At 45.3% G+C, this 72,089-nt stretch overlaps 3 protein-coding genes, 1 non-coding gene and 1 pseudogene across 4 annotated transcripts; 3 read left to right on the top strand and 2 right to left on the bottom strand.

Moving 5' to 3' along the window:
- The first annotated feature begins 4,420 nt into the window (after positions 1-4,420).
- Positions 4,421-7,617, top strand: LOC136535890 (splicing factor-like protein 1; annotated as a pseudogene).
- Positions 7,618-36,655: 29,038 nt separating this feature from the next.
- LOC136540849 (uncharacterized) lies at positions 36,656-40,600 on the top strand. The gene is made up of 5 exons (XM_066532878.1): positions 36,656-36,926; positions 37,555-37,806; positions 38,888-39,031; positions 39,108-39,785; positions 39,894-40,600. Exons 1-5 carry the CDS (start codon positions 36,807-36,809, stop codon positions 40,134-40,136), a joined length of 1,437 nt encoding a protein of 478 aa, XP_066388975.1. The 5' UTR covers positions 36,656-36,806; the 3' UTR covers positions 40,137-40,600.
- A 2,799-nt stretch (positions 40,601-43,399) lies between these two features.
- On the bottom strand, positions 43,400-46,271 carry LOC136535888 (uncharacterized). Its single transcript, XM_066528326.1, has 10 exons — positions 45,985-46,271; positions 45,824-45,854; positions 45,571-45,719; positions 45,118-45,209; positions 44,975-44,982; positions 44,814-44,885; positions 44,552-44,719; positions 44,313-44,408; positions 43,991-44,113; positions 43,400-43,886 (listed from the first exon to the last, which is right to left on the bottom strand). Exons 1-10 carry the CDS (start codon positions 46,002-46,004, stop codon positions 43,794-43,796), a joined length of 852 nt encoding a protein of 283 aa, XP_066384423.1. The 5' UTR covers positions 46,005-46,271; the 3' UTR covers positions 43,400-43,793.
- TRNAH-GUG (transfer RNA histidin (anticodon GUG)) lies at positions 45,356-45,427 on the top strand. The gene has a single exon. It is a non-coding gene; the product is annotated as a tRNA-His (tRNA).
- A 5,540-nt stretch (positions 46,272-51,811) lies between the features above and the next one.
- Positions 51,812-52,746, bottom strand: LOC136540848 (LOB domain-containing protein 1-like). Its single transcript, XM_066532876.1, has 2 exons — positions 52,441-52,746; positions 51,812-52,322 (listed from the first exon to the last, which is right to left on the bottom strand). The coding sequence occupies exons 1-2, from the start codon at positions 52,744-52,746 to the stop codon at positions 51,933-51,935; spliced, it is 696 nt and encodes a 231-aa protein (XP_066388973.1). The 3' UTR covers positions 51,812-51,932.
- Between the last annotated feature and the right edge of the window lie 19,343 nt (positions 52,747-72,089).

Genomic DNA, 72,089 nt, shown 5'->3' with positions numbered 1-72,089 from the left:
CAACCAAAACCATGATTTTGTAACTTGACTAATAGTATATGCAATAAACATTAAAACATGACTTCTTAGCAACATAGAAATAGGGGTCTATAGTGTTTATCTACTTTTTAAATGCTCTAGATTTTTTCCCTAAGGACCTATATGTGAGTAATCATTCGGGACTTATAGTACAACTGTGAGGGCTATATGGCTCTGGCTTTAGCTTAGTATGAGGACCTTTTCTAGCTTGTTCGTGGTTACCTTTATGGCGCAAGAGGGACTTCGACAGGTATGATCTTAGCCTACCAAGAGGGTGCACTTTGTTAGTCACTCCTTGGAGGGGGGTTTATGCTTATTGATCGGGAAACCTTAGCGGTCCTAACTTGTTAGATGAACCTTTAAAAGGCTTTATAGTGAACCCTGCCGACCTTCTTTGATAGTGGGTCAAGAGGCTGATCACCTCGGGCGAAAAGGGTAAATCATGACTTATAGTAAAAGTGTACGACATCTGTAGAGTGTAAAACTGGTATATCAGCCGTGCTCATAGACACGAACGGCCTTAGAACCCTTATGAAATAGAAATGATCACTAATGGTTAATTATTTATGCTATTCATTATTCATGTTTACCTGATCATGTGTTTATGAGCTTATGATAAATTCGTTGCTACTCAATTACTTAAAAAGATGACCTATTAAAAGCTAAACGCAGTAAACCAGTGTCAACCTTTTGAGCCTTATGAACCCCATGTTATATTGCTGAGTACTATATGTACTTACGCTTGCTTTACTTTTCTATACTTTGGATAAAAATCCTGGATGTGTACTAGATTGCTAGTTTGGTCGAGTCAGGCTTGTGATCAACGAGTCAGTTGTCCCAGTGGATTTGGAGTACTCGCCTGAAGATCGGAGTTGTCTTTCCGTTGTCTATACCATGAGGTTATATTCCTTATACTAATACATTATGCAATAAGTATTGTATTTTGATATTACCCTTGTTTGTGGCTATATGTGAGATTTGACTTTCTGGACTCACATATAGTGTGTATCTAGTTTTATCTTTAAAACTGGATGCTACAAGGTCTAAGCACCATACTGAGATCAGGTCTCAAGTGTGGGGGCTTGGAGTCTAAGTTTGGACGGAGACCTAGACCCCGTGACAAGAGTGGAATGGGTTGATCTTATTTATGCTTAGGGTACAGATGGGGCATATGTTTTGGGGTACCTAGCTAGGATACATTGGTTCATGAATCACTGTTTCTATGAGACGGTATGTCTTGGCTATGGTCTACCACCGTAGTAAGAACTAAAATATGAAAGATGATAAAATGGTTCTGATTGCTCACCAACTGCTTGAAAGTAGCATAGGAGCTTACATAGAATGGATAGTTAATAAGCTAATGATGACTGCTAATAAAATTTAACATAAGGATGCATATTTAGTAATGCTTTCGCAGATGCAATAACCCACAAGTCAAATAAGCTTTGCATATCCTTGGAGTCTTTTATTTTTCTTCTATCAGGAAAGTCTTGCTGAGTACAATTGAGTACTTAGAGTTTTATACCCCTGTTGCAGGTGTATCGTGAAAACCTCCTAGTGGGCTCAGAGATGATTCCTTTTCACGCTACAACCGTAGTGTTTATTTATAACCCTCACGAAATGTTTTTATAATTAAAGATGTAAAATCTACTAGCATCTCTAGTATAAAAATGTCCACTATATTAATGTTCCACCATATCCTTAAATTAATCCAGCTTCCTCTATAACTCTGATAACAATGTTATATTTCACTGTTATAATAAATTGAGGTGATATTTTGGTACTGAAATAAAGTGATATAAGAAATGATTTAAGAATGTTGTAAGCTTTATTCTCTTATTTATGATCCTAACAGAAAAATGTAGATTTTTGAGTTCTCTCTTAGGGTGTGCTCAACAGAACTACACAGTTTAGTGTCATCTCTTGGGAACTTAGTGTCTAATGGAAGATAAGTACTCTAGTGAGGCATTAGATTTGGTGGTTCTGTCACACCGCCATCGCCCATCTTACTATTCATGACCTGCTGTACCTAGCAGGCTACATAGTGTTTGCCTAGGACGGTAAACGTCGACACCCATAATACTGTTTGTGCTCTGACGCGTCTGGCAGACTGTATAGTGTTTGTCTAACATGGCCTGACGACACCGTCCTATAGTGCGTAGGGCATGACAAGGTACGGTCCTCGGTATTACGATTGACTTGAGCGTCTTACTTTATCTGCTTCGCCTGCTCCCTAGGTCCACACCGAGCAGGCATCCTGGTCGGTTGTTCTTAGTCGGCCCCAACAGTATCAGTCGAAAAAGAGAGGCGAGCAAAGGTCCGGTATATCCTCGGTCGGAGGAATAAGGTCGAAGTCAGACTATGGTCCCACCATGGGCAGGCCTTCTGGTCGGGGCTCTGACTAGGTCTCCTGGCCGGAGGTGCCGACCGGGGATTGGATCGTGATCTCGGTCTGTTATTGTGTATCTAGGCCAGCCCAGACGCGCGACGTCACTGCGCCGCCTGCTGGGCCAAGTATTGCAGGGAAGTGGGTCCATTGGGGACCCCGGGTTTATGAACCCAATACAATAAATTCTTTAAAATAAGATCCCACATGGATATATTTAGACAAAATTTTATTAACAAACATCTATCTTATGAAGATTGAACATTTTTTTTATTGAGCAGAGATGATGTTCTAGGTTTAGAGAACAATGTTTCGTCTTCGTAAGAAAAATATTCTCGATTTTGAAGAACAATATTCTAGTTTTAGGTTCATGATATTGGTATTATAATATACATAAAAATAAACAAAATACATAAAATAAAATAATAAAAAATAAAATGTAGAGTCAAGCATAAGAAAAAAATAAAAACACGTAATAGAGAAAAAATTAAAAGAACATCGCATGGATACTTTCCAAACATCCTAAAATATACTATAGAACATTACTAAATACATCATAGAACATCACTAAATATATTATAGAACATTGCATATATATATTACACGAACATCACTGAATACATCATGGAACATCCCATGTATACTAAGTGAACATCACAAAAGCATCATAGAACATCACGTGTACACAACATGAACATTACATGTATATTACGTAACAACATAAAAGCATCATAGAAAATTATATGAATACTACGTAAACATGACATAACACAACATAGAACATTAAATGTATACTATGTGAACATCACATATATAGGCAAATAAAAAAGTAAAAATAAACAAATTATTAAAGCAATTAATTAGAGTAAAACAACAAAGAAGAAACATACACATAAAAACATGACTAACAAATGATAAATATATAGAATAAACATCATAGAATATCACATGTATACTACAGAAACATCATAAAAATATATTATTACATCATATATATACTATGTAAACATCATAAAAATACATTTAGAACATCACATGAACATCATAGCATCTCATGAAATATAAAAAATGTGAACATGAAATAAATTAATTAGTTGGAGAAAAATAACAAAAGGAAAAATAAAAAAATCTATAAAAAACATAAGGACAAAAAGAGAAAAGGAAAAACAAAAAATAATAAAACAAAAAACAAAGTAAAACAATAGAAAGAAAAAAATAAAATAAAAGAAATAATAATAATTCACAAAAAATAAAATCAAAATAGAAATAAAAAATAAATTGAAGCACGAAAAGAAAAAGGGAATAAGGAAAAATGAAGAAAGAAAAGAAAAAAGTAAAAGAAATAAAGATGGATAAAAAATATAGAAAATAAAATGAATAATAAAAACACATAAAAGAAAAATAATAACAATAAAAATAAAATGAAGTAGAAAAAATAAAATAAAAGAAAAGAAAAGAAAAATAAAATAAAATAAAAAATAAAATAAAAACGAAAACGAAAAAAAAGATCACCGAACAAGTGGAGAGAACGCAAAGGTAACAAGTACATAATAACAGCGACATTGTTACTGGGCTGGGCCAGAGGAAACAACAAAAGCTCACTAAAACTGTCTCCAACAAAAAAAAAAAAACCATATAAATACCTAAACTTAAAATAGGTAGGAAGATACCTAAATTCAGCCTTCAACAAAGTATCTATACAGAAGATGCATAACCTATTTATATAAAAAAAATTCTTTTAAATCTTGTTATTAAAAAAATATTGAATATGTATTAAACCTTTACCTGTAGCCCCCAGCGATAGCGAACAAACGTTCGTAGCGCTCAGGAGCTCCGGAAGTATTCCCGCCCGTGCGCGCGAGCTTTTTCCGGCGCGTCGTTCGGCGCGTGATTCGGGTCCGGCCGTTCGGACCCGACGATTCCCGCGCCGTCCAGTCCGATCCGAACACAACCGCCTCTCAAAACCGGTGTAGGACAAGAGCGCGCCGCGCACGCACCCCCGAATTCTCCATCGATTTTCCCCTCCAAAAAACAGAGCGAGTCCAATTCGAGACGGCTCTCCCCACCTCCCCTCCCCTCAGCGCAGCCGCAACCATGGCTTCCGCCGAAACCCTAGCCCGCTCTCCCTCGCGCGAGCCCTCCTCCGACCCGCCCCGCGCCGCCTCTTCCGAGCCCCACCACAACGGCGATGGCTCCGGCGCGGGCGCCGGAGACTCGTCCCGCCGCCGCCGCCGCAGCCGCTGGGAGCAGTCCAACGACGACTCCGCCGCCAACAACTCCGGCGGCGAGGGCGGGACCGGGGGCCGGAAGCGCAAGACGCGGTGGGCCGAGGAGGAGCCGCGCCCGGCCATCGCGCTCCCGGACTTCATGAAGGACTTCGCCGCCGAGATGGACCCCGAGGTGCACGCCCTCAACGCGCGCCTCCTCGAGATCTCGCGCCTGCTGCAGTCGGGCCTCCCGCTCGACGATCGCCCCGAGGGCGCGCGCTCGCCCTCCCCCGAGCCCGTCTACGACAATCCTCGGCATCCGCATCAACACCCGCGAATACCGCGCCAGGGAGCGCCTCAACCGCGAGAGGCAGGAGATCATCTCGCAGCTCATCCGCCGCAACCCCACCTTCAAGCCCCCCTCCGACTACCGCCCACCCAAGCTCCAGAAGAAGCTCTACATCCCCATGAAGGAGTACCCCGGCTACAACTTTATCGGCCTCATCATTGGCCCTCGTGGCAACACGCAGAAGCGCATGGAGAAGGAGACCGGTGCTAAGATTGTCATCAGGGGGAAGGGTAGTGTCAAGGAAGGGAAGCTGCTGCAGAAGAGGGACCTCAAGCCGGATCCCAGTGAGAACGAAGACCTCCACGTGCTTGTTGAGGCAGACACGCAGGAGGCACTGGACGCGGCTGCTGGTATGGTGGAGAAGCTGCTCACCCCGGTGGATGAGGTGCTTAATGAGCACAAGCGGCAGCAGCTCCGGGAGCTTGCTGCGCTTAATGGAACAATTAGGGACGACGAGTTTTGTAGGACATGTGGTGAGGCTGGTCACAGGCAGTATGCTTGCCCCAACAAGATGAACACGTTTAAGAGTGATGTGCAGTGCAAGATCTGCGGGGATGGTGGGCACCCGACTATTGATTGTCCAGTCAAGGGCACTTCTGGGAAGAAGATGGATGATGAATACCAGAACTTCCTGGCTGAGCTTGGTGGTGGGAGTGCACCTGAGTCCATGAACAAATCTGGTGGTCCAATGTTGGCTCTCACAGGAAGTGGTGGTAGTGGTGGTGCTTCTGCTGGAACTGGGAGTAACCCGCCTTGGTCAACCAGTGGTGGTGCTGCTGCCACTGGGCTCAATGGTATCAAGAAAGACTATGACGAGACAAATCTGTATATCGGCTACCTGCCACCTACAATGGATGATGCTGGACTAGTCAGTCTGTTTTCGCAATTTGGGGATATTGTAATGGCTAAGGTGATCAAGGATCGAAACACTGGACAGAGCAAAGGATATGGATTTGTCAAGTATTCAGATGTGTCACAGGCCAATGCAGCGATTGCTGCAATGAATGGTCACCATCTTGAAGGGAGAGTTATTGCGGTTAGAGTTGCAGGAAAGCCGCCACAGCCGGCACCAGCAGTGTCAGCACCCCCATCTTATCCTCCTCCTTGGATCCTACTTCAGGTGGCTATTCCTCCCAGTCCTACATGGGGGCACCACCGCCACCTCCTCCAGGGAGTTATGCTCCAGTTCCTTGGGGGCAGCCACCACCGTATGCTTCATATCCTCCGCCACCACCAGGCTCTAGCGTCTACAATCCTGCACCCCCTGCACCAGGTCAAGCTGCCCCACCTCCATATGGGGTGCAGTATCCACCACTACCACCACCACCCCCAGCAGCTCCGATCCCTCCACCAGGCACTGCTCCATCAAGTGATGGAGCTCAGAACTATCCCCCTGGTGTAACACCACCAAGTTCTGGCGCACCCACCCACCCTGTTGCAACATCAGTATATGCATCATCTGGCGCACCAAATGCACCATCGATGTACCCTCCACCACCTTATAGTTATTCCCCATACTATACATCACCATTTCAGCCACCACCTCCACCACCACCGGCTAGTGTTGATCCCTCTCAGAGTATTGCAACTGCACCTTGGGCAACCCACAGTGCAGTGCCGCCACCACCACCACCTTTGTCCTCCACAACCGACCAGCCTACTGCTTCCTATGGTGCCGATGCAGAGTATGACAAGTTTATGTCAGAGATGAAGTGATATGAGCGAAGCTGGGTGATTCTTCCAATGAAGGGTAACTTAACATGATCTCTCTCTCTCTCTCTTCTGTGTGCGTGTGTTCTATTAATTTTGTTAGGTACAATTGGGTATGATTTGCTATTTTATTGACAAGGAAACCCATGTTTCAGTTATTCCGTGTGTTTTATTATTTATATACTATATATACTACTATACTTAAATTTGACCATTGTGCTGGTGTACCATATAGTTATATCTTACCCATTGTTTGGTTTTGATTTAATGAGTCTACACTGCAAAAGTTTCCTGGAGTCTATATTGTGCCATAGTTATTTTTCTTCTTTCAATATCTTTTGGTTTTATGGATTTTCATCCTTTTGCTAGAGGTATTGTTTTTTTTTACTAAACCAAACACATGTATCGTCTCATTGAGGATGCTTATTTATGATAATATCTTATTTTTAGAATGAGGTCAGGACTAACATGCTCATGCTTGTCTAGGATGGTAAGGAACAACTTTTGCTTTTGATAGGATATGATATTATCAGATTATTTTATTGAGAATGCCTGGATATTTTTGGGGGATCTGATATCTGATGCACTTTCTAAGGCCCTTCAGTTTATACAAAATTCTTTTTAATATGCTTTATGCTCCCCCCTCTCTTTTTTTCCATAACATGCAATGCTCGGTTTACTAATTAGACCTCACCTTTTCTATGTTGTCTCGACTTGTTGACAGGCTTGATCTTTCTTGGAGCTTATACCAACCTGATTTATTTCTTGTTGGAAGTTTGGGACTCACATCTTAACCTTGCTGTGTGCTATTGTGACCATTGCAGAGGTTGCATTCTTAAGAAGGCATCAAATATTACTGGCTCAGCTGGCATCGGGATATTTGCTTATCTCCTTGAACTATTTTAAGGAACCTTTTACTAATGCTTTTGTTATGATATCTATTCTTGTTATTACCTGTGATGTCACTTCAATGCTCTGTTCTTTGTGACTGTGTTAATCTCACTTTATTATTGATATATATTGTTCTTCATCTTGATTTGGTAGTGCTAGTACTCCTCTCCATCTGGAGCAGAAAAGCTTGCTGCCCCGTGCTGGTTGGTATAACTTCAAAAATTAAAATGCATGTTTGGTATCTTCTGATGAATCTGTCATGCTTCTATCTTATGTCTTCACCTAAGTTGTTTGACAGTTGTCGTGACAGCTTGGCACAGGCAGCCAGAGTTTTTAGCACTTGATGAATATCAGGTATAATGGAGGTGCTGTGAATTGTTCTGTGAACCTAATGTTTTTCATTTTGCTTTCTGCACAATTTTCTACTGACAAACAGTAACTAGTTTCTCATTTTTGGTAGTTGATGTGTGTGCATTAGGGTATCTAAGCATGCATGCATGCTGGAAAAATCTTTGATGAAGAGCTCACAGATATATATATTTTATATATTGCTAATGCTTAACATCATTGGAATTTTTGTTTGCGGTTCAAGTAGGACATGCTGGCGTCTTATGCTCAAGATGCATATTGTCACAATGATATTTGTGAGATGAACTGAAGGTGTGGAGGTTGGCTCAGATAGATTTTTTCTAAGTAAAGTAGGATATCACAATAATCATATCCTTGTGGAAGAATGCTGATAGTCAGTCCACAACCAGCATTAGGTACCTTTTATCCTTATCACGTTGCAGATATACCAGCTTACCTAGGGTTGTCTCATAGATTTGTAGGTGTTAATCTGTCGTACTTTTTGTCTGTTTTTTCAAAGTTCTTTTCTTTTCCAGTGTGCTGTGTAGATGAAAAAAAATACATGATGTAATGATTAAGGGTAATTTTTTTTCATTTGTTATCTGTTGCCTTTCTCTCCTTGCTTTCTGCCTTTCTCCTTTATGATAAGCCTAGTTAGTTTTGTGATGGATGTTTTTGCATGGTTGTGGTGTCTAAGTGGGACGCAGCCTTACTGTTGTTAGCTGAACAGCATTATAGAGATACGTTGCGATGTGACCACGAATCTAGCATTAGCCACCTCAATTTTTCACTACAAATTTTATTTAGCCTTTGGTATGTTGTTTTTAAGTGGAACGTGAACTTCGCTTTAGGTTTGTGAATATGCTTGAGCCAACCTGGATTACTGGTTGAAGCAAATCCTAAACCAAGTTTGTCAGCTGAGTGCAGACAATTATTATAGATTAATATAGTTCATTCTGGGCTTGTTTTTAAGAGTTTTAGTTTGTATAGCTATATAATTGAATCATATAGATCTTGTGGCTCTTGCTTTCTTTATTTGTGTGCCACTAATTTCAGAATGTGAAAGGTAATTTCACAGTAAGAAATGATCTAGGTGTGTGCTTTGATTTTTTTTTCTTGCTGCTTCGTTTGTGTTGCTTTGCAACTAGTGAGAACATTTTTGGTTATCATGATTAATATATGCATGTGCTCTGTTTAGTCCCTGCTATCTTGGTATATATGTCGAAGGCAAATTTTGAGGCCTTCCATGTTGGCCTGTTTATTCATTTAGAACATCTGTTTGATTTGGTGGCGTCCATGTGGGTATTGGCATAATATTGTTTATTTTTAGTTTCTTTTATTACTGGTCTATTAGCAGCACCATCTGTATTTAATCCTTTGTTGTGTCGTTTCCTGTTTGCTTGTTGATTTTTTTTTAGTATATTATTTTACTGATCATCATGTTACTGGAAATCCTCAAAATAAGCATAAATTGTTCTGCATGCAAAGCTGCTGCTAAAATCGAATGGTTTGGCCAACTGGTTCATTTTCTAGCAGTGGGTGTATTGAGAAACCAGAAACTGGAATCCGCTGATGTTCAGAAGGAGATATCTGGAAGTTATTCAGTCATATGTTTGTCTATTGACATTTGAATATGGTGTTCTGATTTTTTGTGGTGTCCTATAAAAATATATTCCGCCACAAATCTAATAGCACTTATTTGCTATCGTAAATATTGTTTTTTTTCCTTTGAAAAAATGGTCAAATGAATAGCTTGACTTAACACTGTAGCTAAGCACTGTATTTTTATTGAAACACTTGGAGTAATAATAATAAATGACAAAAACCGTACAAGAGGCAGCCCGAGAGCCCTGTGTTGGCATATGTGAAGAAGACCGACTTCCCAGCGCAGAGATTCAGGTCCTTACCGTACAACATGTTTGAGTGGATTCAAGTTCCAAATTCAGTACGAATGCTTGCATCGTGTGACAACTCTAGAGATTATAATGAACCACTTGAATTTGAAGTGAGCGTATGGGTGCGTGACTGAATCATATCATCACCGGCTTTACTAGTTGTTAGCCACCGGCTTGGCACCCAGCGGTCACGTCAGGATAAGAGAGCATTTTGGTCGCAATATTGCCGGATCAACACCGGCCACCTGAGATAGCCAGAGCCGTGACCCCGCCAACAGCTCGGCCATGTTCTTGTTAAAAGTGAATGAAAATGAACAATGATAAGGGGAATAACAATTGCTTTCATTGATCTCTTAGATTATATATAAGTGAAGGGTCGTGTTGTATGGACATCGTATGGACGTGACTATTCGAGAAAAGGCAATTGTTCACTGGAACAGTCTACTATCGAAGGGGACATGCCCCTTCGTGGTGTTAACTGCTTATACTAACTAACAGCTAATTCACTTCATCTGTTGATGAGATCACTTGTGTCTGTTAGGAACAGACACCATTTCGTAACACTCCCCTTGATCGAATCTTCTTTAAGATCAATACAGCTGTATGCTTTCAGCCTGGGCGTTCGGGTTACCCAATTTTTTCGGGTCGGATAATTTAAAATTCGGGTAATGAAAATTGCTACCCGATATTACCCCTGAGAAAACACTACCCACAAATTCGGGTACCCGATAATTCAGGTTCGGGTTCGGGTATTACCCGATATACCCAAATTTACAGAAAACAACAAACTACACTAAATTTCAGTAGCGATCTATACATAATTTCAGCAGCAATTTGTATAGAATTTCAATAGCAATTTGTAGAGAATAATATATTACAGTCACTCATTCAAATAGAGAGAATTATATTCTAATAAAGTGATAAGTTAAATGGTTCAGCTAACAACACATCATAAATACAAAGACAAAAACAAATATTTGGGTAGTTCGGGTAGTTTGGGTACCGGGTGATATTACCCGAATTACCCAAACTAATTTCGGGTAATCAAAATTGCTATCCGAATTTGAGATCGGGTACCTCGGGTTCGGGTAATTCGGGTCCGGGTTCGGATAATTCGGGTACGGGTAATGGGTATCGGGTATTTTGCCCAGGCTTAGTATGCTTGGATTCCTTAAAAAATCCTGTGGGAAAAATCTGAGGAATATGTATGTATAGATATGCTATAAAAATTCTTTTAAACCTTATAGGAAAATAAGAAGAAAGTAGCATATATGAGTGTGATTTAAATAAATCATTATGTCATTGGTATCCCATTAAAAACCCCAGTGGGGAAAAATATAGGAGATACGACATATAGATTACTCCACCAAAAACCATTTCAAAAAAATATGAGGAGCAATATAAAGTGATATGTCGCTAAAACTCCTCTAAAAATCTAGTGGAAAAATTATGAGAAATATGACGACATATTATTGGTATTGCCTCGAAAATATAATGACTTTTGTAGTTTTACACAATACATGTTGTGATTTGCGTTTGGATTTAGAATTTGGATTCCATCGAGAACCTTCATGTATATGTCCGAATCAAGTGACCCATATAGATATGCTGTCACCACATCCATCAACTGCATAGATAGATGATTTTGAACTGCCAATGATATTAAGTATCGAAAAGTAATTCCACTCATTACTGGAGAATAGGTTTTATTGTAATCAATGTCGGGTCTCTGCGTGAACCCTTGTGCTACTAGCCTCGCTTTATATCTCACCACCTCATTGTTCTTATTTCGTTTCCTGACGAAAACCCATTTAAAGCCTACAGGAAAGACTTTGGAAGGTGTAGGTATTGCAGATGTGAATACCCCTCTTCTAGTGAGCGAAGCTATCTCAGCTTGAATTATTTCTTTCCATTGAGCCCAGTCCGAGCGCTTTTTGCACTCTGCCATGGTCTTGGGATCTGTATCATTGAGAAATATTTTTGCAATTGTTGCGGAGAAGTACATGTCGACAACAGTAGTCTTACGATCGTATGATTCTCCATAATCTATGTAATTGATGGAAATTTCTTTCACCCCATTATTTGACTCAACATTTTCCAAAACTATGGAGTCAGGGTGTTCCGATATCCTAGGATCAGAATTTAGATGCACCGTTGATCCGGGTTGTGGATTTGGTCTGATGTTGGATTTTTATCCACTATTAGGTGTCTACCAACTTGAGGTTGGCTTGAATTTACTAATTTGGAGGATTTAGCCCTTGATATCTCCAAACGCTTACTTGTAGCATTGTCCTTAGGAGCGGTCGTACTTCTCCCCCTCTTCTCTAGAAGTGGGAGTTGAATCGTTTTTATTTGTACCTCCACTCTTTTGGGCGCATTGCGAGCAGGATAAGAGAATTTTGTGACACCCTTATAATCAGTAAATGCTTCTAGCAGGTTATTTGCAATATGTTGCAAGTTTATGATTTTCTGAACTTGTTGTTCAGTCTCTAGAGTACGTGGATCTGAGGGAGGATGCCTTAGGCATTCCAGATGATTTCCTGGCATTCGTTTTGGTACTTGAAATCTCCCCCTAATGCCGGGAAATGGTCCTCATTAAATATGCACTCAGCGTATTGGGCCGTGAATAAGTCCCCTGTAAGAGGCTCGAGGTAGTTGATAATTGATGGAGATTGATGTCCCACATAGATATCAAGTTTCCTATGTGGGCCCATAGAAGGTACGCTTAGGCAGTGAGATCGGTACGTATACAGCGCAATCGAATTTTTGCAGATGGGAAATATTTGGTATATTCCCACGTACTAATTCAATGGGGAGACAACGTGATATGCAGTTGGTCGCAATTGAATTAAGTCTGCAACGTGTAAGACTGCATGACCCCAACATGAAGTTGGTAGGTTTCAATTTTGTAATAACAGTCTTGCAATGAGTTTAATTCTCTTAATAAGAGATTCTGCTAAACCATTTTGTGTATGGACATATAGCACAGAGTGCTGAACTTGAATTCCCAAAGCCATACAATAATCGTTGAAAGCCTTTGAGGAAAATTCAATAGCATTGTCCATTCGAATTAATTGAATTTGATGTTTAGGATGATGTGCTCTAAGTCTAATAACTTAAGCAATATTTTTTGCAAATGCATGGTTACGTGTGGACAAAAGACACACATGAGACCATCTAGTAGATGTATCTATTAGAACCATGAAGTACCTGAACGGTCCAGACGTTGGTTGTATGGGCCCACAAATATCTCCTTGAATGCGTTCAAAAAATTTTAGTGGCTCATTTTGGATCTTAACGAGCAATGGTCGTACGATCAATTTCCCTGTAGCGCATGAAATGCAGATAAAATCTGAAGAATTTGGAAATTTAGCAGTATTTAACTCATGACATTTAGAATTGCTGATAATTTTTCGCATCATCCCTATACCAGGATGGCCAAGGCGTTCATGCCAAATTTTGAATGCGTCAACATTCTAAAAAATTACCTTGTATGCAACATGCGGTACGGGTTTGATGTATGTGTAGTACAACCCGGACGGAAAAGAGGGAATTTCTCAACAATTCGTTTGCCATATCCATTATTTTTAGTAACAAGGAGAATTTTCTCATTATTGTCATCACGGGTTTCTATATGGAAACTATTTTGACGGATATCTCTATAACTTAACAAGGTACGCTTTGAATCGGGATACAATAATGCATCCTCAATTGTAATTTGGGTACCCATGGGGAGTACAATAGTGGTACGACCAGAGTCAACTATTATAGCATCGCACCCGGCGATTGTCAAAACATTTCCTTGTCTTTTTGTAAGAGTTTGAAAATATTTTGTTTCTCTAAGTATAGATTTAGTGGTACCACTGTCCACTAGACATAATTCCTCCTCCATCAGATTGACCCTCGTAGAAACTATATATAAATAAAGAATTTGATATGAAACTCTTTGATGATATATAGAATACATACTTTATTTATTGAATATTAAATGTGTACAATACATCAAATGTGTACAATACATTTATTGGGTATTCAAACTAAATAGTGATGATATTATTAAATATTTACAACACATAGGATATAAATAATTTTAACTATTATAATCACTAGGACATAAAGACATGAGAATCTAAGGGATTGGGAGTCTATTCAAAGTCTCCAAATATGTCGTTGGATGTTGTAAATATTTAATAATATCATCACTATTTAGTTTGAATATCCAATAAATGTATTGCACACATTTGATGTATTGCACACATTTGATATTCAATAAATAAAGTATGTATTCTTGTCGGGGACCTAATACCGGGGTACCCTAGAAGGTGGAACCAATAACCACCGAACGTTAAAAACTTCTGGACGCATAAGAGCACCGCTTCATCCCTTGTTCGAATAACAGGAGTTTGGTTCCGCCTCGCCCGACGCCTTTGAGGTGGCTTTGCCTCACCCGAGGGCTCAGGGTTAGTCTCTGTCTCGCCCGAGGGCCGAGGGATAGACTCGCCTTTGGGATGGGCTCGGTCTCGCTTGAGGGCCGAGGGATAGACTCTGACTCACCCGACGCCTTTGAGGTGGCTCTGCCTCACCCGAGGACTCAGTGCTAGTCTCCGTCTTGCCCGACGCCTTTAGGGCGGGCTCGGTCTCGCCTAAGGGCTGAGGGATAGATTTCGCCTTGCTCGACCCTAGAGGGCAGGGTCGGTCTCGCCCAAGAGGTAGGGATTGGTCTCCGTTTCGCTCGGTGGCAAGGAACGAGCCTCACCCTGCTCCATATCTAAAGACTGGATTCACCTTACCTGACAACTTCTCCCTGTTCCCTCAAGATGATAGGGACAGGGCAAGACAAGACGTTCGGGTCAACCATGGCTCCAAGAACCATACCCTGCGCCCTGGCAGGAAAAGTACTGCCAGGGGATGATGGGACAGGTGCTTTAGACCCTTCCGGGCGCCGCAGAGCCCAAAAGGTTGTACAGGTGCATGCTCTTCGCCCTGTAGAGTTGTAGGCGCCGCCTTCAGTCCTGGGATACGGAACCCGACGAAGATATATGATAATCGCTACGCTCCAGAAAAGGATTTGCTATCTCCATGAACGACGGATATTCCGTCGCCACGCTATGGACCCGAGGGAGCGGCGTCCACTTCCCGACCCCTTAGGTCCACCAAGTCAGAAGGCCTTGACCATGGCGTTACTCCGGACCTCAACCCCTTGTCCCTCTGATGAAGACTCACAGGAACCAAAAGACGTGTGGAGCAAGGCTGGGAGAGGCTAATAAGTCAAGACCACTGTATTACAGCCCATACCCTACACAAGGCAGCATTCTGTAATCAACCTGACATTCCACAGAGACATCGACAGTGTTATAGGCGCTTATCTTCCTTCGCACTTATCAGAATGAAGGACCAGGCCAGGTAGACATGAGCCACAAGATTAGGTAAAGCCCCCATCCTTGTAAACCCAACCCCTTCATCTATAAAAGGGGAGGCACTTCTCCCATAAAAGGGGGACTTTGGACCGAACAATAGGGGAAGACGCACATACACACAGTCAAGCGGCTATGAAGCTCTTGACCTCCTTTCGACCCTTCCATCAGAGACTTGGGACCAGTCCCTCTCTCGATCGTTTGTACCCCTTACTACAGACCGTTCATGGTGCTAATAATACAAGCAGCAACAAACTGGACGTAGGGACATTCGGCCCGAACCTATATAAATCTTGTGTCCTTTAGTGCACCATTCGAGCCTAACGCGCATTACTATAAATTTACTTGCCGGTGCTTGTATGAAACACCGACAGTTGGCGCGCCAGGTAGGGGAGCTTGCGCATTGCAGAAAAGGCCTCTGATGGCCACCCACGCAATTAGCTGGGCCCCGGGCGCACACGTGTGTTTTGGCGACCTAGATTTCATCATCACACTAGGAGGAGAGCTGGCGCTGACTCACACAGCCGCCCCATCTCTCTCTTCCATCAACCTCAGCCATCGTAGGCTTGAGGGCCCACCGGGCAACTCCCTTGGACCCCAGTCATCAAGGGAGGCCTCTTACAACGCCACCCTATGTCCGGAAGGCCCCGTACGGAGCGCCCCGACAGCGTTTCCGTTCGGTCTCCGCAACACTGCGGCGACCGCTGGCCACCTTCTGGCACTACGTATGGTTTAGTCACCCACGAACATCGAGTTCGTGGGGGCAATTGAGCATGATACAGAGACCCTCTATGAGCTCCTCAACTAGGAGCCAGGATCATTCTCCAGCTCGAATTCTAGTAGGGAGAGCCACCACCCTTCTCGGGAATGCTTCATGGCGCAGACCCCCGAGGGTCACATCGAAAGTGTCTCCAAGGAAGAGGTCACCCCTACAAACAACCCTGACAGCGGATCCGAGGAAGAGACGGTAGCCCCATCTTGCCTAAGGATGGAGCAGCTGAGGGCCCGTCAGCAAGAGATCGATGAGGCCGGGCAAGGGCTCATCCAGGAGTACGTGGACATTAATCGCGAGATTGAACGCCGCAAAGACGGGGGGGGGGCGCACCACGGCCCGCACCGTACACCAAAGGATCCTCACCGACGATGGGACCCTTCCTCACTTTGCCCGAGCCAGCCAGAACATCGCCGCAGCAATCGCCTTGCTACATGGCCTTTTGGAGGCCGCGATGTCCGAGGATCGCCATGCCCACCGAGAAATTTGCACATTGCTCGAGCATGCGGCGGCGTAGCAGGTAGAAAGTTCGTTGTCTCAGCGACACGAACCCGACACCAACCAGCGCACGCCCTTAGTGCGTCCCAACAAGGATGCGTCCGTTCACCAAACACCACCAACCGGTAGGCAGCCCTCTGCCGTCCTAGTACATCAACGCCTCGGCCATGGCCACGACGTACGCAACATCATCGACACTCGAAAATGCGCCCATGACGACGATGGAGAAGCAGCACGTTGCAGCTACCATCCCCGACGTGGCGGACGCTACGACAGCAACGAAGACCAAAGCCCGAGCCCCAGCCTGCCAGGTCCTCAGGCCTTCGGTTGGCACATCCTCAACGCCGTGTTCCCCCTAAGGTATCGACCGCCTACCAACATCTCCAAATATTCTGGCAAAACAAATCCCGAGTTTTGGCTTGAAGACTATCGGCTTGCATGTCAGGCCGGTGGTGCGAGTGATGACAATTTCATTATTCGCAATCTCTTGTTGTTCTTGGCCGATTCGGCACGAGCATGGCTGGAGCACCTATAGTCCAATGCTATTCAGAGTTGGGCAGATCTGACGGAGATCTTCGTGGGCAACTTCCAGAGCACGTACAAATGCCCTAGAAACCCATGGGACCTCAAGAACTACTGCCAGAAGGCCGATGAAACCCTTTGCGGGTACATTCGGCGCTTCTCTCGGTAGTGTAATGAGCTCCCTAACATCGCCAACGCCAACATAATAGGAGCCTTTCTGTCCAGAACAACCTGCGAATCCCTGGTCCACAAGTTAGGACGCAGGGGCCCATAGACTACCAAGGAACTCCCGGACATCGCCACCAGTCATGCCTCTAGGGAGGAGGCGGTCGGAGCCATCTTTGATCGCTCCGATGGAAAGATAAGGCGAGACGAGGACGCCGACGAAGGCGCCTCCAACCGTCCCGTCAAAAGGAAAAATAAGAAGCAACGGCGCGACAACTCGCTTGTGGCCACTGTCGACCGCAAAGGTGGCCAGAAGCCCATGGAGGGCACTCCAAACCACTTCAAGAAAATGCTCGAGGGGCCATGCCCAAACCACGCCTTCCCGGCCAAGCATCTATACAAGGATTGCGGCCTCATGTGCAAATACTTGGCTGAGAGCCTTAACAAAGGGGAGTAGGGGAAGGAGCCTGTTTCCACCATAGATGACACAAAGGAGAAGGACGACGCCTTCCCAACACCGACCGGCGCCCTCATGATCTTTGGAGGATCGATGGTCTATGACTCTAAGCGTCGCCAGAAGCTCGCGCGCCGCAAAGTCTATACAGCCGGACCGCCTATGCCAGCTTCCTCTGGTGGTCAGAATTCGCCATAACCTTTGACCAGACCGACCATCCGGATGCCGTCCCACATCTGGGAAGGTACCCGCTTGTCGTCGATCCGATCGTTGGACCAAAGCAGCTCACGAAAGTACTGATGGACGGAGGCAGCGGCCTCAACATCATGTACGCCAAGACTCTCGACGAGATGGGCGTCGATCGAATGAACCTTCGCCCCATCCGAGCACCTTTCCATGGCGTCGTGCCTGGTAGGCAAGCCATGCCACTGGGGCAGATCGACCTGCCTATCACTTTTGGGGATCAGTCCAATTACTAGACTAAGACCCTCACCTTTGATGTAGTGGGGTTCCCGAGGACTTTCCACGCCATTCTGGGATGACCATGCTACGCGAAGTTCATGGCCGTCCCCAATTATACGTACCTTAAGCTGAAGATGTTGGGCCCCCGTGGGGTCATCACCATCGGCACCTCCTTCCAGCGTGCTTATGAGTGCGAGGTCGAATGCTGCGGACACACATCCATAGTCATCGCCTCCGAAGAACTCACCACCCTTAGGGAAGAGGTCGTTGAAGAGGCACCCGACGCAAAGAAATCAACTAGGTCGTTCGAATCAGCAGAAGGCTCTAGGAAGGTCCTCTTGGACCCCAGTAGCTCCGAGGGCAAAAAAGTCCATATCGGGACTGCGCTCTCCTCCGAATAGGAAAGAGCGCTCGTCGACTTCCTCTGTGACAACAAAGACATCTTTGTGTGAAAACCCTCGGATATGCTGGGCATCCCGAGGGAGGTCGCCGAGCATACTCTCCAGATCCTCCTGGGCTCCAAGCCGATAAAGCAACACCTACACCGCTTCGACGAGGAGAAACATAGGGCTATCGGCGAGGAGATAGCCAAACTACTGACCGCAGGATTCATTAAGGAAGTATACCACCTAGAGTGGTTGGCGAATCCCATTCTTGTGTGAAAAAAGAGTGGGAAATGGAGAATGTGTGTCGATTATACCAGCCTTAACAAAGCGTGTCCAAAGGATCTGTTTCCTTTGCCACGAATAGACCAAATAGTCGATTCCACCTCAGGGTGCGAAACCCTCTGCTTCCTTGACGCATACTCCGGTTACCACCAAATCACGATGAAAGAGTCCGACCAGCTCGCGACATCTTTTATCACCCCCTTCGGATCGTTTTGCTACATTTCGATGCCTTTCAGTCTGAAGAATGCTGGGGCAACATACCAGCACTGTATGCTTAGTTGCTTCGAAGACCTCATCGAGTGAACTGTTGAGGCCTATGTCGATGACATCGTAGTCAAATCCAAATGAGTTGACCACCTTATCGCCGACCTTGAGCAAACCTTTGTGAAACTCTAGGCAAACTGCATCAAACTCAATCCCGAAAAATATGTTTTCGGGGTCTCGAGGGGCATGCTGCTCGGCTTCATTGTCTCTGAGCGTGGCATCAAAGCTAACCCAGAGAAAATATCAGCCATCACAAGGATGGGCCCAATTCAAAACATAAAGGGGGTTCAGCGGATCACAGGGTGCCTTGCCGCCCTCAGCTGATTCATTTCATGCCTTGGCGAACGAGGACTCCCCCTTATCGACTCCTGAAGAAATCTAACCGCCTCGAGTGGACAGCCGAGGCTCAGGATGCGCTTGACATGGTTAAGCGATTTTTAACTAAACCTCCGGTCCTAGTTCCTCTATGCAACGGAGAATCCCTCCTACTGTATATATCGGCCACCACCCAAGTAGTCAGCTCTGCCTTAGTGGTAGAACGAGAGGAAGAGGGGCACGCCTTCAAGGTGCAGCGCCCTGTATATTTCATCAGCGAGGTGTTATCCGACTCCAAAACCTGCTACTCCCAAATCGAAAAACTCCTCTACACCATCCTCATCACCAAAAGGAAGCTACGCCACTACTTCGAGTCACACCCCGTGTCAGTAGTAATGTCGTTCCCCCTCGGTGAGGTTGTCCGTAGCCATGACGCTATGGGAAGAACCGCAAAGTGGGCACTCGAGCTGATGGATCAGGGCATTTCTTATACCCCCCGAACAGTGATCAAATCCTAGGTACTGGCTGACTTCATCACGGAGTGGACCAAGGCTCAGATGCCACCGGCGGCCATCAATCAAGAGTACTAGACAATGCACTTCGACGGATCGCTGATGAAGAAGGGCGCCGGGGCAGGACTAGTTTTTGTATCTCCCCTCGGGGTCCACATGAGGTACATGGTTCGACTTCATTTCCCCTCATCAAACAATACTGTAGAATACGAAGCGCTCATCAACGGCCTACGAATCGCCATCGAGCTAGGCATCTAACGCCTCAATGTTAGGGGCGACTCTCAGCTGGTCGTCAACCAGGTCATAAAAGAGTCATGCTGCCACGATGCCAAGATGGAGGCATACTATCAAGAAGTCCGACGGTTGGAGGACAAGTTCGATGGCCTCGAACTCAATCACATCCCAAGGCACCTCAATGAAGCAGCCGACATGCTTGCGAAAGCAGCGTCCGGTCGAGAGCCAGTCCTGGCAGGCATCTTTGCTAGCGACCAACAAAAACCCTCGGTACGCTACACGGGGTCGGAACAAGCCAACGATGGCCCATCTAGTCCGACCCCAGGGGCCGATCCTCTAACTGCTTCGCCTGACCCCAAGGTCATGGAGCTTGAAGAGGACCCAACAGCGGAGTCCGACCCTCCCGATGTAAATTTGTTCATTTTTTGCACAAATTCATCACTTATAAAGCAATTTCATTGCAAAAAGGAACAATATACTTGTAAATTCAGAGGACTGTTTACTCAAGGGGCTTCCCCACAAAGTTATTCAATTACAGTCTTTGCTTAGCTCTACTACAAGTACTACTACGGTCGCCGCGCCACGCTCTCCATCGGCGACGCCTGGGGCGTGTACACGGACCAGCTCGTCTACTGCAGTCACCGTGCCACGCTCTCCATCGGTGACGCCCGGGGTGTGTACATGGACCAGCTCATCTACTGTGGTCACCGCGCCACGCTCTCCATCGGTGACGCCCAGGGCATGTACACGGGCCAGCTCGTTTGCTGCGGTCGTCGCGCCACGCTCTCTATCGGTGACATCCTGATATCCCACTGCTTCATAGGATCCTCGAAGGTGCCGCCATCTGCAACACCTCTTCCGGGGCGTTCGAGGACTATGCCATCGTCGTCAACCGCAACCCCAACAGTGACGCCTCCGCTGGGGTGTCCGGGGACTACGCCATCGTCGTTAGCCGCAACCCCGATAGTGACGCCTCCGCCAGGGCGTCCGGGGACTACGCCATCATCACCAGCCACAATCCTAACAACGGCGTAAGGGTAGGAAATGCCTCCTACCAAAGGAGGAGCATAGCGGACGACGGCGCAGTCAACAACGTACAACGCCCACTGGTGCCTCTTCTCCTTCGGCAGCAGCGACTCCTCAGCAAGGGCGGCATGCACCATCTCATCTATGCTGGATAACCTCTGGCTCAACATCATGCTCCAGATTCATGAGCGAATCTGTGAGTTTTCTCTCTCTCTGGCATTACTCTTCCTCACTCAGGAACCGCTGCGACGCACGGACGCATTCGGTGGAAAGGAAGGAGAAGGAGAAATAGCGGTTCAGAGGCAGAAGAGGAGGTGGGACGAGAACTCCCCTCCCCCTCCCTATTTAAAGAGGAGGCACTGTAGCTAAGGAAAGGCGAAAGGTTGGACGAAAAACCCTCTCCCTTCCCCTCTTTAAATACGGAATCAATGCTGATTGATACCTGAGGGGACGTGCCGAAACTGATAGGACGCGCCTCGGTCGACGAGGCATCCCCCCTTGGTCAAACTGAACACTGCCTGGGTATGGCCCGCCACTAACCCGCTCCAAACACGGCAATTAAGGCGCCCGCATAGGCAGACAACCCTTCGCCTCCCCATGAAGGACCACGGGATGATCCGATGATAGGACCTTTTGGATCTCTTGGGCTAGCCATTCGGCCTAGAAGAGACGACAAATGAATGTCCAAAGAAAGATAAGCATCTCAGCCTTCTTACTTTACGCGTTAAAATTCATTCTCGAGCTTCCGACCCCGTCAAACGGCGGGAACATGAACATCACTCAAGGGCTGCTGAGGATGTCTACCAATCTAGACATCCTCCTCACCCGACCCCCTCTGTACGCTTGAAACTAAGGACATGAAATACGGGCATAAAACTTTGAGTAAAACTGGACAAACAAGCAGACCCTATGCCTCGGTAGCTACGGTGTTTCTGTTTGCCAGAAAAAACATGCTCAACGCCCCTCGTGTCTCCAGCTTCGACGTCTGCCTTCTCAAGAAGGGTCCGGAGGGGTCCGCCTACAGAATCTCCCCCAAAGGAGAAGCTGTTAGGTTGCCCAAGTTAATTAAATGGCTCGCACCGCCACCAAGATACGAAAAACAAAGAATAGCGATTCTTATGCAGGTTACTCCAACCTCATCGCAAACATCAGGGTCCGAACCTCGCACGGACACATCTGGTAGGAGCTTTTTGTCACTCATACCGCCAAGGTAACGTTACCGACCCTACCTTCATTTTGATTATATTATACATATGCAAAACATCCCAACGCTTCGTGTCACATCATGAAACAGCCGTCACCTCATTCGATATAGGCGACCATAGGCTGAGGTTCGAAGGTCGGCCCGCAAAGGGCTCGAGGCCACCTCATGCCAAACAGAGCCAGGGAGAAATAACTGAGACAAGCCCCAGTGGCCCTACCTGACCCCGCTCATAAGTGGACAGGGATGTCTCAACCTTTTCTCGTTTGATTCTAACCCTGAGCCAAACCCACAGAATCTCCATCGAGGAGAGGCCATCGAGCCACCTGAACCTATTGAACGGCTCGGGCATCTACCAGGAGGCGGGTTAAGAAGTTGTGGAGTGCCACCAGAGGGCTCTGCCGACCCTATTAGCAAATGATGGACCTAGATTCCACACGAACGTACCCGTTAGTGAGCTTGTTGAGCGCGATACTCGAGCCGTCGACGCAAGTGTCGTTTACTCAGCCCCTCCGATTACGAAAATCGAGGACGGGGTAACACACAAATTACGGCCGACCCCTATCAGACCTTAACAAGGCCCGGGGGCTCGAGCTAATCAATACAGGGACACAGGTTCGAAGGCCCCACCTTGTCGAGCCCATAGAGTCCCCGGTTGGGGATTTCTGTTGGAAGACAGGGTAGGGAATAGTGCAATGTCATCCAAGGACTTCGTCGACCCTGTCACCAAAACAATAGTTCCGATCTCCAGTAACCCCCGACCCCAACAAATGCAGGGGGTCAAACCTTACTCGAGGGCTGGTTAAGGTACGGATACCTCCTTTCTTTCTTTCGAAACAATCTCCTCGCATCAAGACCAACGGCATGATTCGGGGGAACGGATTGGTAAGATCGCAAAAAATCAAACAAAACGAAATTACAATGCAAAATCATGAAACCGCGTCCAGACTCAAAAAATACCGACACTTGTCCACATATTACATATAAGTTGTTCTTAAAATTATTCGACTAACTACTCCCGCAAAGGGAGAACCATCTCTTTTAGATTATCTGCCAGGTTTTTTGCAAGGGGAGCAACCATCTTCTCCATTTCCTCCAGCTCATCATCCTCATAGGTGGATGGGAAACCTTCGCTCATCACCTTCAGGTTGATTTCCTTCTCATAATGGGCATGGGCGACGGTGAAGGCCTGGGTGATCCCGGCGTGAAAGGCACTCTCCTCAAGCTGGCCCACCTGAGCCGTGATACCTGAGGCACGAGCCGCGAGTGGGCTGGTCTCCACTGGCTCCATCACCTTCAAGGCATTAAGGACCACCCTAACCGCAGCTTACAGAAGATCGTGCTCATCGCTCTCAACCTGAAGGGCCCTTCGTGCATAGGCAACCTCTTTTTCTAGCTTGATGGAGATGTTTTCGGTGCTCAACCTTCGGCTCACCGCATCACTGAGCTTCACCTGAAGAGAGCGGACCACCTCGACATCCTCGTCCACCTTCTACTGAAGGGCCATGGCCCTACTCTCGGCCTTTCGCTGGAGGTCCCGCTCCATCACTAGCTCCTTTAGGACTTCGTCGGCCTTCTCATTAGCCATGGCATTCCTCTGCAGCAGCTTGTCTCACTCCTTTTGGAGCCTGGCGATCTCCTCCCCATCTAGCTTGGACCTCGCCGACAAATCCTCAAACATCCTGTGGGCCTCCTCCGCGTCTTGACATGCCTGGGCCTCCCGCTCCTAGGTGGCAGCAAGCTGTGCGGCCATGTCTGCTCGTAGCTGGGCCTCCTCAGAGAGGTGATCCCACTCCGTCTTCTGCTCGTGGAGGAATCGGGATTTATTACAGCTATGAGCAACAAGAACCTGAAGAGGAAGAAGACTGGTATAAAAAATGTGAAAACATAAAAACATGCGAAGAAGGAAGAAAATCAAGCGAATACCTGGGTAGTAGGAACAACAATTTCACGTAGGGCTCCTCTGGCCTGGTCTAGGGCCTCCAGCATGGACGAAATTCTGATGTCAAGACCCTCCTGCTCCATGCTCTCGGAATGATCATCGAGCGAGAACAGAGTTGACGTCGGGTCCTGGGCGGCCATCCACTGAAGCGGCGCCCCCCCACGTGGGGGAGCGGCTTCCTCCCGACAAAGGGGCTAAGGGTGGCTCCCTCCATACCCTATGCGGCACCACCGCCGCACTTGAGGACCCTCCGACTGGACCCTCCTCCGTCTAGGCCACTTCGAACGCCACAGGTGGATCCACCTGGGCCCCTGGTGGCGCGGATTGCACTACGCCCTCGAGCGCCACCACGACCACGCCTGGCTAATCCTGGCTTGGCACAGTCACAACCACCTCCACCGGCGGTATGCGGCCCTCGGTCGGCTGTTCCACGTCCACCATAGAGGAGGCCGCCTGCTCAGTAACCTCTGCGGGCGTAGGTGCCATCACAGACGCCGTCAGGTTGGCCAACGCAGATCCAACATCGGCACCACTCCTGCCCAAAACAGGGGTGACACCAGGCGATGCCATCTGTCCTACTTGAATGGCGAGACTCTTCTTGGGCGCCAGCCCCAGGGGGTGACCCATCCGCAAGAACCTACACAAAGGTAATAACCATTAGCTTAAAATAGAAATGGAAAAAGGATGAAAACAGGGGAATCAGTAGCTTACGTTGACGTCCTCGGCCGACGGAAGCATTTTGGGGATGGATCCCCAGATCCCTGCCCTGACTCATCTGGGTGGGACTGTTTCAAGCCTACCCCATGCTCCAGGGCAGGGGGGCTCGCCTTGTCGGGCGCGGCACTAGAGCCGCTCCCCTCCATCGTCTCATGGGGCGCGGCACCAGAGCCGCTCCCCTCCATCATCTCATGGGGTGCGGCACCAGAGCCACTCCCCTCCATCGTCGCCTCAGGGTTGGCGGCAGCAAGCCCGCCCTCCCCCGTCCACCGGTCCTCGGCTGGCACGCCGTGCGAAGCGGTGGACTCGCCAGCCTCCACCGACCTCATCGATTCACTTCCCTCCATGTGGAAAGGGAAGGGTCCCTACACAGATGGGTGGCCACTTGTCAGTATGTCCTCATCCTCCAGGATGCCCCAATCCACACCGACAGCTACCTCATCGTTATCATCATCGTCGTCGTCTTCATCCTCACTACTCACATCCTCTCCCTGATCCCGTGCCTCCTGCTTCAGTCATTTCGCCTTCTTCATCTGCTCTCTTGCTTTCTTGTCCTACTCGGTCGCGAGTCAATTCACCGTCGCCACAGCCTTGTCCTTGGGCAGTGGAACTAGACTATCCTTGAAGACTAGCCCCCTCGGCTAGTTCCAACGTCACGAAGGCGAGTATCAAAAAACAAAGATTCAGAAAAAGAAAAGAGCATGAGAGAAGAAGGCTTACGAATTCAAAGAACCCAGGCTCTGGCCGCATTGGGGGGTGTCCGGGCACTGGATACACAATGTTGAGGACCCTGCCTGCGGAATCCTTCGTCGGCTTCGTCGCCTCCTTAATGCGCTGCGCCACTTCCGAGAAAGGAAGCGCCTCGTCAACGAGCACCGTCCCCTCGAACGATATCCTAGGCATCATCTGATGCAGGGGAAGCATGCGCGCCATCAGTGGCGCCACCCTCCTCACATGATAGGCGTCGATAATCCCCATCCCCTTTACACCTTGATCCTTCAGGGCTTGGAGGGCGGAGAGAAGGTCGGAGAGGTGTTTCTTGTCTTTGGACTAGACGCCCCAGCTCCACGACTCCAGAGCATCTACAATAAAGCATCCAGTGTACCTCGGTTGGGTGGCACTCACATCATCTCTAACATAAAACCACTACGAGTGCCATCGCTTGTTGGATGTCGCCAGATGCATGTATGGGTAACCCCTCGACTGGGTATGGCGCAGATGAATGCTGGCACATCCCATCGGTGCGTTCACATCTTTCCCCCCAATCTTCCTCTTCGACAAACTAATGTTAAAGAAATATCGCCATAGATCAAAATGGGGATTGATCCCCAGGAATCCCTCGCACAGGGCAACAAACGCTGCCATGTGTTGAATCCCATTGGGAGTTAGATGTTGCAGCTCCACCTCATAATAATCGAGCAGCCCCTGAAGGAATCTATGCGCGGGTACCGCGAATCCCTGCTTATGAAAGATGGCAAAAGAGACAACATACCCTTCGGGCGGCACCGGCTCACCCTCGTCGCCAGGTAGCAGCCACTCCTGGACGGCGGACAGTGGGTGGAGAAGGCCATGGCGGACGAGGCCCTCCAAATGCCATGAGGTGATGCTAGATCTGCCCCACAACTCCAGTAAAGCAATGGGGGAGGAGGGTAGGCGCGAGCTTGACGGTGGCTGCAACACGAGCGCAAGCCGGTTGATGGTGGCGATATGGGCGTAGGAGGCTAGGGCGATTGGCGGTGGATGTTTTAGAACGCAAAGGCAGGGGAGCGAAATACAGAACCTTGGGGCGAACCTCGTGGTTTTATAGGGGGCGACGGACGCGAGAAGGGCAACCGTCCGCCTCGATCTCCGGACCTACCACGGGCACCACCATGTCACGTCGCGGGACACGCGCCCACAGTCCCTATCCTCTCACCCAAAAAATCACGGTGGACAGTTCACCTTCCCTAGGCGAATCCGGACTCTCTACCCACCTCGGAAACACAAGCCACGAAGGCCCTTTTTCTCTTTGGCCCACCTAGGGCCCAGAAGCTCGGCGGTCGGCCCAACTGAGGAAGGGTCCGCGAACGATCCGAAATCAAGGGCACAAGCACCAGTTAGGTCAACCCTGAATGAGTTCCCCACGAACGGGATGCCACGACCCTCTCGGAAAAACATCTAGTTGACAAAAAACTAAGTCCTTTAGCCTTACCCGCGAAGGGACCGATACAACCCCCCGGGCGACTCTACTCGAATCACCCAGGGGCTCGGGGGCTACACCCATCGGGTGCGCTCACGCGCACCCTCTGGCAAAGTAACTTTGACAAAGTCAAAAAACACCCTCCAGGCGGTTCTACTCGAATCACTTAGAGGCTTGGGGGCTACTGTCGGGGACCTAATACCGAGGTACCTCAGAAGGTGGAACCAATAACCACCGAACGTTAAAAACTTCTAGACGCATAAGAGCACCGCTTCATCCCTTGTTTGAGTAATAGGAGTTTGGTTCCACCTCGCCCGATGCCTTTTGAGATAGCTCTGCCTCGCCCAAGGGCTCAGGGTTAGTCTCTGTCTCACCCGATGCCTTTGGGGAGGGCTCGGTCTCGCCCGAGGGCCGAGGGATAGACTCTGACTCGCCCGATGCCTTTGAGGTGGCTTTGCCTCACCCTAGGGCTCAGGGCTAGTCTTTGTCTCGCTCGATGCCTTTGGGACAGGCTCGGTCTCACCCAAGGGCCGAGGGATAGACTCCGACTCACCCAACGCCTTTAAGGTGGCTCTGCCTCGCCCGAGGGCTCAGGGCTAGTCTCCGTCTTGCCCGACGCCTTTAGGGCGGGCTTGGTCTCGCCCAAGGGCTAAGGGATAGATTCTGCCTCGCCCGACCCCAGAGGGTAGGGCCGGTCTTGCCCAAGAGGTAGGGATTGGTCTCCGTTTCGCTCGGCGGCAAGGAACGAGCCTCACCCTGCTCCATATCTAAAGACTGGATTCACCTTACCTGACAACTTCTCCCTGTTCCCTCAAGATGATAGGGACAGGGCAAGACAAGACGTTCGGGTCAACTATGGCTCCAAGAACCATACCCTGTGCCCTGGCAGGAAAAGTACTACCAGAGGATGATAGGACAGGTGCTTTAGACCCTTCCGGGCATCGCAGAGCCCGAAAGGTTGTACTAGTGCGTGCTTCTCGCCCTGTAGAGTTGTAGGCGCCGCCTTTAGTCCTGGGACACAGAACCCGACGAAGATATACGACAACCGCTATGCTCTAGAAAAGGATTTGCTATCTCCACGAACGGTGGATATTTTGTCGCCACGCTATGGACCCGAGGGAGCGGCGTCTGCTTCCCGACCCCTCAGGTCTGCCAAGTCGAAAGGCCTTGACCACGGCATTACTCTGAACCCCGACCCCTCGTCCCTCCGATGAAGACTCATAGGAACCAGAAGACATGCGGAGCAAGGCTAGGAGAGGCTAATAAGTCAAGACCACTGTATTACAGCCCATACCCTGCGCAAGGCAGCATTCTATAATTAACCTGACATTCCATAGAGACATCGACAGTGTTGTAGGCGCTTATCTTCCTTCGCACTCATCAGAATGAAGGACCAGGCTGGGTAGACGTGAGCCACAAGATTAGGTAAAGCCCTCATCCTTATAAAGCCAGCCCCTTCATCTATAAAAGGGGAGGCGCTTCTCCCATAAAAGGGGGACTTTGGACCGAACAATAGGGGAAGACGCACATACACACAGTCAAGCGGCTATGAAGCTCTCGACCTCCTTTCGACCCTTCCATCAGAGACTTGGGACCAGTCCCTCTCTCGATTGTTTGTACCCCTTACTATAGACCGTTCACGGTGCTAATAACACGAGCAGCAACAAACTGGATGTAGGGACATTCGGCCTAAACCAGTATAAATCTTGTGTCCTTTAGCACACTATCCGAGCCTAACATGCATTACTATAAATTTACTTGCCGGTGCTCGTACAAAACACCGACAATTCTATATATCATCAAAGACTTTTATCTCAAATTCTTTATTTATATATAGTTTCTATAGGGGCCAATCTGATGGAGGAAGAATTATGCCTAGTGGACAGTGGTACCACTAATTCCATACTTAGCGAAACAAAATATTTCCAAACTCTTACAAAAAGACAAGGAAATGTTTTGACAATCACCGGACTCGATGCTACAATAGTTGGCTCTGGTCGTGCCACTATTGTACTCCCCTTGGGTACCCAAATTACAATTGAGGATGCATTATTGTATCCCGATTCAAAGCGTACCTTGTTAAGTTATAGAGATATCCGTCAAAATGGTTTCCATATAGAAACCCGTCATGACAACAATGAGGAAATTCTCCTTGTTACTAAAAATAGCGGATATGGCACACGAATTGTTGAGAAATTATCTCTTTTTCTTCCGTATTGTACTACACATACATCAAACCCGTACCGCATGTTGCGTATAAGGTAATTTTTCATAATGTTGATGCATTCAAAATTTGGCATGAACGCCTTGGCCATCCTGGTATAGGGATGATGCAAAAAATTATCAGCAATTCTAAATGTCATGAGTTAAATACTGCTAAATTTCCAAATTCTTCAGATTTTATCTGCATTTCATGCGCTACAGGGAAATTGATCGTACGACCATCGCCCGTTAAGATCCAAAATGAGCCACTAAAATTTCTTGAACGCATTCAAGGAGATATTTATGGCCCCATACAACCAATATCTAGACGTTCAGGTACTTCATGGTTCTAATAGATGCATCTACTAGATGGTCTCATGTGTCTTTTGTCCACACGTAACCATGCATTTGCAAAAAATATTGCTCAAGTTATTAGACTTAGAGCACATCATCCTGAACATCAAATTCAATCAATTCGAATGGACAATGCTGCTGAATTTTCCTCAAAGGCTTTCAACGATTATTGTATGGCTTTGAGAATTCAAGTTCAGCACTCTGTCCCATATGTCCATACACAAAATGGTTTAGCGGAATCTCTTATTAAGAGAATTAAACTCACTGCAAGACCGTTATTACAAAATTGCAACTTACCAATTTCATGTTGGGGTCATGCAGTCTTACACGCCGCTGACTTAATTTATTTGTGACCAACTGCATATCACGTAGTCTCCCCATTGCAATTAGTATGTGGGAATATACCAAATATTTCCCATCTACAAAAATTTGGTTGTGCTGTATACGTACCTGAAAGGATCAAGATGCCCAAGAGGGGGGGTGAATTGGGCTAATTCTAAATTTCTTTGCAATAATTAAGTCCTATGGTTAGCCCAATTAACCCTTTGTGCCTAGAAGGTGTTTCTATTGATCTACCGTACAAAAGTTTAGCAACCTAAGTTTCAATCCTACTCTAGCATGATAATTCTATGAATATAAATGACAAGAATTGAATTGTTCAAAGTAAATTGAGAAGGAGGAACGCGGCGATGTTTTACCAAGGTATCGGAGAGTCGCCACTCTCCACTAGTCCTCGTTGGAGCACCCGCACAAGGGTGTAGCTCCCTCTTGATCCGCGCAAGGATCAAGTGCTCTCTACGGGTTGATTCTTTGACACTCTATCACGGTGAATCACCCACAACCACTCACAACTTGAGTTGGGTCATCCATAAGCTCTGTCGGATGATCACCAAGCTCCCAATCACCACCAAGCCATCTAGGTGATGGCGATCACCAAGAGTAACAAGCACAAACTCTCACTTGACCATGACAAGCCTAATGAGAAGGGTGGATGCACACTTTGCTACTCTTGATCTCACTAATGAGGGCTCTTTTTGGGATTCTCAAATCTCAATCACCTCACTAGGACCTTGCTCTTCTTGGCACTCACAAAGATGTTTCTTAGCTGTTGAAATGAGCAAAAGTACCCCCACACATGAATGGAGGAAGTATTTATAACCATGGCTGAAAAACAAATCGTTATGTGTCTCTATGGGGCGACCGGACGCTCCGGTCAGTTCTTCCCGAACTCTAGTGCTAAAGATGTGACCGAACGCGTCCGGTCGTGCTTTTCTCTCTCTAGAACCTTACAGGAGTCGACCGGACGCTGGGACTCAGCGTCCGGTCACTCACCTCTCAGCATCCGGTCACTTCTAGATGACTTCACCTTAATCAAATGAACTGACCGGACTCTACGCCAGCATTCGGTTACACCGAAGCCAGTGTCCAGTCAATATTTGACCCTCCATTCACTTCCAACTCTCGATCATATATGAATGAAGTTTGCTCCAATAGATCTTAGGGCTTTTTAGGAGCTACCTAGTGCTAGGTTTAGCAAGTGTGCACCACACCTAACCCACTAGACTCACCTAGGTCAAGCTACCCGTCCATACCCCCTTAATAGTACGGCCAAAGGAAAAACAAAGTCCTAAACTACTCTAAGTGTCTCTTCAACTCCAATCGACACTTACAACTAGTCAATCATTAACCTTGTCGTCCATCATTTAAAAACTAAAACAATTTCCATCGTAGGGGCATGACCACCATGATTGTCCAATCGATCTCTATTACCGTGACCTAACTTATTTGCCTCTGCAAAACACACGTTAGTCACAGTAATCACGTGTTGTCATTAATCACCGAAACCCAACTAGGGGCCTAGATGCTTTCAGTACCGATCTCACTGCCTAAGCGTACTTCTATGGGTCTACATAGGAAACTTGGTATCTATGTGGGATATCAATCTCCATCAATTATCAACTATCTCGAGCCTCTTACAGGGGACTTATTCACGGCCTGATACGCTGAGTGCATATTTAATGAGGACCATTTTCCAGCATTAGGGGGAGATTTCAAGTACCAAAACGAATGCTAGGAAATCATCTAGAATGCCCAAGGCATTCCCCCCTCAGATCCACGTACTATAGAGACTGAATAACAAGTTCAGAAAATCATAAACTTACAACATATTGCAAATAACGGGGTGAAAGAAATTTCCATCAATTACATAGATTCTGGAGAATAATACGATCGTAAGACTACTGTTATCGACATGTACTTCTTCATAGCAATTGTAGAAATCTTTTTCAATGATCCAGATCCCAAGACCATGGCAGAGTGCAAAAAGCGCTCAGACTGGGCTCAATGGAAAGAAGCAATTCAAGCTAAGATAGCCTCGCTCACTAGAAGAGGGGTATTCACATCTGCAATACCTACACCTTCCAAAGTCTTTTCTGTAGGCTTTAAATGGGGTTTCATCCGGAAATAGAATGAGAACAATGAGGTGGTGAGATATAAAGCGAGACTAGTAGCACAAGGGTTCACGCAGAGACCCGGCATTGATTACAATGAAACCTATTCTCCAGTAATGAGTGAAATTACTTTCCGATACTTAATATCATTGGCAGTTCAAAATCATCTATCTATGCAGTTGATGGATGTGGTGACAGCATACCTATATGGGTCACTTGATTCGGACATATACATGAAGGTTCCCGATGAAATCCAAATTCCGAATCCAAACGCAAATCGCAACATGTATTGTGTAAAACTACAAAAGTCATTATATGGCTTGAAACAGTCGGGACGAATGTGGTACAACCGACTGAGAGAATTCCTTCTAAAGAAAGGATACACTAACAATGATGATTGCCCGTGTGTTTTCATTAAGAAATCTCGAACAGGATTTTGTATTATATCCGTGTATGTTGATGATTTAAATATCATTGGCGGCCCAAAGGATATAGATAAAGCACGCAATCATCTAAAGAGGGAATTCGAGATGAAGGATTTGGGTAAGACCAAGTATTGCCTAGGCTTACAACTTGAGCACTGTCCTTCAGGGATTTTAGTGCATCAATTAGCCTATATCTAGAAAATATTGGAGAAATTCAATATGGATAAATCATACCCTAATAAAACTCTGATGGCTGTTCATTCCTTAGAAATAGGGAAAGATCCATTTAGACCATGGGATATTGAGAAAAAGATGTTGAGACTAGAGATCCCATATCTCAGTGTCATTGGTGCACTTATGTATCTTGCAAATTGCACCAGGCCTGATATCGTATTTGCAGTGAACTTACTAGCTAGGCATAGTGCGGACTCAACTCGCCGTCATTGGACGGGAGCAAAGTGTATCCTCAGATACCTTAATGGCACAAATGATCTTGGTTTATTCTTCAAGAAAAATCATGATCCTAGTATGATTGTTTATACTAATGCAGGTTACTTATCTGATCCTCATAACAGAAAATTCTAAACATGATTTGTATTCCTACATGGAGGTACAGCTATTTCATGGATGTCTTCTAAGCAAACTCTGACAGCGACCTCTACTAATTATTCTGAAATTATTGCTCTATACGAGGCATCACGAGAATGGGTATGGCTTCACAGAATGATTAACCACATACAACAGTCATGTGGTATTGGTTCAATTGAATCACCTATAGTTATCTATGAAGATAATTCCGCTTGTGTTACACAGATGCAATCAGGTTACATAAAGAGCAATATCACTAAGCATATTGTTCCTAAACTGTTTTATCCCTATGAATTACAAGAAAATAGAGAAATAAACACCTTGCAAATCAAGTCATGTGATAATCGCACTGACTTATTTACTAAGTCCTTATCAACTTCTATGTTTCAAAAATCGGTACATGGAATTGGTATGCGACGACTTCGAGATTTGCCAGAATCAGGGGGAGACATCTCCTAAATGTTGTCATGTACTAGCATCATATTATATTCTTTTCTTTCATAAGTTTTACTTGCAAGGTTTCTTGTTAAAGTGTTTAATGAGGTAATATTAACATAAGTATGTGTCATATTTCCAATTTTTCCCACCGGATTTTTTGTGTGGGAAATATCAAAGACACATATTGGCCTCACAACTCATACATGGTTTTTCCCTGAAAAGGTTTTAATTGTGAGTTATCCAAGAGGCAATACCAATAATATGTCGTCATATTTTTTCCTAATTTTCCCACTGGGTTTTTACAGGAGTTTTAGCGACATATCACTTTATATTGCTCCTCATATTTTTCCTGAAATGGCTTTTGGGGGAGTAATATATATGTCGTATCTCCTATATTTTTTCTCCACTGGAGTTTTTAATGGGATACCAATGACATAATGATTTATTTAAATCACACTCATATATGTAACTTTCTCCTTATTTTCCTATAAGATTTTAAAGAGTTTTTATAACATATCTATGCATACATATTCCTCAGATTTTTCCCATAGGATTTTTCAAGGAATTCAAGCATACAGCTGCATTGATCTCAAAGAAGATTCGATCAAGGAGGAGTGTTACGAAACGGTGTCTGTTCCTAACAGACACCAGTGATCTCATCAACAGATAGCAGTTAGTTAGTATAGCAGTTAGCACTACGAAGGGGCATGTCCCTTCGGTAGTAGACTGTTTCAGTGAACGGTTACATTTTCCCGAACAGTCACGTCCGTACGGCGTCCGTACGGCATCCGTACAACGCGATCCTTGACTTGTATATATATATAAGAGATCAATGAAAGAAACAGTTGTTTCTAAAATCTTGTTCATTTTCATTCACTTTCAACACCAACAACAACAAAAATTCAGGGCATAAAATGATCTTTATCACCAAAACCAACAATTTCTGGAACTAGAAGTGAGGTCTCAGCCGAACACTGCTCCATGATGGAAGATCAACTTTAGAGTGGTGGCGTTCCGTGATATAGTTGGAGTGGAGATAGAGTGAAGGAGTCTCAAACAAGCCTAAGTAGATATCGAGATTATTGATGAGTTTTTTTTTTTCTTTTCATTGGGTCATAGTCAAGTAATGTGCATCCCCACGTGACCAATGTGTATACCAGTGATGAGTAAGATCACGAGCCAAATAAACCCTTATATGTTTGGTTTTGGCAGCTAAGTCTTGTCTCTTTTTTCTTTAAAAAACAAAAAGGGCTCTGCACGTCTGCACCAGTTAAAACTTTTGTTGCAAGTACTCTTACAAAAAAAAGGCCTCTCTATATATTGAACGCACTCAAGTGCGAAGCTTTTGTTGCATAGGAAGATGGTCGCAAAGTCCGCATCGACACGCTTATAGTAGGCCTGCTACACGATAGTAACAAGGTTGTCACATGTACAGATGTCTTCTAGTGATGACAGCTAACAGCTTGACAAGACAATGAGCCAATTAAATTCTCTCTTTAGAGAGTTTCTACAAAAATCGGGAAAATTCATAGCATCAATTTATTGCAGTAATTTGTATTGCAGTTGTACAGGTAACCATGTTGTGTATAGATAACTTTTATCTATAACATTTCTTTAGCGCCAACAACATTCCAGACTCACGATGACACTATCACAGTTACTATCGCAACAAGAATGGTATATACATCAAAATAGGCCAATCACATTCTATATTTTTTTACCATCAGTTGGTTAGGTTCCTGGTGGTGGAACCTATACACCCAGGTTCAAGTTCTCGACGCGGCACAGGTGCTCATATTTTTCTTGATTTATTATAGAATTTAACGATGTTATGCTTTCATTGGTAGACGACGTTTCCGTCGACAGCGAGGCGTCTGTGGTGACTTCATCAATCTCGAGATGTGTCGGTATAGTCTTTCGAAGGACTCATAGGGGTAGGGTTTGTGTACGTGTGTTCATAGGGATGAGTATGCATACATGTTGAGCGTATGTATCTGTACTTGTGTAATTTGAAAAAAAAAAGAAAAAACTTGTGTCACGAACAATTGAGGAGACGAATAAGGCTATTCTAAACTGAGAAAACTGTGCCATGTACCAAATTAATTATAATCTTGTTTTGTACTCCACTGGGCACTGATAGCCATAAGCCCATAATGGAGCAACAAGGGCCATAGAATATATAGATGTATGCGATGGTGAATTGATCTGTTTTTCACTATTTGATATGCTTAAGCTAGCAATGAAGAGTGGGATTTAAAATGTATTTTAGCTAGTTTAAGTTTCAAAATTTTGTTGGAGAAGTTTGATGTCATTGTTCTAAATTTTGCTGAAAAATAGAGGAGTGAAGATTAAGTGAAAGAAAATCAGGTACACGGAGGAAGGGTCTAAGAGAAGGGAGCACCCGGTGTCGTTTAAAAAAAAGCTCCAAAAGTCTCTTTCTTTACATTTATATTGGACGCGGCTAATGCACGGACGACTGTGCGATTAGCATATGAAACGCACACTTTTTCCTCCTCGCGCGCCCACTCCTGCCTTCCTGTCCTGCCGTCGGTCACATCACCCATCTCCTGGCCCCGCCCTTATCCTCGTCCTCACCCTCGCCCTCGTCGCTGCCCACCGCCCCGCGGCGACCTCCTTCTTCCCCTCCCGCCGCCACCATGGTCATGGGCGCCTCTGCCCTGACATAGTTGGGCCGCCTCATATGGCAACAGAACTCTAACGTTGTTTTCCGCCGTCTCCACCATCTGATCGGCCTGACCCTCACTCCCCTAAGCCTTTTAGACTAGGAATGGAAAAATAAAAGATAACACGGCCTTGTTTAGATTGAGGTTAGGAATCAGTATTTGACACTGTAGCAATTCGTTTGTATTTGACAATTATTGTCTAATCATGGCCTAACTAGGCTCAAAAGATTCGTCTCGTAATTTATAATCAAACTATGTAATTAGTTATTTTTTTTATCTATATTTAATACTCGATACATGTGTCTAAAGATTTGATGGGATGAAGAAAGAGTGAAAAAACTTACGATCTAAACGAGGCCCAAACGGAAAACGTAAAAGCATACATGGCGAAGGCCCAAGTCAGTATCCCAGAAAGCCAGAACCATCCCCGTGCCTCGACTAGCAGATTCTACGACTTTTAAACCCCGCAAAATCCCCAACCCCTCCCCTCTCTCTTCTCGCATTCCACCGCTCACCATGGCCGCCGCCTTCGAAGCAGCTGGTGGCCGGAAGGGTAGCTGCTTCTTGGAAGTCGGCCGCCGCGAGATCGGCTCCTCCTTCCCCCGCGCCTCTTCCCGCCGAATCAGCGGCTCCGAGGTTCTTTTCTTCTCTGTTAATTTCTGTTTGATCCTGGTACTTCGAACTTTGGAATCCTTCCGGAATTCGGTATCTCCTAGTCGGTAGATGATTCGACCATGTCTGCTGGGTGGACTTTGGAAGACACGGTGTAGGGTTTCACATATCTGGCGGTCGGGTAGAGTACGATGGCTGGTGGGTAGGTTCTGTTCTTGATGTGGTGTTGAGCTTGTTTGTATCCGTTCAGCAACTTCATTTTTGGGAATTTATGGAGCTAGTACTGCAAAATCTCAAATTTAAGCGTCCGAATAAGACTGCCTGCTGTCTGGGTCTATAGATTAGACACAGTTTTACTACTGATGAAATTTGTGACATGGGGGATAAGATTTATACATTTTGTTCAAGTTCGATATCTACTAGTTGGCTAGTTTCTCCCCGTAGTGTTTCTTTTCAAGCTTGACAAATGTCTTATTGGATCACATGTGTTACAAAGGTGATCCAACTCTAGTTATATTACAGATTATGGTGATGATTTTTGTGGTAGTTTTGCTATATAACTGTTTCTTTCTACAATGCTGAGTTGGCTTGAATCACTGTTCTTCGATGCGGTGCTAACTGCTTGTCATTTTCGTTTTCTTCGAGGGAGTAGCATATAGTGTTGCGGATGTCTCAGTATGGAAAATTGTGTGGTCACGAAGGCTGCGTTAATACCGTAAGCTTCAACCCTGCTGGTGACCTCCTTGTGTCCGGTTCAGACGACATGAACATCATACTATGGGACTGGCTTTCTAAAACTAAAAAGCTTGTTTACCCTTCCGGCCACCACGAAAATGTCTTCCATGCTCGTGTGATGCCATTTACAGATGACAGCACCATTGTAACTGTTGCTGCTGATGGCCAGGTTTGTCTCTACCAACAATGATTTGGATGGATACATTACATTTTTTTAATCTGTTTGATAAGCTGTGAACAAGTTCAAGGAACTTATTACCATGATTTATTTCCTGGCACGTGAACCATGTGTAAAGAGACTGATTATTATGAGAAAGACAACTGTATGTAGAATACCGTTCATCAGCCTTGCGAGTCTAAGTAACTTATGCAACACATTTGTAAACCATGTTGAGCTTCTGCCGTGGTTCTAGGTAATTTGTTTTTTAATCTAGGGTGGCATGATGGCAACTATTATTCCATGCATGGAACACCATCTATACCCTTAGCATACAAAAGATCCTTCACGAAAAACACAAAGCCAAACTACAGAAACTTCTTTTTTCTCTCAGGCTTTTAGATTCGAATATCTTTTGTCTTCACTGGAGCAGAGCTTTCAAAAGTTAGGGCTATACATAATTAAGACTTTGTTGTTGTGGAAATTGTCGAAGGGCAGGTCTGGTGCAGTGGTGAGAGCTGTCTCACTGAGTCACCAGGTCGTGGGTTCGAAGCAGCCTCTCGACAGACTTGCGGGGAGAAGGCTTGCCTCGTTTTTCCCTTCCCCAGACCCCACTCATGTGGGAGCCTCTGGCACTGGGTCTGCCCTTGTTGTGGAAATTGTCCCACAAATGCTTGCATGCATCTTTGTGACCATGTCCTGAAGCATTTGTGTTGCTTGACTAGCACTGTTTCTTGCAGTGCATAATATTTTGAAGTAAGCTTGGCATTGCCTGAAGGGCGGGCCTGGTGCAAGCGGTAGAGTCTTACTGCCTGTGACCGGAAGGTCCCGGGTTCGAGTCGCGGTCTCCTCGCATTGCACAGGCGAGGGTAAGGCTTGCCATTGACACCCTTCCCCAGACCCCGCACAGAGCGGGAGCTCTCTGCACTGGGTACGCCCTTTAAGCTTGGCATTGCCTACTTTTCTATTTTCTTTCTACTTAGTACCATATTGGAAATGATTTTACTGGCTACCAGCTCCTTCTACTCCATGCCAAAGCATCATGGATATTTTTCTCATCATTGCAACCAAATAAACGACTTCTGCCACCCAGGTACGAGTAGGACGACTGAAGGAGGGTGGTGAAGTCACAACGAAACTAGTTGGGGAGCATGATTCCCGGGTGCATAAGATGGCTATTGAACCAGGAAGCCCTTACATATTTTACAGTTGTGGAGAGGATGGCTTGGTACAGCATGTATGTCACTAGGCCACTATATGCTAATATACGCTATTAGTGCAGTGGGATTAACTTGTTTTTCCCCCCCTTACAGTTTGACTTAAGAAGCGATTCAGCAACAAAGCTTTTCACCTGCTATTCTTTCTTGAATGACAGACGCCGTGTAAAACTGAATAGCATTGCCATTGACCCGCAGAACCCTTACTATTTTTCAATTGGTGGTTCTGATGAGTATGTACGGTTGTATGACATGAGGAGATTCCAGTTGGACGATTCAAGAAACATTAACCAGCCTGTAGATACCTTCTGCCCTAAGCACCTTATTAAGGGTGGGAAGGTCCACATCACCAGTATGGCATATTCCTATGCAAGGGAGATACTTGTATCCTACAATGATGAGCTTATCTACTTGTTCCAACAAAATATGGGTCTCGGTCCAAATCCTGTGTCAGTAGAGCCAGAGTTTTTCGACATGCTTGATCAGCCACAAGAGTACTCAGGTCACAGGAATTTTCGAACTGTTAAGGGAGTCAGTTTCTTTGGACCACATGATGAATATGTTGTGAGTGGATCAGATTGCGGGAATGTATTCATATGGAGGAAGAAGGGAGGTGAATTGATGAGGATGATGAATGGTGACAAAAGTGTAGTTAACTGCATTGAACCCCACCCGCATTTCCCGTTCATGGCTACTAGTGGGATTGATAAAACTGTTAAGCTTTGGACTCCTGCATCAAAAAAAGTGATGTCACTGCCTAAAAATGCGAAGCAAGTAAGTTGTTTCTACTAATGCAAGTGCAAGTGGTTGGTTATGGAGTTGTACTTGATACATTTCCTCCCATTTTACTTCTGACATTGTATCTGTTTCATTTCTTAACAGATAATAGCCTCCAATGAACGTGGGAGAGAAGTTGATGCTTCTCGGGCAGAAGTGACACTTTCATCTGATGTCATCATGCATGTGTTGAGGTTACATAGGAGACAGTCTGACCTGCATATGGAGAATGAACCAGCTAGTGCAGATTTGGCCAGTGATGATGATGAGGCTTTCTACATTGGATTTGGCGATGCGGAAAGGAACCAAAGGGAAAACTCTGATCCCAGAGAATGCATTGTGACATAGCTAAAGCAACTGGTGAAATTTGTCTTTGCAACCTGTGGCCCTGAATCCATGTTGGAGCAAACTGAATAGGTCTTAGATTGCAGTTCTACATACCAAGGTGTGCTGAATGGGCCTCGTACACATGTACACATGGAGTATACAGGTTGTGGACTTGTGGTTTTTAGTGGAGAAACTAAACGGGTAGAGCCAGATCCTACCACCCGTTTATTCTGCTGTAGTTTTAACAAGCATGCTCAATTTTCTCAATTGTCGTATACCTAGTCTAGTAAAATAAACTGTGCCCCCAGCTTGTGTGATTATGAACTGTAAACCTGAATTGTAGTGATATTCATGAATAATGTACAGAGGTTTTCCTTGGTGTGGAAATATTAAAATTTTGTTGTTTCGTCTGTCTGGCAATGCGTTCTCTTACATAATCTGGAAGTACAGTCTGGCATTTCCGTCTTCTGTAACTCGTCCGTTCCGAGCCAGGGTCCTGGACTCCTGTTTGCCAATTTTGCCTATAGAACTAGAGCATCTGTACTCCCGATGGGGGGAATATGTTTGTGTTTTCAAATGTGACAGCGACTGCTGTATGTTGTGGACTCATATGATACTCCCCTGATCCACTACCGCAATTGCGATATTACTGGGGACTTCCTGCGTCAGGTGAGCCGCAGGAAGTTCTTGATTGGCCTTCTGTTGCTGATGACACTGACGGGAGAGGCCTTCATGTTGAGGACGGATCGGAATTGCAAGACCGTGACGGCAGGACGGACAACGATGCTGAATCACACGTCCAATCCAAGGTCTATCGAGCACATCCAAGACCGTTCTGGCTTTTCGGGAAAGGCCCGGAGCAAGGGAGCATTTCCGAGGAAGCGGACAGGAAAAACGTCACAGATCAGATCGGCAGGTCACGGCCGCCGCAGCCCGCAGCTCTCGTCCCGGCGCGAACAAGCGCTGTGGTCGCCTATTCATGTGATCCACACGCCGCCGCGCGTGCCTGGTGGGCGAGGGAGGTTTGACACCCTGCACTTTCTCTGTTTCGCGTGGCCGCTGCCGACGCCGACGTCGAGCCGTCAGGTCGCAAAACGCTAGCGCGAGCGCTTGGCACGGTTCGCTGGGCTCGAATTTTACCACCACGAGCCTCCCGGCCTTTACGATTTTTTTTTTTTTTTTTTTTTGGCTTGGACAGGCCCAAATAACACAAACAACACTTATCAGAGGCCCATTCCCTCGTTCACGATTGAACCGGGAATTTGTCGGTGTACAAGACTTCGTGCTGGCTTTATAAGATACAAAAAAACTGCTATTGTACGGTTTGTTTGATGGTTGCATACAGTCCGTTTTATAATATTGTCAATTACTGTGCTATTGATATTAAGCTTTCACTAAGCGTTGCTATTGGTTTAATTTTTACCAAAAATCACTATTTGGTTTAGACGTGATTTTTCTAGCACCACTAACCGATGAAGAAAAATATTCATTTTTACTGACGATGTCTGTTTATACTTCATCATTGTTATATTCTTTACTTCATAAATAAATTCTGTAAAAATTATGAATTGTTGATTATAGCCAGGTTAATTTATTGGAGAACTGAAATAATCGGTATATAGACATCTCATAGAGTCCATGTAATTGAATTATCTGTGGTCATAAGTTTTTCATAGCTTTATATTTATGTGCGTAATGGTTAAGAATTTCTATGTATTTTTTAATAAAATCACTAAATATAGTAATTTCCGCTGCACCCTGTTTAATAGTTTCTGGAGAAGACGGTCGTCGTTTAATAGTGTGTGAAGGAGGCCGACGCTGAGATTTAGAACCTGGTTTTCTGTTGGATTTCGTTCGCATGAAGATAGTCTCTAAAAATATTCTAATGTATCGGGAGCAGCCTAAATCACAACTCGCATGGGACAACGGCAGAACAGAGAATCGTAAGCATCTCCTATGACATATAATACCAATTACGTTCCAGCAATTGCAGTGCTGTCTTCCGATCAAAGAAAGAAAGAAACAACAAACAATGCTGTGATACACATTTCTGCCCCAACTACGTACACAACTTCGCTTGCAGTACCAACACACATTCAACACCATCCACTGATCATCACTCCAAATTCACATAAGCGAGACACAGACGCACTGGGACAAGTCACACATCAACTACTTTTGGACAGAGAATCTTCTGCTCACTCTTCTCTTGCATACAGCATACATACATGTCCTCCAAGCACAACGGCCGTCCCCGCGGAGTCCTCCTCGCCGTCTCACTTAAGCCACCAGCACGTACACCGCGTAGATGATCCCCGGAATGTACCCCAGTATGGTCAGCAAGAGGTCGATCCAGAACTCCACCTGCAACATCCATCCATCGTTCACGCGCACCGTCCAAGTTAGGAGAAGAGCACAACACACTAGCAGCCTATGTCCTCGAGGAGAGTTCCACTTACGCCGCAGCCGTAGCGCAGGAAGACGCCGACCGGCGGGAGGAAGATGGCGAGGAGCACCTCCAGGAACGTCGCCGACGCCATTGCCTCTGCCCTCTCTCCCTCACGAAGTCACGATGCGCCTTCTTTCTCTGAAGGAGAAGAACCGCCTGGAAACTGTGTGCCTGGCGAAAGGTGGCACATAGCGTACTTGGAGAGTCGAAGGCCGAAGGACGTTTCGATTTTTCGCAAGGTGTAGCAACTGCTCTGATTCTAATTCCACCGGGACAGAGGGTGTACGTGTCCACGGCGGGTGGCACGCGGCAGCGGGAGTTTCGCCCCACGTCGGCGGTTCTTCCGTGCGGGACTCGGGCGCCCAAGGCCGCGACTGCACAGATCATCATCACACACGGGTAAACTCTGCTTTCAGTGGCCTCTTTCTGGTGTGTTCTCAGGTCCGTGAAACTTGGCCCGATCCGCCTGATCTTGGTGTCAGCGTCTGCTTGGCTAGCTGCTTGCTGATTGGGAACGTAACAGGGTCGGCCTAACAGGGAGAGTTGAGTCGCGGTTTGTTCTGCCTTTGCACTTCCAACTTACATTGCTAAGTTCAATACACACAAATTGCTGAATTCAAGTATAAATAAATTAATGATGTAGAATTCAATCAACCTTGGAACTAGATTTTTTCCATTGTGATAGTTTAAAACACACACACACACACACACACACACAGAGGAACATCTACAAAAGTATACATACGCACACAAGAGTTATCCAAGCCAAAACCATCACAGCCATGGGATAGGAGAGGGAAAACTAAAGAAAAGAGGCGAGAGGTGCGACAATAGCTACAAGATAAGTAATTAGTCGACAATAACCACATGGTTCATGTCGATGATGCAATGTGGGCTTGTTTGGTTAAGGACTGGTTAGAGTTACAACATTTCTTATGTAATAAAGCATATAAAATAGTCCTGCGCTATTTGCACGAGCTAACTTGCTAGTTTTGGGTGGTTTAATGACAAACCACAAATGCCTGCCTTGGTTGAATATATATACATACATACAGCGATGCGTATGTTCTTCAATTCTACCAGACAGATGTGGACACACTACACAATACACATGCCTAATCTATGACATATTACAGCGCGTCGGGCTTCTGCCGCCAATACCCCGGCCCCGACGGCGACAGGCTGTCAACGTTATCAATGGTCCGTCCCATAAAACTAGCAGTCTAGCACTACGTGCAGCTCCCCACGGCCACTATCTCGTCTTTGAGCGTCCTCCTGTTGCCCTCGTGCTTGCCCCCGGCCTTCCCGGGCTTTTTCAGCGTCTGCGATGAAGCAACGCGTCAGCTAATTCATCAGGCATCACAGGTTCAATCAGAAACAAATATGTTGAGGCACGGCGCGGGAGAACGTGCGTAGAGACACTGACCTTCTTGAGCAGCATGTCCGTCTGCCGCTCCATCTCTCGGATCTGCTCCATGGTCATGCCGTACCACTCGTCGATCCACGCGAAGCACAGGCGGTGGCATGCCAAGAACAGCGCCCTCTCCCCCTGTGTGAACGAAACGCACACACTGCATTAGAGCCGAGCTTCTGAATCCTCTCGACAAAGAGTGGAGAAATCTCTGAACTTCTGAACATTTTGCCGTCCTGCTTGGCTGGCAGGTGCAGACTGACTGACGAACTGGCGAAGTGCTCTTATTCATTCAGAGAATGCCAATCTATCAGCAGGGCGTGATATATCTGCATACCGCAATGATGCAATCTTCGAGCCGTTCGCCGAGGCCCCATATAGGGGCATCCATGATCACCAGCTTGTATGTGGTCATCACCGGGACGCATGAATCCTGAAGAGAGAACAGCATGTACATGCATATATGTGATAACGTGATATGTAACTTGACAACAGCAGTACCAGGCTTCTGAACGGCACCATTTTCCATTGGGCATTGGCGTATATACTAATTGAGAAATCTGTGTTGCTCCATACCATCCATCCCTTCAGAAGAGGGCCTCGTTCTGTTCGTTGTGACTTGAAGGTTGTCAGATCGACATTTGGAGCACCGATCACCTTACTCCAGTAGTCTCGTGGCATAGATGTGATGTCGATGATCTCAACTTCTCTTGCGGCTAACTGCTCACTTGTCAAATTGTGCACCTGGTGCACATTAGTAGACTCTTATTAGTACTCTGATACTCTTCTCATTTTCTGAGACTGGGATTTTGAAGTGTGGTTATTAAAGACAACTAACATTTTCAGAGCAACCGTTGTCGGGTCTGGTTACAGTGTCAATGGTGAGTGAACACTTGCTGAAAAGTGGGCACTGATGACGAATGATGAAGAAAGTCAAGTTAGCCTGAAGTATTCAGTTATCAATGTAGGGTTCAGGTTTTGAGTAGCACTTCTGAATACCTTGATCACTAGTGTGCAAGTCAGAGTAGATGGAGTTCACGCCATCATGAAAACACAATGGAACAAGTTGAGCGCACATTCTCACCACTGAGTATTACATTACAGAGTCTGTTCTAAAATGGCCAAAGTGAAAAATAGCTAACCTGTTCTGCTCTTTGGAAATGCACACCAAGAGTCCTCATGCACTGTGAGAGCGCTGGCAGATGCAAAGCCCTTCATCCATGATGGAATTTTGCTGCACATAATTTTGATTTTAATCGTTGTTAAGGTTCCTTACAATGTTTATAAAATAAGCATTGATGTATTTAAAAATACTTAATAATTATGCTTCTGAAATAGTTATGATATAATTATGGTGTATTTGTGCATTTGAACAAAAAAGTGGCTGTAGTTTAGTGGTAAGAATTCCACGTTGTGGCCGTGGAGACCTGGGCTCGAATCCCAGCAGCCACAGTATTTCTTTTTTTTTAATATAAAAATAGAAGGTACATACAAACGCAAATGATAAATTTTTTAATCTAAAAAGAAGGTACATACAAACCTCTGCAAGTGATAAACTTTTTTTAATCTAAAAAGAAGGTAGAGTACATACAAACCTTTGCAAATGATAAAGTTTTGAGGTGAATTGGCCCTTGCCAAGCTTCTCATCCTCAAATGGGACTTGCTGCAGTACCTCTATACCCTCCTTGCTATTTGTGTTTTGCTGCTCCATCTTCATGATGGTGTAGCTGAAGCCTATTTCATACTGTAACACGAAATTTCAGCTTCAGAAGTTCATTTGTCAACTCAAACACAGGAATGCAAAATCATCATTTGAAAGCTTTCTATTTTGCTCTTGGATCATCATACCTCTTCCATCGACATGGGCATGACGATCCGGCTTTGCGCAAGAATGAAGTCAAGGTATACACAAATTCATACAGAAAACATAAACTTGGGTAGAAAAAATCATACAGAAAACATAAACTTGGGGTAGAAAAACTGTTAACACAAGAGCTTGGGGAGGATACAACTCTTTGATCTGAACCATGGCAAAAGTAGTACCAAGACCAGCAATTCTGATGGTTTCCTGAGTTGCTGCTGAGAGGGAGGGGGAGGAAGGCTTTTGCCTGTTTTCCTGTTCTTATGTTGTTTGTTGCTTGAAGAAGGCAATGGACGTAGCGAAGGAAGAACTTTTAATCTTCAAACTTCTTACGCAAATTCCCTCCTATAGATGTCAAAACCTATATTCTCCCAGCGGTTGCCCAATACGTTAAGTGCTAGTACTCACAAAAGCTCAGACTTGGGAACCGGCAAAAGGGATTTTATCCATGAAGTGCTAAACTGAAGTTATAGGAGGACAGATGTGCAAAGAACCCTGAAAACGGGGCTTGTCTACATCAAACGAGCTGTGAGGTGGGTAGTTTACGAACGTCACTGGTTACCATTATGAAAACGTATCTTGCAGCTGATGGAAAAGGGAAGATGCTGGCATCCACCCGGCCGCCCACACAATTGTGCCCACCCCTTTCCGTTCTTTCGCTAGGGGAAAAACACTTGTCCAGGAGGAATTTATGCCTTGAAAAGACACCGTTCTATCACGCACTAATCATGAATCTTGGCTGTTGATTGTCTGATCTAGTGGCCCAAGTTCGTTGCAACAAGGGATTGTCAATTCACCAAACAGGCTTCAACACATGGCTTGTGAAATAGCAGCAAAGCGATTTTAAGCATGAACTACTGGTGTTAAATAATCTAGCGTTTTTTTTATGGGTGACTTTGGAAAAGTTTCAGTTCAATTTGTGTTCGTTGGGAACGTACTCATTAACACCATCCATTTCTCAAAAGAGATTGCTTCATATGAAGATCCTGCCTGAAATTTCAAGGTATGAGCAAGGTTCATCAGATTACTATTACATGAGCTCCAAAACCGATATTTTACTGAAGGCGAACTGCATCGTATATATGCCCGGAAGCTTGCTGATCAAACAAGCCAATCGTGGTGCTGGTGTAAGAAGATAGTGGAAGAATGGTTTTGATTACTTGGTCGGCAACAGCTAACACCGACACAGCACATATTGATTTTTTTTTTCACATGTTAGGTGCATAAACACAAACAAAACAGCTTGCATAACTGATAATTCCGTCTAAATGGCCGTCCTGGTTCGTCCTTGTTGAAATTAATAAGAACAAAGCTTTAATTGCACGAAGATTACAGTGCTCTTTTAGCCCAGTGCAACCAAACTCTAGAGTTTTTTTTTTTTTTTGACTGAAAACAGGAGGGGTGAAAGCCCCTACTGTGCTTTATTGCAAAAAGAAGAAAGTTCGAGTACAAAAATCAAGAAACAAAAAAGGTTACAAAGAAGATAAGAAGAACTACACATAAGCTTCTAGCCATGAGTCAATTGCAGGGTGAAATTTGTTCTTTTAGCCTAGTGCAAGGGAGTTTAAAAGGCTCTCAGCTCCCTGGAACGGACATGCTATTGCAATATGTGGTCGGACGCAAGAGGGGAGTGTCTATCCGGTTTCAGACAAGATGTTTTTTTCGATAAGGTGCCCGACCGTACCATTTCTCGTAAGGTTCGTTGGACAGAAGATTCTAGAGTGGATATTCCGTAATATATACATGTGGTTGGTTCTTGTACCATTTTGCCTACTACTTTCTTCTGCTCCTGTATCACGTAATCGTGACTTTGGGATAACTTATCCGGCTTTCTTCCTACCTGTCATTCTTAAGTACAACTTAAACTTCTACTTACAATTAATCTTTCCTCCATACAGAAATGATAAGAGTATTTTGACCCATAATTTCTCTTACAATATATCAGCTATTGTTAACAAAAAAAATCAGTATCTAAGTGGCACTTTGAACACAAATCTATTGATGCAAGTTTTAAGTTCTAAATTCGCATATAATTTGACTAATGTTGGTCAAACTTGGTAAAATTTGACTTTTTTCTAAAGAGTATAAATATAGTACAGGGTACTATGGTAGGAGCGTTCTCTAGTGTTAGTTTGTTACCATCGAACAACTTTTGCGGACTTCTCGTCATGATGAAGGGAAAGCTCGGCTTGCAAAAATATGCTTCTAACAGTCACTTCTCTAACTCAAAGCCTGAATTCAAAACAGCAACAGAAGATAGAACTATGGAGGGATTGAGAAGATTGTATATATATACACACGATGAAGTTGCCAAATAATAATGAGTCCGAGGCCGGAGTACTTTCCATTGCCATAATGAGTGAGCGGGCCCATATACGCTATTGGGCTTTGTGAGACCACGAATAAATAACACACAGCCGGTCAGAACGCTTAGGCCCCCGTTTGGTAGGGCTCCGGCGGTGTCTGTGAGAGAGGACATGAGGAGAGAGAAAAACAGCTCCGGTGAACAGTGCCGGGTGTCGGCCACTCAGGGGCCGACAGGCCGGAGCCGGAGCCCGGCCAAACGGGGCCTTAGTATAGCGATGCTCCTAGCGCCCGGCGCGCAAGATCAGAATATAAAACCACCCGCCCCCGCGTATCGGAATAGAACGGCATCCCGCCCCGCGTATCGGAATAGAACGGAATAGAAATCACGTCCACCGCGCCCCTGTCCTCCGCTACCCCACCCCCTGTCCCCGTTCCCCCACCTCGCCCCTGTCCTAAGAGCACGAAAACACTTTAAGTGCAACATCTCAAATATATAGAGAAACTATATAGTGCAACATCAGAATATAAATACTGTAATATCACAAAATTATGTAGTGCAACATCGAAAAACATGTAAAGCAACATCGAAAAAATATGTACTGCAACATCGAAAAATTAAGTACTGCAACATCAAAACTTAAGTGCTGCAACATCGTAAAAATATGTGCTGCAACATCGAAAAAATATGTACTGCAACATTGAAAAAATATGTACTGCAACATCAAAAATTATGTGCTGCAACAACGAAAGTTATGGACTGCAACATCTCAAATAGTAGTACTGCAACGTCGCAAAAACATCTGTTGCAACGACCAAAAATCACATTGCAACATTCGAAAATCATCTGGTGCAACATATAAAAACCCATTGCAATACGGGAGAAAATAGCAAAAACGTGCAAACAGCAAAAGGGATGGATTCGAGCTGCAAGCTGCTCCAGCCCCTGGCCCCATCACCTTTGAGTTCGCCAGAGGGAGGGGGAATAGGACCCAAAGATCGCTGAAACCCTAGCCACCGCCGCGTCCCTCAGATCCAGAGGAGGAGGTGGAGGAGGAGGAGGAGGAGGGCTCACATCCAAAGAGGGAGGAGGAGGAGGGCTCAGATCCAGAGAAGGGCCGACCTACCTCGTCGGAGCCGCCGCCGTCGTCCTCGTTTCCGGTGGGGGAAGCGGGAGCCGGGTCGCAGGGGGCGCGGGGGTAGCAATGGAGGTCGCGGGAAGGGGATGGAGGGAGGGAGGGAGCGCCGAAGGGCGGCGCGGGACGGCAGCGAGTTGGCCACACGGCGTCTGTCCCGGCGGGTGGGCGGGCGGGGCGGCGTAGTAGAATGGGTGGAGCGTTGCAGGAGTGAGCGAGGAAAGGATAACGATGAGTGCGGGAGATGGCGTGCGGAATGGGTGGATCAGGTTCGGCGCGGCTTGGGTGCATCCGTCCCCATCCGGACGCCCTCTATATATCATTATCGTTAGTATAGACTCTGTTTCTCAAAAACACACACACACTTAGTATGGACTCTCTGCTATACCTGAATAAACCGATTACTAGAGTCATCTTAAATTTAGATATTTTTCATGTTTAACCGAACTTACACAAAAAGAGCATATAAATATTTATATATGACACTGATGTCTAGATTGCCAAAGTGAACAATCTAACTTTTTACGGAGGTGACGATGAGGGTCAGGTGCCTCACCGAGTTGGCCACGGAGTCGAGGGAGGTGAAGCTCATGGCCTGGCCGAAGTAAAATCCGTTGATAAAGCTGGTGATGGAATCCATCTAGATCTGTTTAGATCAGATTTATGCACATTATACTCTCCGTCTCTCCCTACCTAGTGAGTCAACTATCATTGTTTTTACCACCAGCAGCTGTAATTATGAACGACGTGTAGATATATTCTCCATGATGATATCCGGGGTCACCATATCATCATCCGCCATTTAAGGGGCGAAGATATGTTGAGGCCAACATTGTCATGGCCACCGTACCCCTAGTAAATTTTTATAGAATTAGAACCCAATCTGCAATATTTTGTATACTTTTGCTCTTTGCTCTAACCTAATTAGTGTCACTCTCCCTGCTGAAAATTAGCTCAAGCACCGTCACTGCCACCATGCCGCCACTGTGGTAGCCCATAGCCAGCTTTCTGGCTACCAACTCCGGTGGCGGCGATCGGCGAGGTGTTGGTGGCCGGCATTTGGCGCTGTTTGCTTGCGTGGGTGTTGACACTTTGCGAGTGGAAAGATACGGGTATCAATTTTCCATTTTTATGAATCATATATAGTGGTTACGGATAGTGTACAAGGTGTGAGCACACATCCTCCCGAAGAAGATGTGCAACAAAACACAAACAAATATCGTTCAATTACCATCACGACTCTCCCAAAGTTTCCAGCAGATTGGGAGCAGCTCGTCTGACATTTTTGTTTCTCTTGGACATTGTGCATGTACATCCAATGGACGTGTTTGGATGCATGCGGCGTGATTCCACGGTGTGGTAGCACACGCTGAACACGCTAGCTTCTAACCTAGGGCTTAACTACAGACTAATAATAATGCTGTTCAGAGCTTTTCGAAAAATTAATGCTGTTCAGTGATTTGCTGGCACAGGTGGTACTTCGCCGACGACGATGACCGTGTGCGTCAGGTAGTTGGACGACCGTCGTCGTCTGTATGCAGTGCAAGTGCAGCCAGCTTGCATGGTTGGCATGCGAGACTTGGAAACCGTTAATACGACGGCCGGCCGGCCTGCCAGTCCAAATAAGTACGCCTTGGAGATAGAGTTCGGCAGCCTTCTTTTGGTGTCGTCTGTGATGGCGAGCGACTGATTTGCTCATGGGGACATGCATGCATACTCATCTCTGCTGTTGTCGCGGGTGTGCGCCGCGGTCTCTGCTCACCTGTCTGTCACGTCACAGAAGGAGAAGGGGATGCGCAGCGTGTTCCACGCAAAGCAACACGCATGCATGATGCATGCCCACGAAAATCTATCACGCAGGAGCAGGGCTGCTCGTAATACATGCCGAATGAGGCTAGCAGCTGTGTGACATGCATGTATGGTAGCCAGTTTTTGGCTGGTTCTTTTCTTCGGATCGTGTAGCTGTTCAGCTGATGGTTTCTAGTTGATTTTTGTTGCGAGAGAAAAACACTGTATTATGACTGATAAGTTCAATTGAGAACTCTGCTTTTGATTGCGATACGTTATTTGATGATGAGTATATATAGAAGGTGTGATTGTGTGAAACACCTTGTGGTTGCGCATCTCAAATAGACGGGTAGTCAAGTCATGAACGGAGCTGGCTCGCATATCCGCACGTACATGACCGTTCGTTCGAGATCCATTTGAGCCGTCCGGCGATTGCCTAAAATCAGTTCGTGTAGCACACACAAATTAGCTTAGACATGCTACTAGTAGATAGCAAAGTCAACTCATGCTAACGCCATGCCCTCGTGGGCCGGGAGTACTTCTCAGTGTACTTGTTTGTATGATCGTAACAAACATTTTTTCGTCAGCGTCGCCGTCGTCATCAGCCCCGTACTACATCAGCCGAACCTGTTCGTTGCGTAATACGGAGCAAGATAATATAAGATGCATTCAAGAGAAAATAATCGTATTCACGGGGTGTACTTCATAATAACGGCCGGCTACACAGCGTTCTCGCAGCATCCGAAGAGCTCGAAACGTACGTTGCCGTCCCTACACGGTTGCAGCACGTACATGTGCTGCTACTAATATTTGTTATTATGCGAGTATACGTGTAGTATTCGAGCTACTACAAGCGTGCATGCATCAGCTAGGTCCAGAGCTGGGCTTCGTGATCCGGCCACGTCGCCGAGTCCAGGTCCGAGTCGTAAAACGTCTGCTGGTACGCCGCGCCGAATCCACTTCCGCCGCCACCGCTGTCCATCGTCGTCAGCGGCGACGACGGGTGCTGCTGCTGCTGCTGGTGGTTGCCGCGGCGGTTGGCCATCTCGACGCAGAAGAGGGCCAGCAGGTTGGCGTGCTGCGCCTGCGCGTTGAGCAGGTCGGCCTGCGCGCGCGCCAGCTGCACCTTGAGCTCGTTGGCCTGCTTCTGCAGCCGGCCCACCGCCCCCGCGCACCCGTACACCGGGTCCCGCAGCCGCGCCTCCGCCTCGTACACCATGCTGCTCACCGCGTCCGCCCGCGAGCTCTCCGGCAAATCCTGCATGCACCGTAGACGACGTAGATCATGTAACGTGCATGTCCGCCGCACATTGTTGACGCGCTCATCAGAAAGAAACCGTGCGTGCGTGCATGTCTGTGCGCGGCCCACACCGTACCTGGAGGAGCTTGATGATGTTGCTGGCGCCGAACACGCGGTGCGCCGTGGTGAACTTGGCGGGCTCGGTCGGCGGGAAGTAGGGAGCCAGCACGCAGCCGTCGGCGCAGCGGCGGCGGAGGATCTTGCACGCCGCGCACGGGCTCATGACAACCATCGGCGGCACGCTGCCCACCACCTGGACGGCGGGAGGAGGCGGCGGTGGTGGGGAGCACGACGACACCCTCGACGGCGGCGACACGGAACGACAGTAGTTATATTGCTGCGGCGCCGCCGTAGTGCCCGTGCTCGCGTTGCCGTAGTCCATGACACCGATCGATCGAGAGGCGGAGCAGCAGTGCTGCTGGCTGCTGCTAGCTAGTGTTAGCTATGAATTGTACGAGAGCAGAGGTGTGATAATGATCAGCCGCTAGCTGGTAAATCAAAAGTAAAATTTGGTGGTGGTATATATAGGGAGATCGATCGAGACGTGTCTAGATTTTTTCCCCCCGTCTTTCCTACTCTACGAGTGTGAGGCTCTTTTCCTTGGTGGAATATAATGCAGAGATCGATTGACGCAGCACACAATGCTGACGATCAGGTCAACATCAATTCAGTTACGGTTTACTAGTAGTACGTCCGTGCTGTGCTTGCTTGGCCAAGTTTGGCAGGTTTTGAACTCTTGGAGCCAGCTGGGATGGTTAGACGTGCATTTGCTATAGTCGATCAATTACTACCGTGCATGTCACTCATGCCCTTTTTCTTCGTGAATACTACTATAGTATAGAGTAGTGCCTGGAACTAGCTAGTCCGATCAACATGTATTTTTTTTTCGTACATGTATATGTATGCTAGTTTACAAGACCAGCATACGTACGGCTGATTTCGAAATACATGTTGTTTTGTCTCTTGTATGAGGCGAGGTGACCCGAAGGCCAACTCCGTAGAAATGCTGGTCGGAAACCAAGACCTTATTGTTGTTGGTCGTTGCGTGGCGGCCCTGAATGTACGTATGTAGGCGGTAGGAACCAAAAAAAAGTATCAATCATCTACACAACAGGTCTAATGGCCGTCGTCTCGTTAATTAGCTTCAGCCATGCAAAACATGAGCATATATATTCCAGTCCAGCCATCTGTCGGGACATGCATCGTCCATAAACGAGAACGAGACTGATGGTACTAGTATGCAAGTCAGACAGAGTGGCCATGGAAATCGAAGGGAGCATGACCTGCACGTTAGGCAATAATAATGGAATACACCCCAAACTAAAAGGCGTGCTAGGACTGTGCTCTTGGTGTATCCATACCGTCCTTGCGTATATGCAACTGCAATGTTGGTGGTGTTTTTCAGGCTGGGAAGTGGGAATCTCAAAAGCTTTCAGCCCAGTTACAAGTAGTACTGGTCATCCTGGACTATCTTTGTCTAAATATACAGCATGTTCGCTTGGTCGTAAACGATCGTAGATTATAATCCACGATCGTTTCAGCCGAAACGAAGACATAGGATGATTGATGCTGCCTATATATATATAAATGATGTGTTTAGGTGACGATGATCACCACAAGTGGAGTTTATTGGTGTTAGCTGATGATCACCACACACATCGTTCAGTCGGAATCAAGAGATGATTAGCTAGCTCATCCTTTGTCCATGGCATGATTTTGGCGATCAGGCGCGTGAGCCTCCAGTTTTGCTGGAGACGTCGTCTTGTAATAATCAAGCATAATTCTTCCTTCGACGATGGATACATGGCATAAGAGCATAATAGTCGCAAGCGAATCCAGAACTCTTATCTCGTGTCAAAGGTCTGCTTCGACAGCAGGACTTTTCCAGCTAGCGTCTGAAGATGCAGTTGACCGACACGGACTTGGCCGCCCGCTACACTGCAAATTACCTGACGCGTCGGTCAGAGCGTAGGGCGCACTCGTTCGGCGCGAGACAGCGACTATTCGACATCCATTTTCCGGTCTCTTCCAAAACACCATATCAAATCGTTTTGAACAATTCAGCTAGCAACGCGCCCGTGTTCAGCTGTGTTCGTTCCGCTCGTCGTTTATAATAAGTTTGGAAAAGGATAAGCAGAGGGGAAAGGAAACAACCGCTCGTTCAAAGGCAGGCGCGCCATGCATGTCGCGTGAGCGCATGGCGAGCGAGGGCGGCATGGCATGCGTTAGGCAAGAACTGGGTGGGAACTGAATTTTATCGATGTTGTTGTTTTGTTTTTTTTTGGAGGGGGGTATGTTATCGAAGTTAGTTTAAGGAAACAGATGTAAACAAATCATGCTTGCTACCTTCTTGTGATTCGGTCGAACGGAGCCTGGTTATGAATAGTTCTACTGTATTTAGTTTGTCTATGTTTATAATTTTGTTATATTTTAGATCCGCGACAAATACTCGAGAAGTTGGAGTGTCTTAGATCTAGGTTTTTATGTTGAAATGGTCAGCATAAGAAATACAGACTAGTGAAATATAACATTCATTCTCAACCAAAAATATAGGGCGGACAGAGGATAAAAGATTTAGTGTTTTATAAACTAAGTGCTTATTACTACATGTTGGGATTGCCTAGGACCAAAGGCATCCCCCAATCATTTTTGCTACTAACCGATGAATTTTGGTCTTGAGCAAAGCACTTCATGGGATATCTTTGTAGAGATGCCTTGAGGACACGAGAGAGGCAGTGTGACGTGGCGAAGCCATCTTTGGAGTCCACCTCGATGAAGTATTGAGGCGAAGATACCTTTGATGTCACCAGCAAAGCACTTGCTGAAGGTGCCAGAGAGCATTGCGAAATGTTGCAGACTATGGAGAAGACCCGCCGAACAATTCTAGAAGTCAAGTCCAACTTGATTTTGGGTCGTGTAAAAATTATTTTAGCCTTGTCTATAGCGGAATATTTCGAGAATCAAGCCCGGATGGTAGGGGTAAAACGGTTCAGGTGTTGTAAATGCTAGCGCTATATGAAATGTGGCCTTAAGGAATAAAAGGTTGTGAAAGCATCTAGACCTCTAGTTGGGTTTCGGTAATTAATGACAATACAATATTACTATAGCTAACGTGTGTTTTACAGAGACAATTAAGTTAGGTCATGGTAATGGAGATCAATTGGGCAATCAAAGTTGTCATGTCCCTACGATGAAAATCATTTCGGTTTTCAAAGGATGGACAACAAGGTTAAGGATGACTAGTTCTAAGTGTCGATTGGAGTTGGAGAGACACTTAGAGTAGTTTAGGACTTTATTTTTCCTTTGGTCGTACTATTAAGGGGGGTATGGACGGGTAGCTTGACTTAGGTGAGTCTAGTGAGTTAGGTGTGGTGCACACTTGTTAAAACTAGCTCTAGGTAGCTCCTATGAATGCCTAAGATCCTTTGGAGCAGACTTCATTCACATATGATCGAGAGTTGGAAGTGAATGGAAGGTCAAATGCTGACCGGACGCTGGCTCCGGTGCGATCGGACGCTGGCCGCAGGGTCCGGTCAGTTCATTTGATCAGGCAGATTGCGTTCGGTGCCACCGAACGCTGGAGAGGTCAAGTGACCGGACGCTAAGAGGCAGCGTCCGGTCGACTCCAGTAAGGTTCCAGAGAAGGGAATCTACGACCGGACGCGTCCGGTCAGTACTGACCGGACCCTGGGGGTTCAGCATCCGGTCGAGTACAGTAAGGTTCCAGTAAGGGTTTAATGCGACCGGACGCATCCGGTCAGTGGTGACCGGACCCTGCCAGCATCCGGTCAACACATTTTCATTGGTTCGCGGGGTGAACTGACCGGAGCGTCCGGTCAGTACGACCGGAGCGTCCGGTCACCCCGCAGAAACTCATAACGGTTCGTTTTTCAGACTGCCTTATAAATAGAAGCTCCACTCATGTGTGGTGTCACTTTTGCTTATTCCAACAGCTGAGAAACACATTTATGAGTGCCAAGAAAAGCAAGGTCCTAGTGAGGTGATTGAGATTTGAGAATCTAAGAGAGTAGCCTTATTAGTGAATCAAGAGTAGCCAAGTGTGCATCCATCATCTCATTAGGCTTCACGTGGTCAAGTGAGAGTTCGTGCTTGTTACTCTTAGTGATCGCCATCACCTAGACGGCTTGGTAGTGATTGAGTGCTTGGTGGTCACTCGACGGAGCTTGTAGGTGACCCAACTCAAGTTGTGAGCGGCTTTGGGTGATTCGCCGCGATGGAGTGTCGAAGAATCAACCCGTAGAGAGCACTTGATCCTTGCGCAGATCAAGGGGAGCTACACCCTTGCGCGGGTGCTCCAACAAGGACTAGTGGAGAGTGGCGACTCTCCGATACCTCGGCAAAACATCGCCGTGTTCCTCTCTCTCTATTTACTTTGAGTATTTACTTTGAGCAATTCAATACTTGTTCTTATATTCATAGAATTGCCATGCTAGAGTAAGTTTGGAACATAGGGTGCAAGTCTGTTGTGCGTTAGATTAATAGAAACACTTTTCTAGGCACAAGGGGTTAATTGGGCTAACCGTAGAATTTGATTATTGCAAGAAAATTTAGAATTAGCCCAATTCACCCCCCCTCTTAGGCATCTTGATCCTTTCAATTGGTATCGGAGCCTCGTGCTCACGTTTTTAAGCTTAACCGCTTAGAGCAAGATGTCTCATGGGGATGGACCTCCTCCTATCTTTGAGGGAGATGACTTTCTATATTGGAAAATTCGCATGGAGGCATACTTAGAAGCTCTAGACGTTGGTATTCTTAGAGCCGCCTCACAAGGCTTCCCAAAACCTCAGGATGCTATTAACCTACAAGGCGATGAGGTTAATTATGAAAAAGGGAATGCAAAGGCTCGCAACACCATCTTTAGAGGGCTTTGCAAAGATGTGTTCAACCATGTAAGGAACCACAAAGATGCCCATGCACTATGGTCGGACGTTTGTGCGCTCCATGAGGGAACCAAGAGTGAGCGTGAGGAACACTATCATCTTGTGATTAAAAAACTAAATTCATTTGAAATGCTTCCCAAAGAAAGTGCTAATGAGATGTATTCTCGTTTAAATATTCTTGTAGAGGAAGTCTATGGGCTTGGACTTACTCAAATGTCACCATCCGATGTTGTGAGAAAGATCTTGAGTGTCCTCCCCATTAACAAATATGGGCACATTGTGACCGTGCTATATCAAGGTGATCTTTCCGCCGCTACACCGACACAAATCTTGAGAAAGATCAATGCTCATGAGATGTACATGCACATCACGCCACAAGATGGCTCATCCTCTACAAAGAAGAAAGAGAAGGACTTAGCATTCAAAGCTAGCCAAGATAAGGGCAAAGCAAGACTTGAGCATGAGAGCTCAAGTGATGAAGAAGATGATGAAGAAAGTCTTGCTCTTATGGTGAAGAAGACCGCCAAGATGCTAAAGAAGCTAAACAAGAGTGGCATCAAGTTTGACGGTAAGAAGAAGAAGTTCTTCACTAGCTCAAGAAAAAAGCCAATCTCCGAGATGGATTGCTATAATTGTGGCAAACTTAGCCATCTAGCTCATCAATGCACAAAGCCCAAGAAAGACAAGTTCAAGAACAAGAACAAGGGCAAGAAAGATGACTCAAGCAATGAAGATGAAGATGAGAAGAAAAAGAACAAGCCATACAAGAAGAGAGATGGCAAAAAGAGGGACTTCTACAAAAAGAAAAAGAGTGGAAAGGCCTACATTGTCGGTGATTGGCTCACAGACATTGATTCATCAAGTGGATCATCCGATGATGATAGTGACAATGAGAAGGTGGCCACCATTGCTATTGATCTTGCATCTTCACCGCCACCATCGCCATCATCCTCTACACACCTATGCCTTATGGCCAAGGGTGAACACAAGGTAACTAAGAATGATGATAGTAGTGATGATGAGCAAGCTAGTGATGATGATAGCGATAGCGATGATGATGATTCACCTACATATGATGATCTTGTCAAAATACTAAGAAAATACACTAAGATCATTAGAAAGAGTAGAGCTACAAATGAAAAGCTTGATGCTAAAAATGATTCACTCTTAGCTAAGTGCGATACATTGGAAAAGGCTAATGATGAGCTTAGAGAAACTAATGATGCTATATCATCCAAACTCAAGGAGCTCAAATCTTCTAAGAAAGAGCTTAAAGATAAACATGATAAACTTAAGTGGGTGCATAATGAGCTCATCACTAGTCACAACAAACTAAAAGATGAGTATACAACTCTTAAGATCAATCATGATACTCTTGTCATTGCTTAAGAATTCCTACCAAATGAGCCACATGATGCTACTAACCATATTGTTAAGATTGATATAGATACATCATGTGATGATTTGATTGATGAGAGCATTGAGCAAGGATCTAGTGGCAAAGGCAAGCAAGTGGTTGAGTGCAATGACTATGATGAATATGTCAAGCTCAAGAACACAAATGAGAAGCTCATGAAAGATCTTGAAGAAATGAAAAGCCACAACACTATTGTGCTAGAAACTCTTGATCATGACAAAGAGTTGATTCTTGAGAATGAGAAGCTCAAAGAAGAAAACAAGAAGCTCAAGGAAGAGAAGAAAGATGATGCTCTAAAGGAAGAAAATAAGAAGCTCAAGTTGGAGAAAGAGCATCTCAAGATTGGATTGAGCAAGTTTGCTAGAGGCAAGCACCTCCAAAGTGAGCTACTCATGAACACCGTCATGAAGATGGATAGAAGTGGCATTGGATATGTGGCAAGTATAGAGAAGAAGAAGGCTCAAGTTCAACAACAATAATCAAAGCCAAAGCCAAAGCCAAAGAGATGTTTTGAGTGTGGATAAGAAGGCCACTTTGCTCATGAGTGTCAAACTCCACCTCCACAACCCTTGTCCAAGCATGCTAGACCCTTTGCCTTCAATGCTTACTATATGCTTAGAAAGGACTCTAGTGGAAAGATAAAAGTCATGTTCTTAGGTCCCCCTAACAAGAATAGGCCTAAGAAGATTTGGGTGGCTAAATCACTTGTTGAAAAGGTGAAGGGTCCTCAACAAGTTTGGATTCCTAAAGCTTGAATCTCTTGTGTGTAGGTGAACTATAAGACCGGTAGAAGTTATTGGGTTATTGATAGTGGTTGCACTCAATATATGACCGATGATCCTCGTATGTTCACCTCACTAGATGAAGAGGTAGATGGACAAGAGAAAATAACATTTGGAGATAACTCAAAGAGAAAGGTTAAAGGATTGGGCAAAGTGGCAATATCAAATGATCATTCCATCTCAAATGTGCTCTATGTTGCTTCATTGAGCTTCAACTTGCTATCCGTTGGATAATTGTGTGATCTTGGCTTCTAATGCTTGTTCACCGAGAAAGAGGTTGTTGTATCCAAGGTAGATGACAATCAAGTGATATTCAATGGATTTAGATACAATAACTTATATCTAGTGGACTTCACCTCTGAAGATGTAAATTTGAAGACTTGTCTATTCACCAAAACAACACTTGGGTGGCTATGGCATAGAAGACTTGCTCATATTGGGATGAGCTCACTCAAGAAGCTTATGAAGAATAATTTGGTGAGAGGGTTGAAGGATGTGAAGTTTGAGAAGAACAAGCTTTATAGTGCATGTCAAGCCAGCAAGCAAGTTACAAATACTCATCCAACCAATGCTTTTATGTCAACCATAAGAGTGCTAGAACTTCTATATATGGATTTGTTTGGACCAACAACATACAAGAGTTTAAGAGGGAATCTCTATTATCTTATGATTGTTGATGACTATTCAAGGTATACATGGGTATTCTTTCTTCAAGACAAATCCAAAGTTGTATCTTGCTTCAAGAAGTTTGCCAAGAGAGCTCAAAATGAATTTAAAGTGAAGCTCAAGAAGATTAGAAGTGACAACGGAAAAGAATTTAACAACACAAACATTGAAGCTTATTGTGATGAAGTTGGGATCAAGCATGAAGTCTCCACAACTTATACTCCTCAACAAAATGGTGTAGTTGAGAGGAAGAACTAGACTTTGATCACTCTTGCAAGGACAATGCTAGATGAGTACAACACCCCCAAAGCTCTATGGGCGGAAGCAATCAACACCGCATGTTATGCATCCAACCGTCTATTCCTTCAAAAGTTCCTTGGCAAGACTCCTTATGAGTTGCTCAATGGGAAGAAGCCGGACGTCTCCTTTTTTAGGATGTTTGGTTGTAAATGCTACATCTACAAGAAGCGGCAACACCTAGAGAAGTTCTAAAGATATTGTGATATTGGTTTTCTTGTTGGTTACTCATCAAAGTCCAAAGCATATAGAGTATTTAATCATGCCACCGGCTTGGTTGAAGAAACATATGATGTGGAATTTGATGAATCTAACGGCTCCCAAGGAGCACATGAGAATCTTGATGATATAGGTGATGAACCATTGAGGGAGGCTATGAAGAATATTCCGGTGGGAGACATCAAGCCAAAAGATGATGAAGATGATGTACAAGTCATTGATCAACCTTCTTCATCAAGTGTGCCACAAGATGGTGAGAAAGATGAGAGAGTAGAAAATGAAGATACTCATATCTCCCATGAGCAAATGGTGGTACAAGCATAAGATGTTGATGCTCCACAACCTCCTCCTCAAGTGGTCAATAGAAGAAATACACCTCTCCTACAAGATCATCCATAAGATCTCATCATAGGGAGTCTATCAAAGGGTGTAATGACTCGATCTTAAAAACTTGCATTATTTATTGCTTATCACTCTTTTGTCTCTTGCTATGAGCCTACCAAGGTAGAAGAAGCTCTCAAAGATCTAGATTGGATCAATGCCATGCATGAAGAGTTGAACAACTTCACTCGCAATGAAGTTTGGACTCTTGAAGAGCGACCAAAAGGTGCAAGAGTCATTGGAACAAAGTGGGTGTTCCGTAACAAGCAAGATGATCAAGGTGTTGTTGTGAGGAATAAGGCAAGACTAGTTGCAAAGGGGTTCTCCCAAGTTCAAGATTTGGATTTTGGAGAGACCTTTGCACTGGTTGTAAGATTAGAAGCCATCCATATCCTACTTGTATATGCATCACATCATAAAATAAAACTATATCAAATGGATGTGAAAAGTGCATTTTTAAATGGCTTTATTAATGAATTAGTCTATGTTGATCAATCTTCTGGGTTTGAAGACCCTAGATATCCTAATCATATTTATAGGTTGTCCAAGGTGTTATATGGGCTTAAGCAAGCCCTAAGAGCTTGGTATGAGCACCTTCGGGACTTCCTCATTGAGAAGGGTTTCACCACTGGGAAGGTCGACACCACACTATTCACCAAGAAGCTTGATGGGCACATCTTCATTTGTCAAGTATATGTTGATGATATCATCTTTGAATCATCAAATGAAGACTCATGTAAAGAATTTGGTGAATTAATGTCGAAGGAGTTCGAGATGTCTATGATTGGTGAGCTTACATTCTTTCTTGGTTTTTAAGTCAAACAAATGAAAGAAGGCATCTTCATCTCTCAAGAGAAATACACAAAAGATCTTCTCAAGAGATTTAAGATGGATGAATGTAAGCCAATCAAAACACCAATGCCTACCAATGGATATCTCGACCTAGATGAGGGAGGTAATCCGGTTGATCAAACTCTCTACCGTTCTATGATTGGTAGCTTGTTATATTTAACCGTATCTAGGCCCGACATCATGTTTAGTGTGTGTATGTGTGCTAGATTTTAAGCTAATCCTAAGGAAACACATTTAATTACCGTAAAAAGAATCTTTATGTACCTTAAGCATACACCAAGCATTGGACTTTGGTATCCCAAAGGAGCTATATTTGAATTAGTCAGCTATTCCGATTCGGATTACGCCGGATGCAAAGTTGATAGAAAGAGCACATCTAGAGGGTGCCATTTGCTTGGTAGATCACTTGTGTCTTGGTCCTCCAAGAAATAAAATAGTGTGGCTTTGTCCACCGCCGAAGCAGAATACATTGCCGCGGATGTTTGTTGTGTACAAATTTTATACATGAAATAAACTTTGCTAGACTATGGTGTAGTTCTAGAAAAAATACCTCTTTTGTGCGACAATGAAAATGTGGTAAAACTTGCAAATAATCCGGTTCAACACTCTCGCACCAAGCATATAGATATCCGCCATCACTTTCTAAGAGATCATGTTGCTAAAAATGATGTATCACTAGAAAGTGTAAGAACCGAAGATCAATTAGCAGATATCTTCACTAAACCGCTAGATGAGGCTACATTTTATAGATTGCGGAATGAGCTCAATGTACTTGACTTCAGCAACTTCACTAAAAATTGAGCTTGTGTTGTCCCTTGCATTCATTATAATATACAACATGTTTAATTTTTAGCAATGCATATAGGGCTTATCTAACATGGTTAAGATAACCGCCGAAAAGCGTGTGAAGAAGCTTAACCTTATATCAAACTTGACAAGCAACTAGATTTACTTACAAAGTATTGCATATGTATGGATGTTGTTTTGTCGTTTTGTTCCATTTGCCCTCTTATTGCCTATTTTCTTAAAACGAATTATAGCCTAAGGCAAAATATTTTGAAAAATATGAGGATTTGAGAGAGGTCACTCACAGCAGTCCCAATTGGTGTTTATTTGGATCTTATTCAAGTTGGGACTTGATTGGGAACAGGCAGCGTGAAGGAACTTTAAAGATTTGCTGGAAAAAGACCATCGGACGCTGCACCGAACGCTGCTGTCTAGCGTCCAGTCAGTTCACAGGAGGTGAACTGCTGCTGAAGGAGTGACCGGACGCTACGTTTGTATGTCCGGTCAGGAAGGGATCCAGCGTCCGGTCGTTTGAAGAAGAAATAGGTTGTACTGATCGGACCCTGCCTGCGTCTGATCATGGACCACCGGACGCGTCCGATCACGATTCCAGAGGAATTAGACCTCTCTGGAATCGACCGGACACTGGGTGGTAGCGTCCGGTCGCTACCACCGGAGCGTCCAGTCAGTGGATCTTGCGCGGCATCAGGACTCATCTTCTGTTTCCTTATCTGTTGCGTTGGAGGACCTATTTAATCCAATCCGGCCATACCACCCCATCCAGTCCAATGCCCTAGCCACCGATGCCACCACAGCACGCCTCGCTAGCTCACCGCGCACCTCCTATGCCAGCGCCGCCATCCACTGTAGCCATGCGCCACCACCGTCCGCCCCTGCTCCGCGCCCTCGCTAGCCACGCATGCCGTCGAGCCTCCTCGTGCGCTCAAGCCACCGCGCGTCACCACATCACCGTTCCGCGCGCCTCTCACGATTCAGCGCCGCCGGAGCTGAGCCAGTGCGTCCGGCGCCTCCAGCTAGCGAGCAGCTCCACCGAGCACCATCCAAGCCCTAGCTCTTGCCTCCTCGTTCGTTGGTAAGGCCAGACCTTTGCTCCAAATTTGATTTGCCTATGACCTAGATCAAATTGCAATGCACTGATTTCAAATCACATTCAGGGCTTTCGATCTACCCTAACCCTAGTCGGTTTCGAGGTTCCCCGCATGATGTCTCTTCTTTTCCCAGTTCGCTGATCGTCAGGTAGCATGCCCGTCGCTTCAATTTCATACCTACATTGCTTGCTTCCTAGGGTTTTCGCATCTATTAGATATATTGTATTTATTCGTATATCCATCTATTCTATCGTGCAGCGAGTCGGTGCCATTGAGGTTCTTGTGGCAGTTGTCAGACAACTTGGAGCCAAGCTCGTGAGTACAGATCGAGGCCAAGCCTCAGGAGTGTCAGTTTGATAGTTGATCTTTGTCAGCAGCAGTTCATCTTCTTGTTAGATCAGATGGCTCGCACAAAGAACGTTGGTGGTGGTCCAGGAGATGATGATCGGAGGCCTCCGCCTCACCAGCCTGTAGGATCAAAAGGCAAGGCAATGAAGCAGGTGACATCCAAGAAGTGCAAGTACCCCGATGCAGAGACAACAAGAGCAGCAGCAGTCGCTGAGGCCGTGGAGCGTACCAAGAGAGGAGGTGCCCATAGTGGAGTTGTCACAGTAGATCATCTAGCACCAGACACGTAGGGCAGACCGAGGGAGATTGAGCGACTTCATGGTAGTCCACCTGGGACTATCATGATGGCAGGACATCATCTAGCTATTGAGGAGCCTCAGCGTCAGGGGGAGTCCCAGCAAGAGCCACAGCAGCAGCCCCCACCAGCAGAGCCTCAGCCAGCTCAGGAGACTCAGGAGGGCCAGTAGGCCGAGGAGACCGAGCTGACACCCTAGCTACGCCGCTCTGGTCATACCAGTGCTACAGTTCCACCGAGGCCAGCTACACAGCGCAGGGGTTCACGCCCACCGCCTAGACCACAGGGTCCACCTCCAGTGGTACACCTTGACTTAAGGGCAACCATAGCCAGACAGGTTCACCAGCTGAGGTTTGTTGAGTTTGACGTGTGGTTCCCTACGAGGAGGGATGAGAGAGAAGCAGACAGTTTCTATACATCGCTCCAGGAGGATTTCTATAATGTTTATCTTAACAGTGGGGCAGTGTTTAGATCTCTGAGAGTCTACAGTATAGAGTCTATTGTGGCAGTAGCCGAAGAGCATATCTGCCCCTACTTGTCATATTTGCCGGGGCTCACAAATCTGATTGGCCAGACAGGAGTATATGTACCATCTTGGGTTCGGCAGTTCTACGCATCGCTCTATGTTGACCCATATCATAACTTCATTCACTTTGCATTCAATGGCAGAGATTATAGGGTGATGAGTTTTAGGGCCCGGGAGATACTGAGGCTATAGGATCAGCCTGTCAGATTGCATAAGGTATGTTATGGACAACAGGAGCCTCCCAGGCGTCCTCATGGAGGTTTAGTGCCCCCTACTGATCTTGTGCGACATTGCTTCAAGGAGCCCTTTGGTGAGGGGTCAAGGAGGAACCCCAGTGACCTAACTCCTATAGGTCGAGTACTAGAGGCTATTATCAGGAGGACACTACTTCCTAGGTTGGAATACAGAGAGGGTCTGACTCGCTTATAGCTCTGGCTCCTTAACGCCCTGATGCAGCAGACCGTGTTTGACATTTGGGACCTCCTTCTATCAGAGATGGAGGATACTATAGCTGAGGGCTTTAAGGGTCATAGACAGCTTCTGTATGCACATTGGATTACCTTCCTGATGCTCCAGTCTGTGCAGGTTAGGACCCCTGAGATGGTTGCAGAATATAGAGGTGCCACTACTGAGTTTCCAGCATATAACATGGCACAGAGGATCAGACACAGCACACCACAGGCACCCACTCGGCCCAGTCATCGTCTAGATGTTCCAGAGTCAGCAGCTCAGCAGGACGAGATCATCAGAGGCATAGCCGCTACTGAGGAGGAGGAGCTTGAGGCACAGCAGGAGATGGCTGAGTCTAGTGACAGTTTAGATGATGACTATCAGCCAATTTCTCAGATGCCTCCATGCAGACATGATGCAGAGGCTGGTAGTTCTAGCTTAGCTCCTCTTGCACCACAGACTGACCCCGCTCTGATTGCTATTCTTAAGCGGATGCAGCAGGATCAAGCACGACAGGCTCAGGAGACTGCTGCCAACTTTGCACAGTTTCAGGCTTGTTAGGACGAGTTCTAGTGGCAGCAGCAGCTTCTTTAGCAGCAGCAGCAGATGCATCAGCAGCAGTTACTCATGCAGCAGCAGCTTATGGGATTCATGCAGCATGTAGTAACAGCACTTGGGGGCCCCATAGCCACAGCCTTCACCCCAGCTTGCTCAGCCTGCCACCACCACCACGACTACAGCAGTACAGCCCAGTGGGCTTCAGAGTTAGGGACAGCCTCCAGCTCCATTTGCTTCACCCACTGTTTAGGTGTCCCAGTGGTTGTCCTCACCAGTGGTAGCCCCACAGTTCACACCATATCATACGGGCTTCTCACCGGATCAGTCTTCCTTGCTTTTTGTGCCTGACACGTCAGTCTCCAGGAGTCTTGGAGCATCCTTTAGCGAGTTGACCGGCATGCCTACACCTCCACATATGCACGTCGCCGGTCCTTCTACAGCAGCTCTAGTTGTCATGACTACTCAGCGGCTCCCCTCGTCTATCGCCTCTTCAGATCCTACGACAGGCGTACCAGCAGCTTCATAGGCAGCACATGTCCCAGCTCAGACCCAGACCGCTTCAGCGACACTTCCTGCTACAAAAGGTCAGTCAGTACAGAGCTCAGGGTCAGATGATGATGGCGCCTAGTTTTAGCTTGCTCCTCGTACCTCAGCGCTCGACTCGTCCGCTGCAGCCCTGTCGACCGACCCTTAGGTTTTGGTGTTTGATACTAAAGGGGGAGAGCGTTCGAGTATGTAGACTCAGGGGGAGCTAGTTATCTAGTATTAGCTTATTATATACATTTGGAGTTCTATCTGTGAGATAGGGGAGCTAGTTATCTAGTATTAGCTTATTATATACATTTGGAGTTCTATCTGTGTGATACACTATTCCTTTTATGCATTCATGTGTTACTTTCATGCATATTATTATATCTATGTGATAGTGATATCTACGTGATTGTGATATATGACATATGTGCGCTCTACTTTACACTATTTATATGTCATATCACTTGTGTTATGCTCATTTGCCTTTGCTTCCGCTTTTATACTCCAATGCAAATGAGCTTTGTTACTTGTACTCTTGCTTAATTCATATTCTTTGAGTACATTGTGTTGGCTTGGGTCATATAAGCTTGACTAACACTTTTGTTCTTATCGACAAAAGCTTATATGAACCAAGCCCGTTAAAAACCTCACTCTTTTACATACTCGAGGTGGTATTGTCATCAATCACCAAAAAGAGAGAGATTGAAAGCATCTAGGCCCCTAGTTGGATTTCGGTGATTAATGACAATATAAGATTACTATGACTAACGTGTGTTTTGTAGAGACAATTAAGTTAGGTCATGGTAATGGAGATCAATTAGGCAATCAAAGTTGTCATGCCCCTACGATGGAAATCATTTTGGTTTTCAAAGGATGGACAACAAGGTTAAGGATGACTAGTTCTAAGTGTCGATTAGAGTTGGAGAGACACTTAGAGTAGTTTAGGACTATGTTTTTCCTTTGGCCGTACTATTAAGGGGGGTATGGACGGGTAGCTTGACTTAGGTGAGTCTAGTGAGTTAGGTGTGGTGCACACTTGTTAAAACTAGCTCTAGGTAGCTCCTATGAATGCCTAAGATCCTTTGGAGCAAATTTCATTCACATATGATCGAGAGTTGGAAGTGAATGGAGGGTCAAATGCTGACCGGACGCTCGCCCCGGTGCGACCGGACGCTGGCCGTAGGGTCCGGTCAGTTCATTTGATCAAGCAGATTGCGTTCGGTGCCATCGGACGCTGGAGAGGTCAAGTGACCGGACGCTGAGAGGCAGCGTCCGGTCGACTCCAGTAAGGTTCTAGAGAAGGAAATCTACGACCGGACGCGTCCGGTCAGTACTGACCGAACCCTAGGGGTTCAGCATCCGATCGAGTACAGTAAAGTTACAGTAAGGGTTTAATGCGACCGAACGCGTCCGGTCAGTGGTGACCGGACCCTGCTAGCATCTGGTCAACACATTTTCACTGGTTTACGGGGTGAACTGACCGGAGCGTCCGGTCAGTACGACCGGAGCGTCCGGTCACCCCGCAGAAGCTCATAACAGTTTATTTTTTAGACTGCCTTATAAATAGAAGCTCCACTCATGTGTGGTGTCACTTTTGCTCATTCCAACAGCTGAGAAACACGTTTGTGAGTGCCAAGAAGAGCAAGGTCCTAGTGAGGTGATTGAGATTTGAGAATCCAAGAGAGTAGCCTCATTAGTGAATCAAGAGTAGCCAAGTGTGCATCCATCTTCTCATTAGGCTTCGTGTGGTCAAGTGAGAGTTCGTGCTTGTTACTCTTGGTGATCACCATCACCTAGACGTCTTGGTGGTGATTGGGAGCTTGGTGATCACCCGACGGAGCTTGTGGGTGACCCAACTCAAGTTGTGAGCGGCTTTGGGTGATTCACCACAACGGAGTGTCGAAGAATCAACCCGTAGAGAGCACTTGATCCTTACGCGGATCAAGGGAGAGCTACACCCTTGCGCGGGTGCTCCAACGAGGACTAGTGGGGAGTGGCGACTCTCCGATACCTCGGTAAAATATCACCGTGTTCCTCTCTCTCTATTTACTTTGAGTATTTACTTTGAGCAATTCAATACTTGTTCTTACATTCATAGAATTGCCATGCTAGAGTAAGTTTGGAACATAGGGTGCAAGTCCGTTGTGCGTTAGATTAATAGAAACACTTTTCTATGCACAAGGGGTTAATTGGGCTAACCGTAGGGTTTGATTATTGCAAGAAAATTTAGAATTAGCCCAATTCACCTCCCTCTTGGGCATCTTGATCCTTTCAGGTTGGATGATGGAAAAGTATCTCCGAGCCTTGTTTACTTCTCCCTATTTTTCACCCTATTGTTGAAGTCTGAGGGTTTCGGCAATACTAAGCAAGTGCGTGTTTAAGTTGTACTAGTGTAATGCCTGTGCTAACGTAACGGATTTATCTTAGAGACATACATGAAAACAACCAATGTTTTTTTTCATAGTTCAACTTTTACACAATATCTTTGAGCATGTATACAATCTGAAAAACTAAGAAGTCACAGTAAAGTTTTTTCTCATATAACCATTTAAGTTACATTATGTCTAAGTCCTTAATCATGGCTTAGAGATCTTTAGAAAAGTTGTCAAAACATTTGTTTGCATGGCTCTTAAGAATGTCCCCCCAAAAATTCCATCCTCAGTGAATTTGATAGCTGTGTATAGTAGATATAATAAGTTAAGTTATTAATTTTGTATGTAGTGTACAGAATATAGTTAGAGAATATATGCTTACAGTGTTGATCAGTGGTAATCTTACACCATCCCATGACTTCATGAAATTGTATACAAGGAAGTCTTCTAATTTCCTAGAGATGAGCATTTGTTTGATTTATTATACATAAATCAAATAACTATTTTGTGATAATAAGAAAGATGAAATATATTATAGGTGATTACCAGTCTTTATGTTTTGGAACTTTTATAACACATGCACGAAATATTCGCTTCCAGTAATAAATATTGTCGTCCTACTTAGAATTTATTAGTTTTATAGCGAGACTGAACCTTTTAGCAATAGTGTGAAATGTAGCTATATATGACATGATTTGATCATAACCCTTGTAACATATATCTGGGAGTGGATCCATAATGTGCACAGTTTTCTTTTGCATGTCCATTATGAATAAAGTATATAATCCATCTCGATAATATGGCAGTAGAATCTAAAAACATAGATATAGAATATAAGTGTTTAAAAAAAAGTATAATACATATAAATAAAATATAAAGGAGTACACTGAACATATCTTACATTGCTGCAATCTTTAATTTTGTATTCCATGTCAGGCCAGCACTCGAGCACTTTTGCCAGTTTCTTGTGGTCTAGTTTGCCACAACATCGCGGATCTCGTCTAAACTGGGTTATGGACTGTTGATTTTGCAAAATTTATAAGTATTTGATTAATTATAGAATTAAGAATTATATGAACTTACAGCAAACTGGAGATCCATAAAGTGGTATTTTTGTTTTTGATTCTTCATCAACAAGAATTTGTTCTGCGCAACCATCCGAATTGCTATATTGAAGCAATCATGATCCATCTCTTTGTTCTCATCTAAAATATCTTTAATGTTTCTCGCATTTAAAGAAATTAGATATGGTCGTGTGTTTCGGATCCATTCTTTGCTAAAAAAACCAAGGACAAGCAACAAATTACTTATTCTAGCAATTCTTTCACGGGCAATGGAAATATCCAAATTAGAACAAAACAAATTTCTTTAGAATGACTTACTCCAAAGGTTCACCATTGGCCATCAAATGGATGTTTACGCAAATTGCAGACAATAGGTCTATCTTGTTTGTCCATGTTATTGTACCCGACAGTAAAAAAGATACATCGTCCATATCATCGAACATTATGACAGCATCATCCAGATTATGACTGGTCTCACTATCTTGCACATCATCCTTTTTCCCTCTCGCTATGTTTAATGGAGAGTTATACAAGATCGCATGTAGCTTGAACCTAAAGTTACTTATCTCATCATGAAAATATGAGTAAGTCCTGATATATTAACAAGTCCAAAAAATGATTATTTTTAGAAATATTCCTATGAAATTACCTGGGTCACATGGTTAGATAAAGAAGCTCCAGTCCAATACTCCATGAAATTAATCATCCATAAACCACAACTTACACTGTGCAATATTGAAAATTTTAAATATGAGTGATAAAGATACCGTTGCTGGTACGACAATGTCATATACACAACAAGTTAGATGATTCTTTACCCATCTGTCTGCATTTTTTTCGATGATCTTATGTATTTTTTGCCAGATTGTGTTGTAAATGCTAGCGCTATATGAAATGTGGCCTTAAGGAATAAAAGGTTGGATGATGGAAAAGTATCTCGGAGCCTTGTTTACTTCTCCATATTTTTCACCCTATTGTCGAAGTCTGAGGGTTTCGGCAATACTAAGCAAATGTGTGTTTAAGTTGTATAATGAGGATGGTATTTGGCAAGAGTTGATGAAAAATAAATATCTCAAGAACTAGGATGCGTGTCAAGGATGTGTGCGAACCATTGAAACATCTGTACTTTTCATTTAGTTCATAGGGAATAGAAACAACAGTGGCTATTGGCTAATGTACTTAGTACAATTCCATTAGTGTCTCTTTTAGAAGAGCCTCAGAAGGTAACAAATTAATAGAATGGCATAGGAGAATGTAAATTTTCACTTCTCATGGAATTGGTCAATAATATGGAGCTGTTTTTTTTCTCTAGTTTCATGCTTCACCATGTGTCTGGTGACAACAGCAACTTTATTTGCCAAATCTTTACAATAGTTTTGGATGTTGCCTCTTCGAGAAAAGGTTTGAAGCTGGCTTTCTATTATCTAAAAAAAAAGTAGCCAAGCAAATATGCTACTATTCGGTAATATGACTTTGATCCTTTTTAAAAATGGTGAACTCAGAACTGATCATTACAAAAATAAAGAATGGAAACGGTACCAATTATTCAAAACAACTCCTTTGTCGTATATGGACTTGTGGTCGCCTTAGGCTCCCATTGTCTAACGCGCGTCAAGTGATACGATCTATCAGATGGGCACATGGTCTTTACAAGTCAGCTCAATACTACTAATGATAGCAATAACAATAAAGAAAGCTATCATTGATGATGCATGGGTACAGCACATTACAGCGCCGACAACAGTACAGCTGCTAATTGAGTTTGGTAAGCTCTGCGACCTCATTGAGGGGGTACAACTCACGCCAAACCCAGACACTATCACTTGAAAGTTCTCTGAGGATCAGGCTTACTCGGCGGCCTCGGCGTACGGCGCCATGTTCCTCGGTTGCTCCACTCCGCTGGGCGCAAGACAGATCTGGAAGACCGGTGCGCCGCCGCGAGTGCGCTTCTTCTTTTGGCTGGTCATGCATGACAGGTGTTGGACGGCCGAGCGTCGATTTCGGCACGGCCTACAACATTCCAGTACTTGTGTTCTGTGTGATCAAGAAGTGGAAACGATGGACCACATTCTTCTTGGATGCTCCTTCAGCCGTGTGGTTTGGCACATTTGGCTGTGCAAGCTGCACCTGCAAGACTCCATTGTACCCAGCCAGGAACCGGCCTTGCATTG

This window comes from Miscanthus floridulus, chromosome 2 (assembly GCF_019320115.1).
Source record: "Miscanthus floridulus cultivar M001 chromosome 2, ASM1932011v1, whole genome shotgun sequence".
NCBI lineage: Eukaryota > Viridiplantae > Streptophyta > Magnoliopsida > Poales > Poaceae > Miscanthus > Miscanthus floridulus.
The sequence above is the reverse complement of the archived record's forward strand: the minus strand, read 5'-3'. Positions and strand labels throughout refer to the sequence as shown.

Bases quoted from the DNA above. Each gene is read 5' to 3' on its own strand.
- LOC136540849 (XM_066532878.1), top strand. From the start codon at position 36,807: ATGGCCGCCGCCTTCGAAGCAGCTGGTGGCCGGAAGGGTAGCTGCTTC. The intron at 36,927-37,554 runs GTTCTTTTCTTC...TCGAGGGAGTAG, and splicing joins GCCGAATCAGCGGCTCCGAG to CATATAGTGTTGCGGATGTC. The intron at 37,807-38,887 runs GTTTGTCTCTAC...TCTGCCACCCAG, and splicing joins CTGTTGCTGCTGATGGCCAG to GTACGAGTAGGACGACTGAA.
- LOC136535888 (XM_066528326.1), bottom strand. From the start codon at position 46,004: ATGGTTCAGATCAAAGAGTT. The intron at 45,720-45,823 runs GTATGATGATCC...TTCGTGTTACAG, and splicing joins TGCCCATGTCGATGGAAGAG to TATGAAATAGGCTTCAGCTA. The intron at 44,409-44,551 runs GTATGGAGCAAC...TTCTCTCTTCAG, and splicing joins CTCTTCTGAAGGGATGGATG to GATTCATGCGTCCCGGTGAT.
- LOC136540848 (XM_066532876.1), bottom strand. From the start codon at position 52,746: ATGGACTACGGCAACGCGAGCACGGGCACTACGGCGGCGCCGCAGCAA. The intron at 52,323-52,440 runs GTACGGTGTGGG...CGGTGCATGCAG, and splicing joins ACATCATCAAGCTCCTCCAG to GATTTGCCGGAGAGCTCGCG.